The sequence below is a fragment of the Triticum dicoccoides genome, chromosome 7B (genome assembly GCF_002162155.2).
Source record: "Triticum dicoccoides isolate Atlit2015 ecotype Zavitan chromosome 7B, WEW_v2.0, whole genome shotgun sequence".
Classification (NCBI taxonomy): domain Eukaryota; kingdom Viridiplantae; phylum Streptophyta; class Magnoliopsida; order Poales; family Poaceae; genus Triticum; species Triticum dicoccoides.
In genome coordinates, this window is record NC_041393.1 from 289,372,889 (window position 1) to 289,444,977 (window position 72,089).

The following is a 72,089-nucleotide window of genomic DNA, read 5'->3' on the forward strand; positions in this document are numbered from 1 at the left end:
GGCGTGCCCCCTTCCCGCAGCCCTCCCATCCACCAAGCCAGGCCATGGCGCCGCCCCCTTCCCGCGGCCCTTCCCGCCACGGCGCCCTGGTACGTTTCCTCGATTTGTGCGTGTTTCGGCCGGTTGAAATCCGTGAGCGACCCTGGAGCACGGCGCGCGGTTCGATTTGGTTCGGTTGTGTTAGGGGCGCTAACAGGTTGGTCGATTGGCGCGCCATGTTGGGGCTCCGATAGATTCGAACATTAGGGGCACTGTTTTGGTCTTCTGAAGACGGAGATCAGCAGGGAGTATTTCTGAGATGGATGAGTTGCTTCTACTTTCAGAAGATAAGGATTTGCTCTGTAGTTTGTGCTGGCGTTCTAGTTCCCAAATGTTGATTGTAAATTTTTACTATGGATTCTCTACTAGATAGCATGGGGAAAATGTTTCTGGACAATTTGATCCCGAGTATACTTGCATCCGAACAAACATTTTGACTTAATCATACTTGAACAAAAACACCACTGATTATCGATTACTCAGAAATGACAATATAACTTTCTGCAAAGAAATATAAAATTAAAGAATGATTTAAAGTGCATCACGAATCAGTTTTTCAATGCAATTTAATCTTGCGGCTCTCATCCAAGCCTGATTACCTTGTGCTCCGGTGGTGTGGACTGAATCAAAACAGTATACCATCAGATAAAAAAATAACCAAAATGAAGCTGCATTTGTCTCTGTAAATCTTCCATATGCATAGCAGGAGGCCTAGTCTGGAAACAAAATACATTCAGTCTAAACATTGCAACGATCTTGAGTTTCTCCGAAGTGTCATGACAGCAGTGACCCTGGGCGTTGAACTGAAATTCCAACAAGCTTCAGCTGCTCGGGCGAGCCATGGCAGTTGTGGTCCTGGGCACCACCAGCTGAACTTGAGTATGGTTGACAAACGAGGCAGCAGCGGTTGCGCGACACAGGGGGAAATCTCTAGCGCCAGTTCCCTTCAAGCCATCCACCTAGCCAACCTAACAGCTTCCCATGGCATGCAGGCAAAACAACCTGCTAAAACCACTCTAATCATGCTTAGGGGGTCGTTTAAATGGTATTGAAAAGGTTAGGGGGTTAAGTAACTGGTTTTGGACTTCAGGGGGTGGAGTGGCCGGTTTGTGAAACCTCAGGGGGTCATATGTACTTCTTTTGGAATCCGTGAGCAAGTTCCGAGTGCCATCGCGTGCTGCGCCCCATGCTATTTTCGAGTGCGACGGGGATCTGGTTTCCTGTCGGTGATGTGCTGCGAGGACTATGAATGCCGCACCAGTTCTATGTTTCCGTGATGGACTTGGTTTGGATCCGGATGTGAGGTGCTTTTCTCTGTCCATCCGTTCAGGGGGCAGTATATTTTAGGGGATTTAGCGAGGCTTTGGCCTGGATTTCAGGTTTTTTAGTGCGAATTTTCCAGCATCTCTGAAATCCAGGACACCAAGTTCCAGGCCAGTTGCAGGATTCATGGATGCAAACAGTTGTGGGTTGTATAGGCCGGCAGTCACATGATCCAGAATCAGGGATGAAATCCTCATAAGTAAGTAGTACGTGCATTAGGAACCTTGTATATATAAACTGAAAGAATTGGTTCATTTAATATATAGGTGATTTATTTATAGCAACACACATCACACCTCCATTAATTAGTTGTTACTTCCTTCCTTAATTTTAGTAGGTACTAGGTGATAAGATAACATTCAGTCTGCTGTTTTCTGAAACTGGTAGCTAGAGACATGATCCCTGCACTAGTTACAAGGTTCTGCACTGCATTGGGAAATGTTTTTGTTTTTGTTTGATCACATGCCTCGGCATGCATGCTTGATCATACATACGATACGACTGACTGCCCCAACTAAGATAATCGGCGCGTCGAGTCTCTCGTAGCTCGTATGCCTGTTCTGTATGTGATCAAAAGATTTTATTACTATATAGTAAGTAGAAGTGTTTCTGACCTGGTGATCTTCCTGGGATTTCCCTCAATGTTTGGCTGTTTGGTGGGCCGCAAGCTGATGGGAAGTTGTTCGCCATGGTCCATGGTATTTGTGGTTTAGGTTTAGTTGAAACCGGGTGACAGTCTAGCCCGACCCATTTTTTAGAAATAGAAAGCATACAGTCGCCGGTGTGGTTTTTTTTGGACATACAAGTGTCCTCTATTTATTTCTCAGGAAATGTGAATGATACCGAATTGGAAAACAATCAAGTACTAAATAGACACTCCCTATTTATTTGTGAATTATGAGTTAGGTCATATATTTTCCAATTTTGTTATGAAAAACATCATATATATTTGCGTTGATCGGGTGGATTTAAATGTGCAGTTGTTTCATCGCTGTGAGGGTCTGGTGTTCAACGACCTTCCCGTGCATTCTAGAGCTCCGCCCCTGCGTTCGTGGGTGAGAACAAATGACATCTCCTCCTATCCCCCTTCATTTGCTCTGTTCCAGTCTTCATGTCGATGAAACTTGCTAGCTATAGGTGTATTCAATCATCAGTATGCGTGACCACTATGCGTCTCCTGTTCGAAAGGGTTACATCTATAAATATGCATTCATTTGCATATTTATAACCGTAATTCTTTCGAATTGTCCAACGTTATCCATGGATAGCCCAAGTATGTGTAGATTGGGTTCGTTTTCCCATATGCTCTGCTCTGGATCCGATGCAGAATTTCGTCAGTGCCTCTCTGTTGTTCTCCGGGTACACGTCCTCTCTGCTTATTGCCGAGACGTGTATCAGGAGAACAGCGGGGAGGTGCTGCCAAAATTTTGTGTCGGATCCGGAGCAGAGCATGGGAAAACGAACCCAATCTACACATACTCGGGTGGGATTAGGACCTATCTTTAACTATTAGCGTCTAGGTTGCATGGACGTAATAAAACTGAGAAACTCTATTAACTGATGAATATGGTTTGCTGAGTTATGTATGTATTTCTTGTGTGTCCAGTAGCTAGGCAAGATGAGTGATCGTGCGTGGATGTACACCGGTAACCCTAGTCAGAAAGACATGACCCCTGAATGGATGACAAAAACCAAGGGTTTTATCAGAGTCGCATTTGCAAATGGATAGAAAACAACCTGGTGCCCCTGTTTCGAGTGCGACAACTATCGTAAGATGTCAGAGTTTGAAATGATCAAACACCTGCAGAAGTGGGGTTTTACGCCCGGTTATACGATGTGGACATTTCATGGTGAGTCTGCCCAATGTTTCAGAGCTGAGGAGGGCCGTCGTCGCACCGACGAGCATGGTACCGGGATGGAAGACATGGTGCAAGACTTTGATGATGCTCGGGATTTGGATGATGAGATGGAGGAATCTGCAAAGGCCTTCAATGATATGTTGGAGTCTTCGAAGCGTCCTCTCCATGAGCACACCAAGCTTTGTCAGCTGGATGCCATCGCACAAGTAATGGCTCTGAAGGCTCAATTCAACTTGGGCAGAGAATGCTATGACGCGATAGTGACACTATTTGGATGCTTTCTACCCAAAGGCCATATAATGCCTGCAAACCTGTACTAGTCGGACAAAATCCTCCGTGTACTTAAGATGCCCTATGAGAAGATAGATGCCTGTGAGAATGGATGTTCCTTATTTAGGCTCCAGTATGCGGACTTGAACTATTGTCCCATTTGCAAGTCTTCCAGGTATGTTGAGGTAGACAACGGTATGGGTGAGAAGAGTCAGACCAAAATCCCCATTAACGTTCTTCGGTGTATGCCAATCATACCAAGACTTCAGTGTCTATTCATGGTCGAAGAGACGGCCAGACAGATGACATGGCACAAATTGGGAAAAAGAACCGAACGAGATGCAGATGGGGAATCTGATGATGGTACACACATCGGATGGTGTTGCATGGAAACACTTCGATGCATTGCATGATGAAAAAGCGGCAGATCCAAGGAATCCTCGAGTAGCCGTCAACACGGATGGGTTCAATGTGTTTGGTATGATGGCAGCCCAATACAGTTGTTGGCCTGTATTTTTCATTCCACTCAATCTCCCCCCGGACAGATTATGCAAAGAAAGAACATTTTCCTGATGTTGATAATTTCGGGGCCCAACTATCCGGGGAAGAATATGAATGTGTACATGCAGCCGCTTAAGGATGAACTGCAAGAAGCTTGGGATAATGGGATCAAGACATACGACGCCGCTACAAAAAAAACTTCCTAATGCGTGTGTGGTACATGTACTCGATGCATGACTTGCCGGCGTATGCGCTATTCGTTGGCTGGTGTGTGCATGGAAGGTTCCCGTGCCCCACATGCAAGGCAGCTCTTGAGTTTCGTCAGCTGCAGGCGGGTGGCAAGTATTCTTGCTTCGACATGGATAGACAGTTCCTGGATCCTCACTATAAGTTCATAAAAGACAAGAAGAACTTCATCAAAGGTAGATATGTCAAAAACTCTGCACCACCTGCATTGACAGGACAACAGACCCTGGATCAGTTAAACACTCTCGAGCCGGATCCAGAGCGTCCAGGGTATTTCAAGGGGTATAATACGGAACACGCTTGGACCCACAAGATATGCTTGTGGGATCTGCCGTACTTCAAAGACCTCCTTTGCCCACACAACATCAACGTGATGCACACTGAAAAGAATGTCGGCGAGGCCCTCTTTGGTACATTGTTCGGCATAGAGGGGAAAACGAAGGATAATCCTAAGGCTAGAGTCGATCAGGAGGCTCTATGTGATAGACCGCTACAAAACATGAAACAACCAAAAGGAAAGAATAGCTGGGCGAAGCCAAAGGCATGGTTCAATCTTGGAAGGCCGGTTATAAGGGAAATACTCCTGTGGGTGAAAAAGGAGTTGATGTTCCCCGATGGGTATGCATCGAATCTAAAGAGGGGAGCGAGCCTTGAAAAATTGAAAATATTTGGTCTCAAGAGTCATGATTGGCACATATGGCTTGAGCGGGCAATGCCGGTGATGTTGCGTGGCTTTATCCCTGAGGATGAATGGCTAGTACTGGCAGAGCTGAGCTATTTCTTCCATGTTCTATGTGCGAAAGAATTATCGCCTGGCTTGCTAGAAGAAATGGAAGAGTTGGCGCCGGAGTTGATCTGCAAGTTGGAGAAGATCTTTCCACCTGGCTTCTTTAATCCAATGCAGCATTTGATTTTGCATCTCCCGACCGAGGCACGATTGGGGGGGCCCGTGCAGAATCGTTGGTGCTACGCAACTGAGAGGATGTAGAAGACGCTTCGAGCAAAATGTAAAAATAAACGTCGAATTGAAGCATCGATGGCCGAGGCATTCATTACTGAGGAGGCGGCAAACTTTGTGACAGCACACTACAAAGCGAAAAATCGTCATTTGCATAATCCGAAGCCTCGGTACAATGTTGGCGACCCTAAAAAGGGTGGATCCAACCTCAGCCTATTCAAAGGGAAGCTCGCACCAGCCGGTGCTTATACTCCCTTATTGTTTGATAACGAAGAATGGCGGATCATTACGTTGTATATCTTGAACAATCTAACAGAAGTGCGGCCATACATCGAGTAAGTTCTCGGTACATTGTTTTGCAACCTCTACTTCATTTGAACTGCTCTTATTCATGGATATTTGATACAGTCGATACGTCACCAAATTCTCGTATGGAGCGGTTATCCAAAAGGATTCTGTCGAAGAGTATGAGCTTCTGGCAATGCATGGAGGCGGCTATCCTGGTTTCATCTCTTGGTTCAAACAAACGGTAATTTCCATTAGACCATTTCATTTCTTCTTCTAATTTCTGGCTAATGCCACAACCCTTTCGTATTAAACTTGTAGGCTAGTTCAGAGTCTATGGACGCCGAATTGAGACAAGTCGCTAATGGTTTTGACTATAAGGTCCATTCATTTGACAAATACGACATCAACGGGTATCACTTTCGTACCTATGGCAAAGAGCTATCTATGGCCGACCGAAATTCTACAAATTGTTGTGTCTCCGCTATCGGCGAAGGAGATACCGAGTATTATGGAAGAGTTGAAGCAATTTATGGACTTCTATTCTATGGTGCAAACCCACCGAACGTCGTAGTCTTCAAATGTCATTGGTTCCAGCCGAAAGAGACTAGAAGGACCCATGAACATCTAGGGCTAGTCGAAATCAAACAAAGTACCCATTTGGATGTTCCCGATGTCTATATTACGGCTCAACACGCAACCCAAGTTTTCTATCTACCGTGGGCCTGCCAAAGTGATCCAAATCTCGAAGGTTGGGATGTCGTTTATGAAGTGCCGCCATGTGTTAGACCACCTCCCCCCAATGAAGAGGATTACGAACCTCACGTTAATCCAGACACATATGAAGGAGAATTGTTCCAAGAAACACGTCTTTCCAAAAAACGTTTCAAGAACCGCTCACCTCATAACATTCAAGTAGACAACGGCAGTGAATCCGAGCCTGAGCAGGAACAAGAAGAGACGGAACAAGAAGAGGTTACTGCTGCGGATGACCTATCAATGCTTGACCGATTACATGCAGGAGGCCTTCCAGATGTTGATGAATTTATTGATGATGATGATGATGAGCACATCATTACTGATAGTGATGAGGATGATGCATTTATTGACCCCAAAGCATATATAGACGATGATGATGCATTTATTAATGATGACGATTGTCGGGGAAACAGATCCACGAATACCTATGGGGCCGGCGGACCGAGCCCCTTTCGGTTCGGCGGGGGGCGGAGGTCGCATGAAGAGCAGATTGAGGCGAGGCACACGAGCAGTTTACCCAGCTTCGGAGCTCTCCGGAGAGATAATACTCCTACTGCTGCTTGTCTGATTGTATTGTGTTCTTGCTCGAGTGCGTTGAGTGCTACAGTACACACGAGGCCGAGCGTGAGTGTTCTCTGGTTCCCCACCAAACTGAACCCCCCTTACGTTGCGCATGGGCCTCCTTTTATATGCTCAAGGGGTCACCGACAGGTGGCAACGCAGAGAAGGGTAAAAGTGGAAAAGGGGTTGCGGTTGGTACAACCACCTGCACAGTGCATCCTACCTAACCCTAATGGCAGGGGACAAAGGCATTGAATGCCCGTCTGCGTCGCCCAAACAGTGTAAAAAGGGACCGTCAGGGGCGCCACCGCTCGCCACGATGGCAGTCTTGTCAGCTTCGCATGCCACCGCGCACTGCTGGCTGCACAGCCTCTCGCCACGCGCGCCTGGAAAGGCCCCCAGGGCGACACGTTGGTGGATGTGCTGGAGCGTGGGTACAGAGTGGTAGCCTGCCGCGGCAAGCGCCTTGCCGCGGCCGTTGTCTTGTCGGGTCCGGAAGCTTGTCGCTCACCGGGCCTTGCCGGGACGCGCGGCGCGTCGCGGCAAGTTCCTTGAAATGCCTTGGTTGGCCTTCCCGGCAAGCTCCTCTTGCCGGGGCCTTGTCTCTTGAGCTTAAATACTTTGTTCTTGAATGGCTCCAAAGGAACCACAGAGGACCTTGGCGGTCACCCGGCAAGCCTTGCCGCGGGGTGCTGCAACTGCCTATGCACAAGTTCGGGATACTAGGGTACCCCTACTCTAGTACACCGACAGGAGCCCTCGAGCCTGGGCCACACACGGTGCCGAGCGTTGTTGGGCCAGGCCCAAAACAGGGCACGGGCACACGCGTCCTGGGTTATGCCGAATCTTGCTCCGTATCCACCGCACCCTCTTCGAACGGCACGCGTTGAATGCGGCATCGTGGGAGAGATCATGGGTGGTTTCTTTATTCGGAAGGGCGAAACGTCCGCCCCCTCCCTCTTTATAAGCAGGGGAAACAGGGGAGTTCGCCCACTTCGCCGGTTGCTACTCCATTCTCGTCAATCTCCGCCGCTCCCCTCCTTCTTCTCAAAGCCGAAAGAGAGCAGTGCTCCGCCCCTCATTGCCACCGATGCCACCGACGCCGTCGATCTCCCTCGCCACCTCCGCCATGGCTCCGAAAGCCGACAAGGGAAAGGGCGTGAAATCGGTCGAGGCGCTGCGGCTCGCGGCGCTGCGGAAGGAGCAGGCCGTCTTCCCCCCTCAACTTGACGCAAAAGAGATGAGGGAGTACTACTACCTCTTCTAGTCGACGGAGACGCGAGCGCATCCGCGTACGAAGGTACTCCCGGCCACCGCTTCGAGATTAGCTCCGAACGGGTACCCCTTCTTCGCGCTGTTCTTCTACTGTGGGCTCTGCCCGCCCTTTTCTGAATTCTTCTGTGACATCATGAACACCTACGGGTTCCGCCTCCTTGACTTCACCCCCAATGCCGTTTTGACCATGGCAGTTTTCGCACATCTGTGCGAAAACTTTGTCGGAGTCCACCCAAACGTAGCCCTCTTCCGCCACTTCTTCATTCCCCGGGTCAAGAGAGGAGAGCCCCTTGCCGGAGGAATCGCTTGGATCTTGAGAACTGGCAAGAAGGACGCCTATCTGGAGGGAGAGCTCCGCAGGAAATGGGAAGAGTGGAGGGCAGAGTGGTGCTGGATCGTCGAGGAGAACCCGCAGCCTTTCTCTGCCTTGCGCCAAGCCCCAGTAGTGCGCGGCAATGATTGGAGCAATGTGGCCCCGGAGGACGACAGGCTGAAGATTGCCGTCACCCGGATCCTTCGCCTCAGGCTTGCCGGGCTCACTGTAGGCGCAGTTGGCGCAGACTTTCTTCGCTGCCGCATCGCCCCCCTGCAGGAGAGGAGGAGACCAGCCTGGGAGTTCCAAAACTCGGCGGATATCATGAGGCTGCGCCCGGGCCTCAATTTCAACTTCACGGTCTTGGAATTGGACGCAATGCTTCTGGAGCTGTTCAAGCGCGACCCTCAGCACCCATTTATGTTGCCGCGGAGTGTCGTTCCGCTGTGCAACAATTCTTCACTTGACCGCATCCGCGCGATGATGCCGTTGTGCGACTCGCACGGAATCGTCCCGACCTGGCAAGAGCCCGCCGACGATGTCATGCGAGATTTCTTTGACGGCTTGGTCGAAGTGCCGGTCCGCACTGACGAATAGAAGAGCCTCACCCGTGACACCACCGATGCGGAGATGCAGCGCATCGCCACCAGGCTGGAAGAGGCCGCGGCAGCTGCTGCCGCGGGTGAGTTTGGATTCACCGTGGAGGAGGCTGAGGCAGCGGAGGCGGCAAGTCTTGCGGAGCGCGAGGAGTTTGCCGGCGAGGAAGGGCTTGCCGGGCCTGAAGATGAGCCGAGCGAGCCCGCCGAGGGCGCGGGCGACCCGTTGCAGATCGGCTCTTCCTCCTCCCCACCTTCAGCCAGCTCACTGCAAGCGGAGCCCCCAGCCCCACCAAGAAGGCGTCTCCGCAGGGCCGGGGACGTGGCAGGGCGGTAGACGAGTCAACAGCCGTCGCAGCGCACGACGCGCTCGACCGCGGCAAGCACTGTTGCCGCGGGAGCACCTCACGCCGCGGCGGCAACCGGAGCGGGATCTTCCCGGTCCATCGCGCCTGCTCCTGCCAAGCGGGCAAGGGAGCCTACTCCTCCGCCTCGCCGCACCGGAGGTGAGCCGGACTTCGATCTCTCCACGCTCAGCTCCGACGACAAAGAAGAAGAGTAAGATCCCCTTGTTGTATTTATAATCCTTCGATCATTGTTGTCTTTGTCTTGTATCTGATTTGCCGTACTCTGAACTCATTCCTTTTCAGGACTCTGGCCCAGAGAGCGGCAAAGAGAGCCAAGGCTCCGGTGATTGTCATCGAGGACGACCCCGCCACGACGGCAGAGGACATGTCCGAGACCACCTTGTCGGACCCGGCAATCATTTCTCAAAGCAGCCCCCAGCGCAGCCCACCACGTAAGTACATAGTTTACTTCCTGCTTTCAGGCGTGCGTGGGTGCTCTTCTTTTGCTGATATCTGTCTATTGGTTCGTGTAGGAGCAGAGCAGCCTCACCAGGAGGGCCCGTAGGCCGCTCCCGAAGCGCTATCTGCTTCGACTACGCCGCCGAGGGAGAATTCCCCGGCAAGGGAGCGTTCCCCGGCAAGGGAGAATTCTCCGGCAAGGGACAATTCTCCGGCAAGGGGCAGTTCTCCGGCGGGGGACAGCGCCAGTGATCCTCCAATGGTGGAGACCACGACTGCAGATCCCAGCACAGGTACCCGTTTTGCTTGAAAACTTCCCTTGGGTTCTTCTTCTTCTGATTTTCTTTTTGAATATTCGCTTGACTTCTCTCCCTTCTTCGGTCGTCAGATCCACCTGCCACGGAGCCAATGGAAACTGAGGCCGCCAGTGAGGAGAACGCACGCGGCAAAAATGACGACGCCGCCGCCACCGAAGAAGAGGCCGGCGCCGATGATCCCGCTGGCGAAGAGGCCTCCGAGGCTGCCACCGCGGAAGCTGGCGAGGAATCTGGCGATCGCACTGATGGCCCCGAGGCCGCAGGAGCGTCAGGCGCTGCACCAACCGCTGATCCCTCTGCCGTTGCCGCAGCGCCGGGCTCCGAAGAGCCCCAGCCCGGCGCCTACTTGAAGGCCGGCGATGGCGTCTTCATCAAGCTCCCCTGGGCGTCGAGCTCCAGGGCGCCGGTCGAAGGAGAAATCTTCGACGAAGAGGTGCTCGCCTCCGCTGGGCTGGCGCTTGTCGACGCGCCAAGCAGCAGCAGTGACGAGCCTGAGGAGGAGCGGCTGCTGCGGAAGCTGCTGTCTCTTTACCGCGCCCGCCAAGCCAAACTGGCGTCCCGAGAGGCGCTTGTCGCGAAGGCGGGGGTAGATATTGAGAAGCGCGCAGAGGAGCTCTGGGGTCTCAGGCAGGAGGCTCTCCGGTCTCTGGCGGAGGAGCGGGAGCAACTTCTCGAGGAGCGGAAAGCCTTCCTCCTCGAGAAGGCTGAAGTTGAAGAGAAGCGACGGCTTGTCGCCGAGAATCTATTTGCGCAAGAAGGAGAGTTGGTGCAGCGTAAGGTGAACCTTGACAGCCACGAGGAGGAGCTTGTCGCGCGGGAGCAAGCAATTGGCGGGGCCCTCAAGGAAGCAAAGGATGCTGCCGCAGCTGCCGAGGCCGCCAAGAAGGAGCTGGAAACAAAGGTGGGGCAGCTGGAAGCAGATCTCAGGGCGAGCGGCGAGGAGCTTGCCGCGCTCAAATGTGAGCGTGAGAAGGATGCTGCCGCTCATGGTGAACTGCAGGGCCTTCTCGCTGAGAGGAGCAAGGAGCTCAGCGCCGCCAAGGATTCCAATGCGGATCTCGAGTTGAAGTTGGCCACTTTGACTCAGACGCTGGACGGCGCCAGGGAGCGGGAGGTGGCCTTGTCGGAGAAGATCAAGGTCGACGAGGCGCTGCTGGCGAGTGCTGCTGCCGCCCACAACGCCTTCAGGGAGACAGTGGAGCATTGGACTAAAGGTCTTGTGGATGCTGCCGCAGCCATCGACGGGGAGCTGGCGCAGCTGGGGATGGAGGATTTTGGGTATCCCTCCGACGAGCATCTCCAACCCAGCGCCAAGCTCAGCCTGTTCTTCAAAGGCGTGGTGACGGCCCTCCAGCGACTCCGGGAGAGGATCCCAAAGCAGCTGGCCTACGAGTTGCGCAGGATTTGCGCGGGGGCTCTCCAGAAGGTGCTGATGAAGGTGGCCTTCCGCAATCCAGGCCTCAACCTCACCAACGTCCTCAAATCCTTGCCGCCGGACGCTGATCTGGATGCGCTCAAGGCCCTTGTCGCACCCATTGTGGACAAGGTGAGCGAGATCAAGAGGGTTGAGGGCGATTGCGTAGATTAGGCCGCCCGTTTTCTCTTTCTCTTTGTCGCTGCTGGTCATGTTACGAGAACATCTATTAGAGCCGCGACATGTTATTTCCTTTACTAGATTCCTTCCTTTCTATGTTTTTACCCTACGCTTTTAGGGAACTTGTCGGCGCAGGCACCCAAGCCGCGAGCGCTGAGTGCGGGACGTCAGCAGCCTGCTGGCGGTGCCGCTTCCAACAAGAAACCTTGTCGCGACTAGCTGCAGCACACTTAAGTTGTTGAGCCGACTCGAAACAAAGTAAGGGTGCAACTAGCTACGAGTTGGTTCCTCCGCGCACAGGTTTTCCATACAAAGCACGGTCGTTCGAGGAAGATAACTTAAAAAATTAAAACTAATTGCTCAAACTCTGGCAACTTAGCTTTTCTGTCGTTTGCTTCCCGACAAGGCGAAACTTCCTTAAACGACGCCTGGTCCACACCATTATCTTCTCCTTTCCCTCCCGGCAAACTTTTGTGCGAGGGAACCTTCCTTTCCATTGTTGAAAAAAAGAAAGAAGAGAAAAAAAAAGATATGGAGCCTTTCGGCTTGTTATTGCTTACCGGGGGTAGGTGCTGCACAAAGTGTCAGATAACGCATGTAAGAAAGAATATAATGCATGAAATTGACAAGATGTGCGGAGCACATGAGCTTTACTTATGCACGGGATCTGCGCCCGGCTTTATACAAAGGATTACATGCAACATCGGCAAGACTTGTACAAAAGGTGGTTGCCGGAACAGGTTCCGGCAACCGCGCCCTACGGGTAAAACTTATGAAGATGCTCAATGTTCCAGGAGTTGCTCACCGGAATGCCATCTTCGGTCTCAAGGCGGACAGCGCCAGGCCTAGTGACTCATTTCACCCGATAAGGGCCTTCCCACTTCGGCGTCAACTTGTTGGATTTCTTGGCGGACTGAACGTGCCGAAGAACAAGGTTGCCTTCCTTGAAACTTCTGGCTTTAACTTTGCGGCTATGGTAGCGGCGCAAAGCTTGCTGGTACTGAGCAGCTCGTACAGCAGCCTGAAGACGGTCCTCCTCAAGGAGCAGCGCGTCATCTTGTCGCAGCTGCTCTTGCTCAAGCTCATCATAAGCGAGCACTCGAGGTGATCCGTATACGAGTTCCGTGGGGAGAACTGCCTCTGCTCCATAGACTAGAGCGAAAGGTGTCTGGCCAGTGGCTCGATTTGGCGTCGTCCTGATCGACTAAAGAACCACCGGCAGCTCCTCAAACCAGTTCTTTCCACACTTGTGCAGCCTGTCGAAAGTTCTGGTCTTGAGCCCGCGCAACACTTCAGCATTTGCCCTCTCTGCTTGACCGTTGCTTCTCGGACGAGCAACAGAGGCGAAGCAGACCTTGGCGCCAAGGTCTTGGACGTACTGCATGAAGGTGCGGCTCGTGAATTGCGTGCCATTGTCGGTGATGATCCTGTTAGGGATCCCGAAATGGCAAACAATCGACCTGAAGAACTTGGCTGCTGACTGTGCTGTCACCTTCCTCACTAGTTCCACTTCCGGCCACTTTGTGAACTTGTCGATTGCAACGTACAAGTACTCAAAGCTCCCAACAGCTCGGGGAAAGGGGCCGAGGATGTCGAGCCCCCAGACGGAAAATGGCCAAGATAAAGGGATCGTCTGGAGAGCTTGAGCTGGCTGGTGTATCTGCTTGGAATGGAACTGGCACGCTTCACACTTGGTTACTTGTGCAGTTGCATCCTGGAGGGCTGTCGGCCAAAAGAAACCTTGCCGAAACGCTTTGCCGGCAAGTGCTCTTGCACCAATGTGGTGACCACATATGCCTCCATGTATCTCTGCCAACAGCTCCTGTCCGTCCTCCCGGTGAATACACTTCAATTTCACCCCGTTGAGTCTCCTTCTGTACAGTGTGTTGTCGACAAACTGGTACATACTTGACTGCCGGGCTACTCTTTCCGCTTCTTCTTGTTCTTTGGGAAGTTCTCCTGTCTGAAGGAAATGGACAATCTGCTGTGCCCATGCTGGAGCTTGCGGCTCGACAACAAGGACTAAAGGCACATCTGCTGCTGTGGGAACATCCGCTTCTACGGCAAGAACCTGCGGCTCTGCCGGAGCTTGATGTCCCCCGGCAAGTTTGCCGGAGCAAAGCTTGCCGGGAGCGGCTGCTTCAACGGAACAAACCCCATGGCTTGCCGGAGCAGACTGCTCCTCAACATCTTTGGTGTTGATCTTGAGGACCTTCTTGGTGGCGGCTTCGGGGAGCTCTGCCGGAAAATAGTCACCAGAAATCAACTTCCTCTTCTTGCTCTGTCCAGTTGATGGCGTTACGGATGGTTGAGTCAGCTTGTGCACAAAGATCCCTGGTTCCACAGGTAACTTCAGTGCGGCGCACTTTGATGGGCCATCGGCAATGTCGTTCTGAGCTCTTGGAACATGTTCCATCTGCAGACCATCAAAGTGCTCTTCTAGCTTTCTCACTTCATCAACATAAGCTTCCATTAACAGACTCTGGTAATTCTTGTTCACTTGGCGGACGACAAGTTGTGAGTCACCCCTGACAATGAGCTTCTTGATCCCAAGGTCTGCTGCGATCTTGAGACCGGCAAGCAATCCTTCATACTCTGCAGTATTGTTCATTGCTTGCTCCTTGGGAAAGTGCATATGGATTACGTACTTGAGGTGCTCTCCGGTGGGTGCCACAAGTAGCACGCCCGCACCAGCGCCTTGCAGCGAGAAGGCACCATCAAAGTACATCAGCCACTCTTTGCTTGCTTCCTTGACGGGGATGCTCGTTTCTGGAATCTCTTCATCTGGTGTTGGCGTCCATTCTGCTATGAATTCTGCCAATGCTCTGCTTTGGATAGTTGAAGTGCTCTCAAACTTGAGGCCAAAGCTCGACAGTTCCAGTGCCCACTCGACAATCCTGCCTGTTGCTTCGGGATTTTGCAGTATCCTCTTCAGCGGAAAACGAGTGACGACTGTGATCTCATGTGCTTGGAAGTAATGGCGCAGCTTTCTCGAGGCCATGAGGAGGCCGAAAAGCAATTTCTGCACACCAGAGTACCTTGATCTAGCCCCCTGCAGAAGGGAACTGACAAAGTAAACTGGGCGCTGCACCATTCTCATCTTCTCATGCTCCTGCGTAGATCCATCCTTATCGGGACCAGAGCTTGCCGGTGAAGTCCCTTGCTTGTCGCTGGATGCACCTGCCGTGGTTGCTGGCTCATCATCCGCCTCCCTCTCCGCCACTAACGCAACACTAACCACTTGATTGGTTGCCGCTATATACAACAACAACTTCTCTTGTGGTTTAGGTGCGACAAGTGTTGGAGTGGAGGACAGGTATCTCTTCAAGTCCTGCAGTGCAGCCTCCACCTCCGGAGTCCATTTCATTGGACCTGCCTTTTTCAAAATTTTGAAAAATGGCAGGGCGCGCTCAGCAGACCTAGAGATAAACCTACTGAGAGCAGCTACGCAACCGGCAAGTCTTCGTACATCCTTGACGCGCTTTGGTGCTTCAATCTGCTCAATGGCCTTGATCTTGTCGGGATTGGCTTCAATTCCCCGCTGAGACACGAAGAACCCGAGAAGCTTGCCGGAAGGGACTCCAAACACACACTTCTCGGGGTTAAGCTTGAGGTTGATCTTGCGCAGATTTGCAAAGGTTTCGTCTAAATCTTGAATCAGAGTTGCTTTGCCCTTGCTCTTGACCACTATGTCATCCATGTAGGCTTCCACATTTCTGTGCATTTGTGGTTCAAAAGCGTCATGGACTACCCTTGCAAATGTTGAACCAGCATTCTTTAAACTGAAGGGCATCCGTACGAAACAGTATGTGCCACATGGGGTGATGAATGCGGTCTTCTCCTCATCCTCTTCTGCCATGAAGATCTGATGATATCCTGAGTACGCATCAAGAAATGAAAGCAAGTCACATCCGGCCGTGGAGTCAACAATCTGGTCGATGCGCGGCAAGGGAAATGGGTCTTTGGGGCAAGCTTTATTAACATTGGTAAAGTCAATACAAAGCCTCCATTTCCCGTTTGCCTTACGCACGACTACAGGATTGGCCAACCACGTAGGATGGAGCACTCCTCTGACAAGGCCTGCTGCTTCCAATTTCTTGATTTCTTCTGCAATGAATTCTTGGCGCTCCAATGCCTGTTTCCTGACTTTCTGCCTGACGGGTCGCGCATGAGGACAAACGGCAAGATGGTGCTCGATTACTTTCCTAGGAACACCGGGGATGTCAGACGGTTGCCATGCAAACACGTCGACGTTCGCCCGCAGGAAAGCAACGAGCGCGCTTTCCTATTTAGGGTCGAGAGTGGCGCTGATGGTGAAGGTACCACCAGTGCCATCCTCCTTGGCGGACACCTTCTTGGTTTCTGGTGGAGCTCCCATTGTCTTCTTACACTTGCCGGTGGATCTCGATGGTGCGTCCTCGATGGTAGCGCAGCACTCCGAAGAGGTGCGCTTGCCGGAGTGGGCATCAGAGCTCTTGCCGGACTTGGTCTTCTTCTTCGCCCCGGGAGCTTCAGCGGCAAGTGACTTGCGATCTGTTGCGGCTGCTGCTTCCCGGTAGATCTTGTCGGCGCAGATAAGGGCATCCTTCTTGTCGCCAGGGACGGAGATGACACTTATCGGGCCTGGCATCTTCAGTACATTGTATGCATAGTGAAAGGCTGCCATGAACTTGGCGAGTGCTGGACGGCCAAGTATCCCATTGTAAGGCAATGGAAAGTCAGCAACGTCAAAAGTGATCCTCTCAGTTCTGAAGTTCAACTCGCTGCCAAATGTTACTGGCAATGTGATTTTTCCCTTCGGCTTGCTCCTCCCCGGATTGATTCCTTGGAACGTGCCGGTCTCTTCGAGCTCGCTATCAGGGATCTGGAGTTTCTGGAGCACCGCGGAGGTGATCAGGTTCAAGCCGGCCCCGCCGTCAACTAGCATCTTGGTGACCTTGAGGTTGCGGATAGTTGGTGAAACCAACATCGGCAAGCACCCGACCGCAGTTATGCGATCAGGGTGGTCCTCAATATCAAAGATGATAGGCGTGCTGGACCATTTCAGAGGCTTGCGTGACTCGATGGGTGGTTCTGCTGCATTGACTTCCCGCACCCACTGCTTGAGCTGGCGGTGTGAAGTATGCAGAGAAGCACCACCGTCAACGCACAGGAACTCTGTGGCTTTCTGGAACTCCTGCTCATCGGTCTCATCTTCATCCATATCTTCATCGTCGTTGTCATCTTCATCCTTGTCGCGGCCGTGGGGAGGTCTGTCTCCTTGCCGCTGCTTGACCTTGCCGCAGCGTCCTCCTCGGCCGGGACGTTTCTTGCTAGCTCCTCCAGCACCTTCCTGGGCTTTCTCCTTGTTCTGCCGCTCGTATTCAGCCTTTTGCTGCTCAACAAGCTGCTCGACCTTCTTACAGCTCTAGAGGTCATGGCCCTTGGTGCGGTGGATCTTGTAGTATTGCTTGTTGGTGCCGTCCTGCTTGTCGGCGACCGCCACATCTGCGGCAACCTCCTTGCCGGAGCTACCAGCTTTGGGCTTCTTGCCGGACTGCTCAACGACCATCACCTCTTTGCCTCTCTTCTTCCTGTTGTTCCGCCGCCGGTTCTTCCTTGCCGGGGCAGTCTCCTCACTATCAGATCCTGCTGCTCCTGTATTCTCTCCAGGGAGTTTCCTCCCTTCTTCAGCACGTGCACACTTGTCGGCCAGGGCATATAGCTCACTGACATCTCGGATCTTGCACATCGCCATCTCCTCCTGCATCCTGCGGTTTCGCACGTTTTGATGGAACACGCTGATTACCGCAGCAGGGTGGACATCTGGGATGTTGTGCTGTACACGGCTGAATCTCTTAATGTACTTGCGCAGGGGCTCTCCTTCCTTCTGGGCGAGCAGATGAAGGTCACTCTCTTGGCCATGAGGCTTGTGGCCGCCTGTAAAGGCACCGAAAAACTAATGGCATAGATCTGCCCAGGAGGATATGGATTTGTCCGGCAAGTGCATGAGCCAGGATCTGACATTGGGCTTGAGCACCAGCGGGAAGTAGTTGGCAAGGATCTTGTCGTCCCGCCCCCCAGCAGCTTGCACCGCGATGGTGTAGATGCTGAGGAACTCCGACGGATGCGACTTGCTGTTGTACTTCTCTGGTACATCTGGCTTGAAATTCTTTGTACTGGGCCACTGGACTTGCCGCAGCTCACGAGTGAACGCAGGGCAACCTTCCACATACGGCAAGTCGCCTGGTTCCCTTGGCGCATGCACGTCAACAGAGGGCCCATCGCGCTTGTCGGATTGACGTCGCGCTTTTCTCCGGTGCTCGATGTGAGTACGAGCGTCTTCTTGCTGTCGTTCGTGAAGAACTTGGCGCTGATCGCGACGAGCTCGTGGATCTGATGATGCAGTGGAGTCACTGTCGAGGTGGATCCGATGAGTCGGCGATCTTGGCCTTCGGGATGGAGAATGCATGGTGGTCGCACCCCCACCGGTTTCGTCGCCACCGGCTCGTGCCTGGCAGTCCTGCCGCGGCCGTGATGCACTTGGCTGCCGCGGAGTGTCGCTGTTGGCAAAGCCGATGAGACTCTGAATGGTGGCCCTCCATTTGTCGATCTTGTCTTCCGCTGGAGGGTAATCCAGGAGCAGTTGAGCTCGCGCCAAAGCTTCTGCTGCAGTGGTGGGCGGCAGTGGCGAACGGTGCGAGGAGCGGGATATGCTCGGACTTCTAACTATGTTAGAAGGAGAAGCATCCCGTCCAGGCGACTGTGTCTCGCTCATGCCAGCATGTTCGCGTGCATGCTGGTCTTGAGCACCCCGAGATCCACCAGCTCGATCTTGGCCCAACAAACGTATGGTACTGCGAGTACCTTGACGCTGTCGGTCCTGTGCCTCCTGAGATGGGCGAGGAACATGTACGGACACTGAGGTCTATGCAGCCTTGTCCTTGGACCTGGAAGCATCGTAAGCTTCCTCGTCAACGTCCGTTCTTCCGCTGGCGTCCACTCCACCACCCGTTTGCTCCAGTGGTGGTGGAAGTGACGTGGACGGAGCAGCTGCCGCCGAAGTCTTCTTCTTCGGTGGCATGTCGATGAAGAGAATGAAGATCTAGCTCATGTGGACGCCGGATCAGGTTCACACAACCTCGACGCCCCCTACCTGGCGCGATAAAGATGTCGGGGAAACTGATCCACGAACACCTATGGGGCCGGCAGACCGAGCCCCTTTCGGTTCGGCGGGGGGCGGAGGTCGCACGAAGAGCAGATCGAGGCGAGGCACACGAGCAGTTTACCCAGCTTCGGAGCTCTCCGGAGAGATAATACTCCTACTGCTGCTTGTCTGATTTTATTGTGTTCTTGCTCGAGTGCGCTGAGTGCTACAGTACACACGAGGCCGAGCGTGAGTGTTCTCTGGTTCCCCACCGAAGCGAACCCCCCTTACGTTGCGCATGGGCCTCCTTTTATATGCTCAAGGGGTCACCGACAGGTGGCAACACAGAGAAGGGTAAAAGTGGAAAAGGGGTTGCGGTTGGTACAACCACCTGCACAGTGCATCCTACCTAACCCTGACGGCAGGGGACAAAGGCATTGAATGCCCGTCTGCGTCGCCCAAACAGTGTAAAAAGGGACCGTCAGGGGCGCCACCGCTCGCCACGATGGCAGTCTTGTCAGCTTCGCATGCCACCGCGCACCGCTGGCTGCACAGCCTCTCGCCACGCGCGCCTGGAAAGGCCCCCAGGGCGACACGTTGGTGGATGTGCTGGAGCGTGGGTACAGAGTGGTAGCCTATCGCGGCAAGCACCTTGCCGCGGCCGTTGTCTTGTCGGGTCCGGAAGCTTGTCGCTCATCGGGCCTTGCCGGGACGCGCGGCGCGTCGCGGCAAGTTCCTTGAAATGCCTTGGTTGGCCTTCCCGGCAAGCTCCTCTTGCCGGGGCCTTGTCTTAAATACTTTGTTCTTGAATGGCTCCAAAGGAACCACGGAGGACCTTGGCGGTCACCCGGCAAGCCTTGCCGCAGGGTGCTGCAACTGCCTGTGCACAAGTCGGGATACTAGGGTACCCCTACTCTAGTACACCGACAACGATGAAGATTAATATTATAGTTCATGTCAGGTATTCCATTATTATTATATACATATATATTATTAATTAGTTCAAGTTTTAACCTAGCTAGCTCTAAAATGAGCTATACTTAGCATTTATTCCTCCAAAATGAATTTGTATGCTTAGCTAGCTCAAAAATGACATAACAACCTTAATTAGCTCAAAACTGACTTTAACCTAGGATGGCTCTAAAATGAGCTATACTTAGCATTTATTCCTCTAAAATGAATTTATATACATATTATTATTCATGTCAGGTATTCATTTTTTATGTTGTACTAATTTCGTTTACTCTTTGTCATTCCAGGTGTTGACAGATGGTGGGCGCAGATCGAGAGCGCTCTGGGGCTCCTACCTCGGTGCGTGGTGGGAGGGGTAGTTCCATTCCCCCCATAGCCTCCAGAGAGCGCTAGATCTCAGTTTGCAGAGTCCAGCGACGGTCGCTTCTTCTTCGGCCGGGAGAGGTCGGGGGGGTAAGAAGAAGGAGAAGGCTGCTAGAGGTGGACGTGGCGTCGGGAGAGGTAGGAAGGCTGCTACGCCTTCCTCGCTGCCACCCCCAGCTGAGTCACCCGACCACAGGGCTGCTCCGTCTGAGATCGAGCCATCTGAGGTGGACCCGTCTATGGCAGACGCGCCTACGGCCGACGAGCCTCGGGCCGACGACGAGCCTCGGGCCGCCGAGCCTCGGCCTGCCGAGTCTTTGCCCCACGAGACTCTGGAGCTCAGACGGGGTCACGCTGAGTCGGAGCTGAGCCCATGGGAGGACTGGACGGAGTCGAGTGCACATGGTTGTGTTCAGGGTGGAGACTATAGTCCTGATAGCTATAGCGAGGGTGAGTGGGTTGAGGGGCGCAAAGTCTACCAGCGTGGTCGTACAAAGCTCCCGCCCACCCCGGCGACCCCCGACCAGAGGTGGTTGATTGCGCCTAACGGGGAGAAGTAAGTGTTTTTAACCTTTTGCCTTGACGTTTCTTCGAATATCTAATGCGTTGGCCTTGTCATACTGCAGTTCTTGGACACACGAAGATGGTGTCCGCAGGCCCAACACTGTGCTTGGTGTGATTTGTCGCCAGTGCTTCCCGGGGTGGGTCATGTTGCCCGGTGAGGGCCGGGTTCCAGAGCTAGGAATGACCTGGGAGCACTACTTGGCTGCCCCGGCCCCGCCGGAGCATAGGGTCGGCGATGTCGAGTGCGACACGGTGGCTGACATTGTGATCGCCACGTTTTGGGTAATTTCTCCTTTGCCATTTACGTTGTGTTTTCTTCTTTGATTGCATACATTCTACATGTGTTTTCTTGTTTGATTGTAGACCTTCTAATCCGTGTTTTCTTGTTTGATTGCAGAACTTCTACAGGTGTGCTGAGGGACACGAGGAGGCCGCGGCTTGGGTTATCGACGCCGAGTGCAGGCGCCTACTTGGAAACTTTCGGCACGAGGCTCGAACGCAGGCTGTTAGACTACTTAGCACAGACTGGTATTAGGAGGAGAAAAGAGAAGTGCCGTGACAAGTATCTGAGTAAGGAGAAGTACATGAAGGTAATTACCTATTCTTAAGGCCTTGTACTTAGTTTCCTTGATTTGATTCATAGGCGTAGCGCTCAAATTTCTCTTGCTTAACTTAGGTGCCTCCGAGATGGTGCGCGGACAAGATGGACTGCTGGGAGGTGTTGGTGGATGAGTGGTGCTCTCCCCAATGGCGCGTCGCCCACAACATAGCAAAGGAGAAGCGTTTCAAAATGAAAGGTGTGCCACACCATCTAGGCAGCGTCGACCTACATGGGTACGGGAAAAACTGGGTATGTGTGGTTTGCTTCATGATTCATGCAAATTCATTCTTTGTGCTAGCTTGAGTCCTTAACTAATACTCTGTTCCTCTCTTTTAGTCAAAACACAACAAGGCTCCAGTGCCAGAGATGTTCGACCTCTATGGCATGTCCAATATTGCACCGTACAAGAAGGCCAAGGCATTCTCTGAGTCTGACCTCGAAAATGCAAAGAACTTCAGCAACGAGGCCTCCCACCACAAGATGGTGCAGTACGTTAAGCAGGGGAAGGCGAGGAAAGGGCCAGACTTTAACCCGAGACGGCCTCTTGATCCAGAGCTGGTGATGATATCTGGTGGCGGGAGGTCCCATGGCTCGTTAGCCATTGGTAATGGACTGATACGTTGTAGTAGCACTCTCCCGCAGATCAAGAAGCGCCAGACCAGCTCTGATCCTGAGATACCGCCTCGTTTACGACCAGTGGAAATCGAATTCCAGGTTTGTTATAAATACTCAGTAGCCTTTCCTCCATTACATTGTGTTTGCGGCCGTTGATGATTACAATGCTAACGAGTGGTGTTGCAGGCTGCTATTGAGGCAGAGAGAGTGAAGACCCAGGCTGCTTTTGAGGAGAGGGACTGGTAGTTGGCGGAGAGGGACCGGCAGGCGGCAGAGAGGGACAGGGAGAATGAGGAGAGGATGGCTAGGCTGTTGGAGGAGGAGAGGAACCAGAACGACTCGGCTAACCGGGCCATGTACGAGCTCTTCGTGGTAAGTTTCTTTTGCATATTAGCTAAATCATGCACGCAATGATCCTTTCATTAGTAACTAATATGACTGACTCGTCAAAACCAAATGTGCAGTCCATGTGCGAGAAGAACGGCCAGACCCCTCCGCCGATGCCAGTCATTGCTCCGGCGGGCACGGTGAGTTTCATTTGAACGGTCATTAGTTACTAGTCTTCACATTTGAGTTGCATCATGCTAACGATACATTGGAAATAATCTTTGGTGCAGCGTAACTCCCGACAAGCATCGACCGATCCTTCTCCGTCTGCCACTGGCGCGACTGGTCCTACACCTACACCTACACCTACACCTCCGTCATGACGGTAAGTGTCCCAAGTGTTTTGCTTAATAGAGTTTTGTTGTGATGCCATGTTGTATCTACACATATCATGCATAATGTGTGTATGTTTGAAATGCATTGTATGTGTGGGATTCGACACCTAGTCGTGTGCCTTTGGTAGCCTTCCATACAGGGAAATGCCTCCTAGTGCTTCCACTGAGCCATGGTAGTTCGCTACTGCTCCGGAACACATGGATTGACCGGCATGTGTCCTTCTTTGCTCCTGTGTCTGTCCCTACGGGGAAATGTCACGCGGTGTATCACCGAAGTCCTTGTATCTTGCTACGACTTGTTTGCACTCGCTGATGACCGACACGTGCATTGCTGGGTCATGTATGCATGTCCCTGTACGTTTATGCCACCTTGGTTCTATGACTAGTCATGTCGGCCCGGGTTCTCTACCATATGGATACTAGCGACATAATCATATACTTAGCATTTTTTCCTCCAAAATGACTCAATATGCTTAGCTAGCTCAAAAATGACATAATAAGCTTAATTAGCTCCAAAATGACATATTTAACCTAGGATAGCTCTAAAATGACCTATACTTAGCATTTTCCTCCAAAATGACTTAATATGCTTAGCTAGCTTAAAAATGTCATATTTAACCTAGGATAGCTCTAAAATGACCTATACTTAGCATCTTTTCCTCCAAAATGACTTAATATGCTTAGCTAGCTCTAAAATGATATAATATGCTTAAGAAATGACATATTTTAGGTCCTAAATGACTTCATATGCTTAGCTAGCTCCAAAATGACATAATAACCTTACTTAGCTTCAAAATGACCTATTCAACCTTGGCTAGCTCTAAAATGACCTATAGTTAGCATTTTTTCCTCCAAAATGACTTAATATGCTTAGCTAGCTCAAAAATTACATAATAAGCTTAATTAGCTCCAAAATGACCTATTTAACCTACGATAGCTCTAAAATGACCTATACTTAGCATTTTTTCCTCCAAAATGACTTAATATGCTTAGCTAGCTTCAAAATGACCTATACTTAGAATCTTTTCCTCCAAAATTAGTTAATATGCTTAACTAGCTCTAAAATGACATAATATGCTTAAGAAAAGACATAGTTTAGCTCCTAAATGACTTCACATGCTTAGCTAGCTCCAAAATGACATAATAAGCTTAATTAGCTCCAAAATGACATATTTAACCTAGCATAGCTCTAAAATGACCTATACTTAGCATTGTGTCCTCCAAAATGACTTAATATGCTTAGCTAGCTTAAAACTGACCTATTTAACCTAGGATAGCTCTAAAATGACCTATACCTAGCATCTTTTCCTCCAAAATGACTTAATATGCTTAGCTAGCTCTAAAATGATATAGTATGCTTAAGAAATGACATATTTTAGCTCCTAAATGACTTCATATGCTTAGCTAGCTCCAAAATGACATAATAACCTTACTTAGCTTCAAAATGACCTATTCAACCTAGGCCAGCTCTAAAATGACCTATACTTAGCATTTTTTCCTCCAAAATGACTTAATATGCTTAGCTAGCTCAAAAATTACATAATTAGCTTAATTAGCTCCAAAATGACCTATTTAACCTACGATAGCTCTAAAATGACCTATACTTAGCATTTTTTCCTCCAAAATGACTTAATATGCTTAGCTAGCTTCAAAATGACCTATACTTAGAATCTTTTCCTCCAAAATTAGTTAATATGCTTAACTAGCTCTAAAATGACATAATATGCTTAAGCAATGACATAGTTTAGCTCCTAAATGACTTCACATTCTTAGCTAGCTCCAAAATGACATAATAAGCTTAATTAACTCCAAAATGACATATTTAACCTAGGATAGCTCTAAAATGACCTATACTTAGCATTTTTTCCTCCAAAATGACTTAATATGCTTAGCTAACTCTAAAATGACATAATATGCTTAAGAAATGACATATTTTAGCTCCTAAATGACTTCACATGCTTAGATAGCTCCAAAATGACATAATAAACTTACTTAGCTCTAGAATGACCTTAGCATGTTTTACACCAAAATGACTTAGTATGCTTAGCTAGCTCAAAAATGACATAATAACCATACTTAGCTCCAAAATGACCTATTTTACAGATATAAGCTGCATCATAATAATCTTCACATTTTAGTTGCATCATAATAATCTTCTTCTTCTAGTCTTCTTCTTCTAACTTTCTTCTTTCCCATTTTACAGATTTGCTTAAGATCACGGAAGCTTGGGTTGATGGAGTGCTTGTATTTAGTTTTTGTTTTGACCTTGTGAAACTTGCTACCTATGGATGAAACTGTGTAATATTGATGAAACTATGTATATGTACGGATGAAACTTGCTACTATTGGTAACAAGTGTTGGATACATATGTGTTCATGACTATTGGTAATATGTGTTGAATATGCTATATTGGTCATATAAATATATTTGTGTTTGATTTCTATGAAAATGAATTGATATAAGAAAAACAAAATTAAATGGGGCAATATAGTCACTTTGCCATTTGCTGGCAGATGGCAAAGAGCTTTGCCATCAGCTGGCAGATGGCAAAGAGGCCACATGCCATCTACATGTAACCTTTGGGCTGGCCTATTTGGGCAGCCTTTGCCATCTCCTGGCAGATGGCAAAGAGCCTGCAGCCTTTGCCATCTGCTGGCAGATGGCAAAGAGCCCAAAGCCTTTGACATCTGCTAGCAGATGGCAAAGTTTGCCGTTAGCCTTCTAACGGGGCTAACCCCGTTAAGAGGCTTTGTCATCTGCCAGTAGATGGCAAAGCCACAGGCTCTTTGCCATCAGCCAGCAGATGGCAAAGAAGCCTTTACCGGCAGGGTTTCAGACGAACTGTTTGCCATCTGCTAGCAGATGGCAAAGCCTTTGCCATCCGCCGACCATGCCTTTGCCATCTGCCATGGCAGATGGCAAAGTGCCAGATTCCGGTAGTGCCTCCATCACAGCGGAGTAGTACCCCGGGCTCCATATCCAGATGCCTAAGATCTTCTTCCCCTCCTGCGACAGCCAAATCAGCCGGAGCATCCTCACCAACCATCCCAATCATGCTGAGATCGATATGGCTTCGCCAAAGAGGTTGTACACTTTGTTGCATCCCTTCTTGACTCTACATGTTATATATATTGTCCACTGAGCACACGTAGTAACATGAAATACGATTAGTTTTTTCTACTATATGACAAGTAGTGAGGTACCATGCAACTTAGCTATCCATGGCAGACTCTCTTAAACGCCATCATTATTTATCTCTGAGTGTTTGAGTTGTGCATTTGTAGACGGGCCTGGGAGTTGAGCTAGTAGGGCAGTGGCCTGGGTCCAAAGTAGTAGAAGTAGCATAAAAACATTTTTTGAGTGTAGGCTTTTCCCTGCTCAAGCCTGCCTACTAGAATTGCCAGTTCTTGAACGGAAAAGTGAAGGAAAAACATAGGAATTGAGAAGTTTCCTATGGTACTACTATTCATGCATTTGGTTCAAAGGAATGGAGCAAAGGAAAACTGTAGGATTCGTTCCTTTAGTGTCTCCTTGAAAGAAAAACTGTAGCATTTTTAATATCCACTTGTCCTCCTTTTCAAATTCCTATTCATGAAGCACAAGACTAAGAGATAGTAGCATAATAGCATTATAATCGTGCATTTTCTTGTGGTTTGACTTAATCTCACCATGCTTCTTTGCATCCTCTGATCTTCCAATTCTTGTGAACCAAACACCCAGATTGGCAGAAATCCTGTGTTTTTAAATTATTTGTGTTGCACGTGCATTCCTATCCTATTACTATGTATTTCCTATCCCTGCGTTTTTAGAATCCTCTAATTCAAATGAGACCTTACAGAATTACTTCTCTTACAGATAGTTGTCAAAGAAAACCTTGTGTGGTTTGTCCCGCTCCTGCTGCACCGTCGTCCACCCTAGCTCAGCTGCTTCAATGACAGAAGGTTCCACCACAGCAGGGATTCGGCCTCCAGACTGTCTTTCGTCGCCTCAAATCTTCTTCACCGCCACCGGCAGCCACGACAACTGCATTACCATCATCAACCAAGCAGATGATCTCGAGGACTACACGGGTCCGGAAGAGAGGTCGCACTCTTTCGTGTCTACTTACGTTATACACCACTTAATATCACATGCTACTTTATCGTCCTGTTCACTGATTAGACTCTGAGTCAGCTCTAAACTAATGCTCAAACTTGAGTTTTTAAATGGCTGTGGGGTACATAATGGGGCTGCAATTAATAGTATCTATCTACTATCTAGTTAATCTCTGGTGTTACTATGACTTTCATGTTGGGTGGGAAACAAATAGTAAGGAAGCCATTATTTGTATTTTTTAACTGAAGCCGTTATCTTCCTGCTATCATTGGTTTTGGGTCTATCCACAGGTTGCTATCATCACTCTAGATTTCTGCCTGCACTCCTTACATAATCTCACTATGTTTTGTCCCTATGCATGTCAGTTGTTGTACACAATGGAACTCAACATGTAGAGCAAAAGAGACGAGCCTTGCGTGGCAATAAAATTTCATGCGGACGTCGCTCCATGGTGGGTGCAAAGGCAGCCCCCCTCCACCCATTTCAGATTGTAATCAAGAGGAAGATAACTGTTCCGAGGGGGATTCAGAAGGAGAAGAACACTCCTATTTACCCCTTGAGGTCTTCGCTCTAACTTCGCATGCTGATGTTGGTAATATCATTCATATGGTGCCTTGCATTGCTTACTTTATACATCAAATATGACATCTGCTTAGTTTAGACATGCTTTCTGTGAATGCCATCTGTTTAGTTTCTTTATCATATATGTGAATTATGCAACGCCATCTTGTTTAGCCAGGCATCATATATGTGAATTTTGCAATGCCATCCTGCTTAGCCAGTCATCTTATATGTGAATTATATCATGCCATCCCTTTTTTCATTATGTATTGCATTTGTCAACAATGTTAGTACATTCAACTACTCTTCATGTGGATCAGCCATTTGACACGGTGATGGAAAATTCTGGAGTGAAACCAAGGTCTACAGAGTAGAGTATGCTATCTGATGAAGTGCATATCTCGCTGGTTACGGATAGCTCCTCAGAGGAGGATTCAGAGACAGGTGACCGGTCCTACCCCCCCCCCCCAAGGTGTATGCTCTAACTTGGCAGGGTTATGTTGCTCATATCGTGTGTATGGTGTCTTGCATTGCTATGTCATTTGCTTAGTTTAGACATGCTTTGTGTGAATGCCACGTGTTTAGTGTCTAATTACCATATATGTGAATTATGCAATGCCATCTTGTTGCAAGACATTATATATGTGAATTATGCAATGCTATCTTGTTTTAAGGCATTATATATGTGAATTATGCAATGCCATGTGGTTTAGCCAATCATCATATATGTGAATAATATCATGTTATCCTTTTTTTGTATTACGTGCTCCATTTGCCAACAATTTTTGTATATTCAACTATTCTTCTTGTGCATCAGCCATTTGAAGCGGTGATGAAAGTATCTGGAGTGAAGACATGGTATTCAGAGCAGGCAATGCTACCTGCTGAAGCAGACATCTTGCTGGTTATAGATAGCTCCTCAAAGGAGGATTCAGAGACAGATGACCAGTCCAATTTCCCCTGAAGTCTATGCTCAAACTTGGCAGGGTTATATTACTCATGTCATGCATGTTGTCTTGCATTGTTTAGTTTTTACATCATATATGTGATTGCCATCTTCTTACTTGCTTAGTATATAAATCATATATTTGAATTATATCATGCCATCATGTTTACATAGACAGCATTTATCTGAATTATGGCATGCCAACCCATTTAATAAAGACATCATATAGTTATATCATATTATCCTATTTAGTGTTTACAGTCATGATATTTTGAATTATGTCATTCTATCCGTGAATTATATCATGCTATCATGTTTCCATAGGTGGCATGTATGTGAATTATGGCATGCCAACCTATTTAATACATACATTATATAGTTATATCATGCCATCCTGTTTTACATAGTCATCATATTTTGAACTATGTCTTTCCATCCTTTTTAGTTAGCCATCATATATGTGAAATTGTGGCATGCTATCCTATTTAGTTAGCCATCATATATGTGAAATTGTGTCATGCTATCCTGTTTGGTTAGACAACATAAATGTGAATTATTTCATGCCATCTTTTATTCCCCACTATCCATTGCCATATCTATCATACAATGCCCGTAAATTCAATTACTTTTCTTGTTTACTAGCCATTTGAATTGGAGAGGGTGATGGTAGTATCTAAGGGAGTAACAACATGGTCTTCAAAAAATATAGTGCTACCAGTCGATGCAGATAGAACCATAATTGTACTTGCCCAAGAACCAGCCCCACCACACATAACCCAGACTCTCGCAGATTGTACCCATACCCAGTTGGACAGATAACCATCTACACCCCTTCTAACCACATCCCCAGGAGATAGTAACCCAGTTCTAGTTGAAATAGCATTGTCTCCACCATAGAGCACCCAAACATGAGCTGTTGGTAAGGGAACTGCAGTGCCCAATGCACGAGGACCACCACTCCGAATCCCAACTCAACCCTTAAAGCAGAAGAAGAATTGTTCTCAGGTTAGGTTCTGTAGCTATGGTTCATACTCCTTTGCTCTTGCATCACTGTATTTACTCTTGCCAACTATTTTAAAATTTGAAGGATGGAATTGAAACTCCAATGGTGCAACATGTATGTTTTAAGCTTGTTTCTTTAACTGGTTTGCTATTGTAACTTGCTCTGTGTTGATTTCAGTTTGAATTGAATAAATAGTTATGTTCTCATGTCATGCACATTACAAGTGTTGTTATTGCTCTATAGTTTCCCACACTTATATTTTGTCTATTCTGCTTTCTCTTGAACAAATATTATTTGAACTGTGTCTCTATCTTGATTTGGCAACAAAAATTAGAATGATATAGACCATACAGTGACCATGGTACATAGATATATGGTTGTTTCATGCTATTATCCTGTCCACTTTACTACTGAACTGATTTACCAAAATGAGTTTCATATACAACATGGTAAACCTGTGATGTGTCTGCTTGTTTCTCTTCTAGAATGCGGGCAAAATATTGGAGAAGAGTACCCCGTTATGCAATGGTAAAGGAAGTAATGTAGGTAAGGTTCAAGATAGTGAGACATCCTTGTTGGTCTCCAAGCAAGCTGATAAAAACTATCTTGACGACAGTGAGACAACCCAATAGTCATGTCTTGATGTAGTGTTCGAGTTACTGGCCACTACTGCTGGAGCAAGCTCTTTGAACTCGCTGCCTGAATCAGTTCATCTTGTTGAGTCTCCACTTCAAGTTGAAAGACAACGATCAGATGTGATGCGACACGAAGCCGAAGGACTGAGGAAGTCCCTGTAGAATTCAGATGCATACTTTCTGGTGCAACAACAAGCACTGGAGGATTTAAGCTCCAAACAAGAGAAAGTTAATAACCTTGCTAACCATCTTGCCAGCATTATAGGTACCCAGGATATTGTTTCTTGAGCTCTTCCGAAGTGGTTTCAGTTCTAGACTTGTTTTACTATGGTGTTTATTTGCACTGGTCGCCAACTTTGAAAACCAGTGTATGTGATATGCTGCTTTGTTCCCTGTATTTGCACTAGTGGCAAATTTAATGCCCGATCGATGTAATATGTGTAATAGCCATGATAGCCTAGCATAGGTTGCTTGCTTATTTATTTCCTTGTGGTCTTGTTTATTTGTTTGCTTGTAGTCAGTGCAGTTCTTTTTCCACGGTTTGCTAGTGGCCGCAATAACCTATTTTTTAAAACTAGGCCACAATAACCATGGGATACATATTTACTATAGTGACCATGGGCATCCTACGAGCCGTAGACACAATGGGCCTTCTATGGGCCGTAGAAACAATGAGCCTTCTACGAGTCGTAGAAACAATGGGACTTCTACGGGACGTAGCATCAATGGGCCTTCTACGGGCCGTATGATCGATTGACCAAACATGGGTCAATAACAGACTGCATTATGGGCCGTAAACGGGCTAGAGTTGGAATCGTCCGTTCATGGGCCTACCATAACGGGCCATCGTTAAGCGGCCGTATTTGATGACACTATGAAAACGGCCCAATGGATTAACGGGCCACAAATGGGCCGACTGTAACAACGTGCTGAATTTGGCCCACAAGCAGAAAAGGCTAGTAACGGGTCATAGGTAACCGAATGCTGGAAATGAGCCCAAGAATAAATGGGCCCTGAGAAGGAGAAAAGATAACATGGGTTGGAAATGACCAATGGAATAATAGGCCAATAATGGGTATAAAGCGGTACACTATTCATTATGGGCCAGTTTCATCATGGGTCGTTAATGGGCCAAGAGTTCCAAAGGGCCTCATATGGGCCGAAAGACGTCACGGGTCATACATGGGCCGGAAGTTACAACGAGCTGGAATCATATTGGATGTCCCAGATGAAGCTATTGGGTTTAATCCGGATAGGCCGTAACGGGCCGTGAGTTAGCAGGACATAAATGGGCTATATACGAACAGGCCGTTAGCAGGCTTTCGGTGGGCCAGCCCGCTACCTTTTGACCAAGTCAAATGGGCCGGCCTTTTCACCGGAATGGGCCTCTATTGGCCGTGCCATGTGTTGACGTATCATAGGCGCCTCCTGTCCAATGAGCGGATGACATTTGTCCCAACGGTGAGCCGACATGTGGTTCCTCTGGCCATTGAGAATTTTACACGTGGAAAATCCCCATTGGTCCGGGCTGTTAACGGGTTGTCGGATCCAAAACCAGACCCGATAGCTTAACGGCGACCCATTATGATGGATGCCACGTGTCAGTTACCCTTGATGAAAGAACTTCCATGACGCGCCATTTATCTTCATGGAAGTGGACACTTCCGTGATGATAATTTTGGTAATGTCATGGAACACTTCTATGACAGCACATGTATGACTATCTTGATTCTGTCATAAAATCGTCATGGATGTACATGCATGACAGAAAATGTGACCTACTGTGACAAACATGTATCATCATGGAAGTGTATTTTTTGTAGTGCAAAATGGAGCGTGGAAGGCTGCGAATCAATTGGCTCACGTGTGATGACCACTGGAGCAATGCACTCAGATTGTACGTAAATAAATTCGTGCAAACACGGTCGAATATCATTACATTTACATAAAATAACCAGTTTCCACGTGGAGTAGGTTTCTCGGATTCCATGCGGGTTTAATGTAGGTGTTTAAATGTAGCGAGGAGGCTCGTTCAGCCGGGCGTGCCACGGGCGGCGCCCTCGCCCAGCGTGCCGCTTCAACGACGGACGCAGTGAGTGGTAGAGGCTACCATGTGCCGCCTTGATCGTGGACCTTAGTACATTAGTCATTTGATTCGTAGGAGTGAATCCTATAGGAATTTTTACTAGTATGGAATCATGTGTACTACTACAACATTTCATTGGAAATCTAGAATTCGCTCCAACTTTTTTTCACTTCCTTTCTTTCTCCTGTGGCATCAAACCCTCAATGCTAATACTCTTTTTTTTCCTATTCCAGCGTTTTAAGAATCCTACTACTTACTCTAAATGATGTGCGAATCAAAGAAAAGAAACGGAGCGGTTACTTGCCCTAAATGATGTAGAGTTCCGTTCTCTTGGTCAATGTGAATTCTCTATATGTATAGTCTTTCACCGATTGAGGGAGTAGGTTGATCACTTGAGCATGAGCGTGTGTGTTGCGTCATGTGTTGTGTGCCGCATGGATGTGCGAGTGTTGTGTGCGTGCATGTGTACATGTGAGTGTTGCATGCATGAGGCTTCTACTCCCTCCCATTGACATGTTCATATTTAAAGCTTCATTAAAACATTGCATGCAAGAATTAAGATAAAACTCACTAGTGCATGTACAAGTTCTGGTCTTTTGTTCATCACGCATGCACGCATGCATTCCAATTAATACGTTCGTAAACAAAATTTTCTTGAGGAAAACGAGCCCATTTTTTAGCACTACTTTTGGAAAAAAATCTTCGGGCACTCATCATTTACTACTACCTTGGTTCATGATTTTTTTATTGACCTATATATAAAAACTGGAAGGAGGGATTAGGTACTAGTACTAGTAGTACTCCTACATAATGGGTGCCAGGTGCCTTGGACAATGGTTCTTGTTGTTGGATAGGATGAGAGTAGAGGCATAGGGATACTGTAGATAGGAAGTCTTGGCGACCCGTTATTCCCCATCTCAGTTAGATAGAACTACTTATTCACCTAGCCAGTGAAGTGACAATACACGCTGCAGTAGAAGGGACACTTAATTAATAAGCTAAGCCAGCATGTTGGTGTTACAATGCCTTACCCTGTACGATCATGTTTGCCAGTGTAGCACGCTTCTGCAAATATGCCTACGCACCTCTCTCTTCCATTAACTGACATATGGGACCTCTTGTGGTAGACCCACATGTCACGGGCTTAACTATTTACTCTCCGAAGGACGGAGGGCCACAGAGGGTAGTCCGGAATTATTAGGCCAGACGAAAATAAGACCCTGCTTTTTCGCTTGGCTCTGTTGGCATTGCGTTTACTCATTGGGTGAATTAACTTACCGAGAAAGAAGGGACTGCATGCAAGTGTGACGGTCAAGACTTGAAAGTGTGTTATATCGACTAGAGGAGGGTGAATAGGTGATTTTTATGAATTCTTTAGTGAGGAATTTACTGGTGAGGAAATTCCTAAATGAAGAACTACTTGCAGCGGAATAAGTACTCAAAAAGGAACATAATAGAACAGAAGAATAGTCATCATGATGAAAAGAAGACAAGCACAGAGTACAGAAAGCGTAAACACAGGATAACACAAGGAACAAGACGATCAGACTGAAGAAATAGAACTGAGGAAATTGAGAAAGTATTCAGTCAAAGTCTTCAAACACATATGAACAAACACACAACAACATACATGAGGAAATGAAAGAGTTGAGGAGATAGAACCAGTTAGCTCGGTGAAGACAATGATTTGGTAGACCAGTTCCAACTGCTGTCTCAGTTGTACATCTAGTTGGAGTGGCTGAGTATTTAAACTTGAGGACACCCATTCCCGGACACACAATCCTCACCCTATTCTCCTTAAGCTAAGGTCACACAGACCTCGCCCAATCACTCGTGGTAAGTCTTCAGGTGACTTCCGAACCTTCACAAACTCAGTCACTCGGCGATCCACAATTCCTCTTGGATGCTCTAGACCTTGACGCCTAACCATCTGGAAGAAGCACAGTCTTCAAAGGAAGCAAGCGGTGGATCCATGCACGATCAATCTCTTCAGTGATGCTCAATCACTTTGGGGTTTTGTAGGTTTGGGTTTGGGATTTCCTCACTTGATGATTTTCGCTCAAAGTCCTCGGAGGATGGGTTGCTCTCAAATGACAAGTGTTAGTTTCTCTCGGAGAAGCCAACCAACTAGTGGTTGTAGGGGGGCGGCTATTTATAGCCTAGGGAGCAGCCCGACATGATAAGACATAAATGCCCTTATCTAATATGACCGTTAGGTGGGTAGATATTTTGGGACAGCTGGCGCATAGCACAGCAACGGTAGGAATATTGGGGTTCGAATTCCTCAGGGCTATCATGTTCCTCACTTGGTAGGCAATCCGCACTGGCGAATTCCTAACTCCTCAGTCAGAACAAATTCCTCAGAGACCAGAAGAACTTCATCTCTATCACTGAAGAATATGACTAAACTGTGCGAGATTTCCAATGGCTTCACTCAAAAGGGATTGGTAGGTGTAGGACTTTGAGTTGAGCATCACATGGAAATTTTTCCTTAGTATTTCCTCGACCCCCTTTAACAGTATGGTGTTTCCTATGACTCTAGAAAGAGAAAATGAAACAGTAAAAACAAAAGTCTTCACGCTTCATGTTCCTCGAATGATTACCAAGTCTTCAAGGTCACACCAATTTCTTCACTTTCAAAGTCTTCAGAAAGTCTTCAGAAATCCAAAGTCTTTAGTTGAAGAACTTCATTTTTAGGGGTCGACTTTCTCTGTAAATATAAAACTCCTCATAGACTTAAAGACCTGTGTACACTCACAAACGTATCAGTCTCTTAACCTATAAGTCTTCAATAGACCAAAGTCACTAAGGGGCACTAGATGCACTTACAATCTCCCCCTTTTTGGTGATTGATGACAATATAGGTTAAGTTTTCAATGGGGATAAACATGTGAAGTGTAAATGCTGATATTGAGGAATTTGATTGCAAGATATAGAAGAACTCCCCCTGAAGATGTGCATAGTGAGGAATTTGCTTTTGAAGCAATGCACACTTGAAGAGTATAATCATGGAGATCTCCCCCTATATCTTATAATTCATACACGCATTTGACATATAATATGAGGAATTTGAAATGCATGATGAAATATGGTGACTGATGTAATTCAGCATGCGTCCATTAACATAAATGAGGAATAAGCATGCAGAAGAACACAGCAAAAGTATGAAGCCACCATAGAGTTTAAGATTACAACTTGATCCAGCAAAGTCATCAGAAGAGCGAGAGTTGTAACTTAGCAAAAAAAATGCCCATATATATAGACCCGCTTGAAGACTAACTCAAATTTCTCCCCCTTTGTCATCGAATGACCAAAAGGGTTGAAACTGAGGACTAACGCCCCTGAAGAGTATCATGAGGATGGAGGAGCGCCAGCGTTGTCAGGGTCTTGAGTCGTTGTAGGGCCTGCTGCAGTGTTGTCCAAGTCTTCATTCTCGTCCGTGGCACGTGATAAAGAATATGAGCTGGCCACAAGGGAAGGAACCTTGACCTTCTTGAATTTCTTCGGTGGAGGTGCAGACCAGTCAAAGTCTTCCTTGAAGCCCATTTGCTTCAGATCTTCTTCACCATATAGATGTGGCAGAATAGCCCAGATGCGATCAAACCCTTCATGGAGTTAGTAGTGGTTTTTCTTCACTGCATTATGCGTAGAGGTCATGTTGTCAAGAATAGAGCCAAACTGACGCTTAACCCATTTGTGATTCCGATCGACCTTCTGGTGAAGACTTATAAGCAGTTCACGGTCAGTCATCACACGAGGAGAAGTAGCTTGAGGACTTGACTTTGGAGCATTGGCAGCAGAATCATGTGTGGCAGAGTCATCATTGGTGGAGTAGGATGTAGCTTTGCGGAACTGACCATCAATTGGACCAGTGCCTTCATCGATCACAGCTAATGACTTGCCCTTCTCATCAGATGAGGAAATTGTCCACTTGAGGACTTCAATTGGGGGCAAGTAGCTGAGGTGATTCTGAAAATCAGCCTTGTAGTTGAGTGAAGACCTTGTTCAGAGGAATCTCATGATCCACGACGCGTAAGGCTTCATCTCAAATGGAGAAAGTGCAACTTTCGCGAGAGTCCTCATGAAGAAATCATGGTAATTGATAGGAATACCATGCATGATGTTGAAGAGCATATTCTTCATCATCCCCACAATTTCTTCATCAGATGAATCATGACCTTTGATTGGACTGATAGTCTTCGTCAGAATGCGATATATAGTCCTTGACACATAGAGGAATTCCTTCATGAGGAATTTCGTCCTTTGGACTTGTCCAGGCTTCAGCGGATTCATGAGCACTTGCATATAGTGATCAGTAAGTTCAGGTTCATCATACAGACAGCGAGCGCCTTCTGGTGGAGGACTGATTGGCAAGGCACGAATCAATTCAGAGGTTGGTGCCTTGTAGTGAGTGTTTTCAGTCATCCAGTCCAACACCCATGAGTTGACGTCAGCAGCATTGCCTGTGATATGCAAAGTTGCGTAGAACTGAAGAATAAGCTCTTCATTCCAATCAACGATGTCAGTGCAGAAATTCAGCAAGCCTGCATCATGAAGCATACTGAGAACCAGCGTGAAGCAAGGCATAGATTCCATGTCTACGTGAGGAATGTGCTCATGATCGAAGACTTTGTCATTGTCAAAGAGGACTGAGGAATTGAAGTTTGTCTGGCTGGCAGTCCAAAAACGCTTCCTTCTAAGACGAGCATTGTCGTACGGGTTGAATTCAGTGAAGAATACGTGCTCGCCGAAGAAATCATCAGCCTTGAATTTTGGCTTCTTGGAGAAGGGATTCTTTGGCTTGGGCTGAGGAGTGTCTGTGATTTGCAATATCACCTCAGGAATCACAATCTCAGGTTCCTCATGCTGAGGAATTTTAGTTTCTTCTGCATCTGCAGCCTGAGTCATCACTTCTTCGTTCACAGTTTTTTTAGCACTAGTGGCTGGAATGTCTTCATGAACAGATGGGGTTGCACGTGGTTCATCAGATCCCACTTGCACTTCAGTAGTGGCTGTGGACTGAGGAACTGCTTGGAGAGGAGTGAACATTGGTGAGTTTGGATGTTGACTGTCCCAAAATTCATCATTGAGCACATGAGTTGTACATCCAATGTCCACATCCTCATCTTCAATTTCTTCAATACCTGCCTCTTCAGCAATAAACTGAGGCATAGGTGAGGAAATGACAAGGGTTGAAGGGATCTCATCCACTTCAATTTCTTCGTCCAACTGTTCTGTCGAAGCAGCAGATGGAGTTTCTTCATCAGATTCCTTGGGAATCTCATATTCTTCACCAAAAGGAACAAGGTCCTTTGATGGCATTGATGAGACGGGAATGGCATCAATTGGATCAATTGAACTGATCAGAGTCTTCATCTTCTTCGGAGCTGAAGAATTTGATGAGGCTGATGCCTTCCTTTTCTTCATTGCTGCACGCTCTGCAGCCTTGGTCTTCTTCACATCAGATGTAGATGGAAGGATCGGAGTTGGTGTAGGCGCAGGAGGTGCATTTTCTTCAGGCGCAACTGTTGTAGTTACCCTGACTTGTTCACTTTCTTCAGAAGCATAACTAGCGGATGCCCTGCCAATATCATCAGCGGTTGGAATGGAGTCATCAGCCCTGGTACTCTCATTTTCTTCAGCAGCCATACTGACATCAGTGGTGATGGCATGTTCTTTAGTGGGCTGGGTAGATTCTTCAGCCTGAGGAATTTCAACATGCATCGGTGCAGAGGCAGTTGAAGAGAAAGTCTTCGTCAAATTGACGAACCGAACCTTTGCGCCCTTCCAATCAGCATGGTACCGATTGAAATCATCACTCAGTTGCTTGATTTCAGCTTGTACATCAATGAGTTGTTTGGGGGTAAGAGTGAGGACATTGTCCTTGAGGTAGTGCTGTTTCTTGTATTGCGCTTTCTTCAGCCTTCGTCCTTCTTCATATTTCCACTTTTCTTCCTCAATGAAGTGAGTGAGAACATGACTTTGACCAGGAGTGAGGTTCATCTCCGGCAAAGGTGTAGCGGGGTCCTTGTGCCATAAGTCAATGAAATCGAGGATCAGCTTGGGATCCAAAAGTAGTGTCACATTGCTGCCTTTGGCTCTAGCAGCCCTGGCTTGCCTGTCTCTGATGATTTCAGCAAGTTCATCATCATCCGGCTCATCATCATCAGAGGGAACTTGGAAAGTGACTTGCTTCTTGTGAGGACTTGGTCGAATACCTTGTCCAGCAGTGTCCTTTTTCTTTAGCAGTGAGGGACCAGCTGAGGAAGGTCGAGCAGCTAAGGAGCTTGCAGATGCTCCTGAGGCAATAGAGAAGCCTTGAGTCCTTTGGCACGTGGCAATATTCACAGGTGCCGAAGATTTTGTCGGAGCAGCCGAAGACTTTGTCGGAGGAGGAGGATCGGACTGAGGAATTAGCCGTGAGGGCTTTGAAGATGCTGGTCGTGAGGGCATTGCTAAGGAGCTTGGCCATGAGGGCATTGAAGGAGAAGCACTGGACTTGTGGGCAGGCTTCTTTGGCATAGCCTTCCTGGGCTTACTACCAGATGCCTCAGCAGGGTTAGCAGCAGCAGCAGAATCTTCATTGAATTTCCATACTGCTTCTTTTGCCTGCTTGGCTAGTTTGGCCTGGCGCCTAGCCCATTCAGTAGCATAGTCCTCACCGCGCTTGAGGCTGGTGGGATCTGCCAGTTGGCCAGGTCTCAATGGAGGTCTTGAGCATGGAGGGTTGAGCGCGAATTTCTTCATGTACTTGGGAGTAACATACATGTACTCCCTCCACTCTCGTGCCCATCTCCTCTCAATACGTTGGATGCGCACTTTGCGCTGATTCCTGTCCTCCTTGCCAAACTTGGCCTCATCAGGAGTGCAGTATCCAGCATAAATATCCTCAGGGATTTCAAACACTATGTTGACCTCAGGCCTTTTTCCTCCCTTCTGTGGCTTCTTGTCAGCCATTTTCTTCAGCTGAGGAATATGAACAACTGAAGTTTCTGAAGATCTATGCAACTTTTCTTCGAGGAAACACTGCAAATGAGTTAAGTTGATGAGAACCTAGTGATTTAGCAGCGGACATTTGTACCTGTGAACAGAGTACAGTTGCGAGGAATTTGGAGAGGTCATATGCGTTCTCAGAAGGTTTTCAAAAAGAATAGGTTTGAGGAATTTTACCGACGAGTCTCGAAGAATTTCGCTAAGCATTCTTTATCTTAGGTTCCGGAGTTGTACAGATTTGAAAATCCACACAATTGAGGAATCTTGAAGAAAATCATTGCTTAGAGAAATGAATCAAGAACAGATAACATGTGAGGTGTTTTAGTGTGTGAAGATTTGAAGAATAAACACCTTTGAAGATTTTTAGGAAACCACATGAATCAAAGAAGGCAATAAAAGTAACTTTTAATTACCCGAAGTGAAGAACACGACGAACTGGTAAGTGTTGAGTTGAAGTTCGTCCATTCAGATCTTCCACGCCCTAACTCGGCAGAGGAAGACGACTACGGCGGAGGTAGAGTGAAGAAATCCACAACCGGCGCGAGTACGACAGCGATGAGGTCGAGGCAGTGAAGCTCTTCCTCACTAGCGATGATGAAGTAGTGGTGGCGCTTGGGTTTGGGAAGCTCGAGCGGGAGGGAGAGGTCGAGTGGAGTAAAAGAGAAGTGAGGAAGAGGCAGGGGTATTTATAGCAGAAGTGAAAAAATGTGCGCCCGAGGATTTTAGATGAACGTGCCCCTGGCTTTTCCCATTCACATGACATGTGTCACCCACGTACTGTGAGGTGGCGATCATGTAGGATCGTGGGTGAATAGATAAGTATTTGTCGTGAGAAGCGGAATGGTTTGAGCGGCAAAGCCGAAAATTTAGATAAGATAAGTTTTAAGTTACCGTTCGCAATTTCTTCAGCTTTCAAGGATACAGTGAAGATTTTGAACGAGTTTCAAATCAGAATGCATATGAAGAATTTGTGAAAATATTAGATTGAGTTTAGCTTATAGGGGAAGGGTCCGATCACATTCACTTAGCGGAAAAGGTCAACTTAAAGAATTAGCAATAAGTGAATGCTGTAGAGGACATAAACTCATATATATATATATATATATATATGTGTGTGTGTGTATATATATATATATTCAACTAAAGACAAACGACAGAAATAGTGAAGACATTACAAGTTGAATAATTTGAAAAACTGAGGAATTTCAAAACTGAGGAAAAACTCAAATTGAAGATTTTCAACTTTTTGTGGTGGCATAACCCACCGTATAAGAAAGTTGGCTTCAGACACTGCATACAACTGTCGTAGGGCTCTGAGAGTCAATTTCTTCATTAATTTCTTCACACTTAGAGGGTTAGTCTTCAGTGATTGAAGAAAAATGTTACTTCGTGTGTTGCGCATCTAAGTCACCAAGTCAGCATAACTGTTAGGATGAGTGTCCATTCCAGAGAACATTCAAAGATTCTAGGATATTTATCTCACACCGCAACTTGCTAAATCTCTTCTCATCCAAGGGCTTAGTGAAAATATTGGCCAGCTGATCTTCAGTTCTTGCATAGCAGATGGAGATATCGCCCTTCAACACATGATCACGAAGAAAATGATGACGAATATGGATGTGCTTTGTCTTCGAGTGCTGAACTGGGTTGCGAGAAATCTTGATAGCGCTCTCATTGTCACAGTAGAGAGGCACATTGTTCACGTTGATGCCATAGTCATTGATAGTTTGCTTCATCCATAGTAGTTGAGCACAACACGATCCAACAGCAATGTACTCAGCTTCAGAAGTGGAGAGAGATACGCAGTTCTGTTTCTTCGAGGACCAACAGACCAAAGACCGTCCGAGGAAATGGCATGTGCCTGATGTTGACTTGCGGTCCACGCGATCGCCAGCATAGTCAGAGTCTGAATATCCAACGAGATCAAATGAAGAGCCCTTGGGATACCATAATCCAAGTGTTGGTGTGTGAGCTAGATATCGAAGAATATGCTTCACAGCCTTATGGTGTGATTCCTTCGGTGTAGCTTGAAATCGGGCACACATGCAAACACTAAGCATAATATCTGGCCTAGATGCACATAGGTACAAGAAAGAGCCAATCATGGAGCGGTATACCTTTTGATCAAAGTCTTGACCATTTTCATCAGTGCATAGATGGCCATTTGTGGGCATTGGAATTTTGACCCCTTTGCAATCTTGCATGCCGAATTTCCTCAATACATCTTTGAGGTATTTCTCCTACGATATGAATATACCATTGCGCTGTTGACGAATTTGAAGACTAAAAAGAATTTCAACTCTCCCATCATAGACATTTGATATTCTTCACTCATCATATAGGCAAATTCATCACTATAGCGTTGGTCAGTATAGCCAAAGATAATATCATCAACATATATTTCGCATACAAACAATTCACCATCATAAGATTTTGTGAAAAGGGCTGGGTCGAGTGAACCGGGTTTGAAGCCTTTCTTCATGAAGAATTCCTTCAAAGTGTCATACCACGCCTGAGGGGCTTGCTTGAGGCCATACAGGGCCTTGTTGAGTTTGAAGACTTTGTCAGATTCTTTGGATCTTCAAAACCTGGGGGTTGAGCAACATATACTTCTTCCTCAATCTTACCATTGAGGAATGCACTTTTCACATCCATTTGTTGTAAGATAATATCATGATGGTTAGCATAAGCAAGTAATATGCGAATAGCCTCAAGTCTAGCAACAGGTGCAAAAGTTTCATCGAAATCAATTCCTTCAACTTGTGTGTAGCCTTGAGCTACAAGCCATGCCTTATTCCTCACCACAAGGCCATTCTCATCTTGCTTGTTGCGATAGATCCACTTTGTGCCAATGATGTTATGCTTGCGAGGATCTGGACGTTTGACCAGTTCCCAGACATTGTTGAGCTCAAACTGATGTAATTCTTCTTGCATAGCCTGAATCCACCCAGGCTCCAGAAATGCTTCATCTACCTTAGTGGGCTCTGAGATAGAGACAAAAGCAAAGTTCCCACAAAAGTTAGATAAATGTGAAGATTTTGAGCGAGTGAGAGGACCTTGTGCTTCAATGTCATCAATGATCTTCTCAATTTGCACTTCGTTAGCAATGCGAGGATGAGTGGGTTGTCTTCGAGGAATTTGATTAGTATTTCCTTCAGGAGCATTTTCTTCAGCACCATTTTCTTCAGGTGCGCCAGCTCGGTGATCATCATTATCAGGAATGAATTCTTCAGCAGATTCTTCGGTAGGAATGACATCCTCAGTAGCCTTGAACTTGATAGAATTTTCAGGTGCTGGTTCATCTATCACAGAAGGTAGGTGCTCTCTTTGCGAGCCATTAGTTTCATCGAACTGCACATCTACAGTTTCAACAACTTTGTGAAGAACGCTGTTGAAAACTCTGTAGGTGTGCGAGTCCTTTCCATAACCAAGCATAAAACCTTCATGTGCTTTCGGTGAGAATTTAGAACTGTGATGAGGATCTCTAATCCAACATTTTGCACCGAAGACTTTGAAATAACTCACATCTGGCTTTTTGTCAGTGAGGAGTTCATAAGCAGTTTTCTTGAAGAATTTGTGAAGATATACCCTGTTGATGACATCGCACGCAGTATCAATTGCCTCAATCCAGAAGCGACGAGGCGTCTTGTATTCATCAAGCATAGTGTGAGCCATTTCCGCGAGGGTTCTGTTCTTGCGCTCCACGACGCCATTCTGCTGAGGAGTATAAGGAGCGGATAACTCATGAGTAATACCAAGTTCATCAAGATAGCCATCAAGACCGGAATTCTTGAACTCGGTCCCATTGTCAGTTCTGATGTGCTTGATCTTCACACCAAAGTTGGTTGAAGCCCTCGAGGAAAATCGTTTGAAGACTTCCTACACTTCATGTTTGTAAGTGACAATGTGCACCCATGTGTAATGAGAATAATCATAAACAATAACAAATCCATATTGAGATGCATCATTAAGAATTGAAAAATAGTGGTTAGGACCAAAGAGATCCATGTGAAGCAATTCAAATGGACGAGTGGTAGTCATGACAGTGTTCGCTGGATGCTTGGCCTTTGTCATCTTTCCAGCTTCACAAGCTCTGCATAAGTGATCCTTGAGGAATTTGACATTCTCAATGCCAATGACATGCTTCTTCTTCGCAAGCGTGTGCATATTCCTCATGCCAGCATGACCAAGTCGTCGATGCCATAGCCAGCCTTTTGAAGCTTTTGCAAGTAAGCACATGGCTGGTTGTGGTCCTGTAGAGAAATCAATAATATACAGATCTCCTCTCCTAAAGCCTTCGAAGACTTTGGAATGGTCAGCTTCCATGATCACAACACAACGATATCTTCCAATGAAAACAACCATATCAAGATCAGAAAGCATTGAGACAGTCATGAGGTTGTATCCTAAGGACTCGACAAGCATGACTTTGTCCATGTGTCGATCCTTTGAGATCGCAACCTTACCTAGACCCAATACCGGACTTTTGCCTTTGTCAGCGAAGATGATATGCTTCAGATGTGACGGTGATAAAGGAGCATCCATCAATAGATTCTTGTCACCCGTCATGTGATTTGTACATCCACTATCGAGGACCCACTCGTTTGCTTTGGGCTGATCATCCTGCAGATGAATTAGTGCAACTTACGAACTCATATACTTCATCAGTGAAGAATATGACATCAATATCATCAGTTCAACTTCATCAAGCAATAGCACATATAAATCAGTATGAGGATGTGAGAAATGAAAATTAATTTCTTCATGATTAGCCTGCGTCCTTTCAGGACACTCAGGTCTCTAGCAAATTATTCAGTTGTTTTGAGCACGATTGGAGACCTGACCCTGCATAAGAGATTAGTTCTTTTTCTTCACCACCCATATCTTAAGGGGTGGCAAAGAGTTCATCACTCTGCGAGCACCATATGAGAAAGGTGGCATAGAAGCTAGTCCACTTCGTTTCACATAAGAGGGGTTAGGGTAAGCATATGAGTAAGTAGAGAAATTCTTCGAGGACTTATGAACATAATAATTTGAAGAATAATGCTCATATTCATAGCCCTTAGCTCTACCCTGCGAAACAGAAGGGTTAGCACGATGATGATCATATGAGGAATTTGGTCCTTTTGAGGAATTTGATCCATATGAGGAATTTGGTCCATATGAAGAATTTGATCTGGGGTTCCTGTTCTTCACAGGTGGTGTCATGAGCACATTCACCTGAAGACTTTCAAGATAACTTTTGGGAACCCAGATTTTCTTCATAGGAGAACCGTTCCTACATTTAGTGCCAACATATCTAGCAAATACTTCACCATTCTAATTTTTGAACAGTTTATAGTTCGAGTCAAATGACTCATCAGAAGAATGAGGAGATTCACATGTAAAGCCGGATAGATTGGATGGATCAACTGGAGGTCCCTTTGGAGCAACCCATGAGGTTTTGGGGTACTGCTCAGGCTTCCAATATGTTCCATCAGTATTGAGTTTCCTCTCAAAGGCAATACCCTCTTTCCTAGGGTTTCTGTTGAGGATCTGCTTTTTGAGCACATCACAAAGAATCTAATGCCCTTTGAGGCTTTTGTACATGTCTATTGTGTACAATTCCTTCAGCCCTGCATCATTAGTAGTACTAGCAATGTCCTCAGATGAGGAATTAGTGATAGCAGAGACAGGTGCAGAATTTGTAACATTTGAAGCATTTGAACATTCACGTGAAGAATTAGCAAATTCACGTTCTATGCACTTTAGACATGGAGGAACAAATTCTTCCTGAGTAGCGCTGATTTGTTGAGCAAGTAATGAATCTCGATCCTTCTGAAGATCTTCATAACTCACTCTTAGCTTCTCAAGATCTTGCTTCCTTTGAAGAAATTCATAAGAAAGCTTCTCGTGATCAGATAAGAGAGTGTTATGATGACTTTGAAGGTTGTCAAACTTAGACTGAAGTCTCTGAAGATTTTCAGTTAAGTCTTTAGTGCGGTCCATTTCATCACCCAACATATCATCACTTTTGTCTAGCATGTTTTGAAGCTTTTCAATAGCCTTTTGTTGTTTCACAGCAATCTTAGCAAGTTTAGAGTAGCTGGGCTTAAGATTTTCATCAGATTCATTCTCACTTGATTCAGAGGAGGGGTATTTAGTTACCTTAGCACCCTTTGCCATGAAGCAATAGGTGGGAGCGTAGTCATCATTGCCTTCATCAGCGTTGTTGGTGTTGCCATTTTCTTCAGAGTTGAAGATAGACTTGCTGACAAATGCGGTAGCAAGATCTAGACTTGCTACGCCTGACTCAGACTCCTTGGATGCCTCCTCTTCCTCATGATCCTCAGATTCAGCCTCATAATCCATTTCCTTGCCAATGAATGCCCGAGCCTTCTTGGAGCTGCTCTTCTTGTGAGATGAAGACTTTGAGGATTTTCATGATGAATACTTTGAAGATTTCTTCTTCTTCTTGGCATCATCAGAACTGTAATCCTTGTATTTCTTCTTCTTTAATTCCTTGTCCCACTGAGGACAATCTTGAATGTAGTGACCGGGTTTCTTGCATTTGTGGCACGCCTTCTCTTGTAGTCACTAGATGAGGAATCGTTGCTCCTTGAGGATTTTCCAAAGCTACCACGTCTTGAGAACTTCTGAAATTTCTTCACGAGTAGTGCTAGTTCCTGGCTCAGTTCTTCGGGATCACCAAGGCTGCTGGTAGAGTCTTCTTCCTCAGACTCAGTGACTGCCTTGGCCTTCAGAGCACGTGGTTTGCCATAGCTCGAACCATATAGATCTCTCTTCTCAGCAAGCTGGAACTCATGAGTATTTAGACTCTCGAGGATATCAGCAGGATCAAGTGACTTGTAATCAGCACGCTCTTGGATCATCAGTGCCATAGTGTCAAATGAAGAATCGAGCGATCTCAGAAATTTCTTCACCACCTCATGGTCGGTGATATCAGTGGCACCAAGCGCCTGAAGCTCGTTTGAGATATCAGTGAGGCGATCGAAGGTTTGCTGAACATTTTCATTGTCGAGTCTTTTGAAGCGGTTTAAGAGATTGCGAAGAACGTCAACACGAGAGTCACGTTGAGTTGAGACTCCTTTGTTTACTTTGGAGAGCCTATCCCAGATAAGCTTAGCAGGTTCCAAAGCACTCACTCTACCATACTGCCCTTTACTCAGATGGCCACATATGATATTCTTCGCTTGAGAATCGAGTTGTTTGAATCTCTTCACATCAGCAGCATTCAGGGAAGGTGTGACTGAGGGAACACCATTTTCCACAACATACCAGAGATCGTTGTCAATTGCCTCTAGATGCATTCGCAAATTATTCTTCCAGTAGGGGTAGTCCGTGCCATCAAAGGTAGGACACCCAGTGGAGACCTTGATCATACCTGCGGTCGACATAACTAGAACTCTAGGTGGTTAAACCAAAATCAGACAGAACAAGGGAGTACCTTGCTCTGATACCAATTGAAAGTGCGTTATATCGACTAGAGGGGGGTGAAAATGCGATTTTTATGAATTCTTTAGTGAGGAATTTACTGGTGAGGAAATTCCTAAATGAAGAACTACTTGCAGCGAAATAAGTACTCACAAAGGAACATAACAGAACACAAGCATAGTCATCATGATGAAAAGAAGAGAAGCACAGAGTACAGAAAGCGTAAACACATGATAACACAAGGAAGAAGACGATCAGACTGAAGAAATAGAACTGAGGAAATTGAGAAAGTCTTCAGTCAAAGTCTTCAAACAGATATGAACAAACACACAACAACATACATGAGGAAATGAAAGAGTTGAGGAGATAGAACCAGTTAGCTCAGTGAAGACAATGATTTGGTAGACCACTTCCAACTGATGTATCAGTTGTACATCTGGTTGGAGCGGCTGAGTATTTAAACTCGAGGACACCCAGTCCCGGACACACAGTCCTCACCGTATTCTCCTTGAGCTAAGGTCACACAAACCTCGCCCAATCACTCATGGTATGTCTTTAGGTGACTTCCGAACCTTCACAATCTCGGTCACTTGGCGATCGACAATTCCTCTTGGATGCTCTAGACCTTGACGCCTAACCATCTGAAAGAAGCATAGTCTTCAAAGGAAACAAGCATCGGATCCACGTAGGATCAATCTCTTCCGTGATGCTCAATCACGTTGGGGTTTTGTAGGTTTGGGTTTGGGATTTCCTCACTTGATGATTTTCGCTCAAAGTCCTCGGAGGATGGGTTGCTCTCAAATGACAAGTGTCAGTTTCTCTCGGAGCAGCCAACCAACTAGTGGTTGTAGGGGGCGGCTATTTATAGCCTAGGGAGCAGCCCGACATGATAAGACATAAATGCCCTTGTCTGATATGATTGTTAGGTGGGTATATATTTTGGGACAACTGGCATGTAGCACAGCAATGGTCAGAATATTGGGGTTCAAATTCCTTGGGGCTATCATGTTCCTCACTTGGTAGGCAATCCGCACTGGCGAATTCCTAACTCCTCAGTCAGAACAAATTCCTCAGGGACCAGAAGAACTCCGTCTCTGTCACTGAAGAATATGACTGAACTGTGCAAGATTTCCAATGGCTTCATTCAAAAGGGATTGGTAGGTGTAGGATTTTGAGTTGAGCATCACATGGAAATTTTTCCTTAGTATTTCCTCGACCACCTTTAACAGTACGGTGTTTCCTATGACTCAAGAAAGAGAAAATGAAACAGTAAACACAAAAGTCTTCACGCTTCATGTTCCTCGAATGATTACCAAGTCTTCAAGGTCACACCAATTTCTTCACTTTCAAAGTCTTCAGAAAGTCTTCAGAAATCCAATGTCTTTAGTTGAAGAACATCATTTTTAGGGGTCGACTTTCTCTGTAAATATCAAACTCCTCATAGACTTATAGACCTGTGTACACTCACAAACGTATCAGTCTCTTAACCTATAAGTCTTCAATACACCAAAATCACTAAGGGGCACTAGATGCACTTACAAGACTACATGCAAGGAGGAGAGAGATGGGGCTGCGTGCAACCGTATTAATTAATGTAAGCAACCAATGCATGCCTGATTTAAGGGGTCTTTCTCTCATTCCCATACCCAGCTATGTAGACGGAACCGATTACTTTTTGTAACTCTCTAGAGTTATTTTTGCCTTGGTCTTAGAGATTCTGACGGATGTAGTACTCTCACCAAAAAGGGCTGACCATGTCCATGGCTAATCCCTCCGTCTAGGTGTATAAGTGTTGTACACCATGACCAAGGCGAAGGAAAAAATGAGAGATTTTAATGCTTATTTGCTAATTAATAGCATTGCATGCAATGAACTGACCGCTGCATTTCGTGTGTGAAAGTCTAAGTCATTGATGTCATACACGCCCCACATCTCTTATTGGTTCTTTATTTATGTCAAGAGAAACAAGAAACGAGGTGAAAGCTAATGCACCGTGTCCAAGTGTTTTAGGATTATTTGGCTTTCATAAGATGACTACAATTAGACTGAGGGAGTACCATCCCTTGCTCCGTCATTGAGTGAGTGCAAGATTCACGTTCCATTGAAGAAAATAATGTTGTGTAAGTGCCATCAAATAGAATAACTCCATTTATAAATAACGCGTCGCTGCGTCATGGTCGAACTTTGATTCGTTCACGTCTGGTTCCCGGCCCACCACTGACAACTACTACACTTGCAAAACTATCATGTGAGCTGCCTCTTCGTACAGAAATGAGCTCACGGTGTATCCATGCGTGAGTACGAAAGAGGCAAAGAGTACCTACGTTGGTGCCTGCACCTCTTCTCATCGTGCATGTATTCCTTTTTTTGGGTGATTCGTACACGTACTCCACCTAAGTTCGTGAGCGTCGGCGAGTCACTCCTACTACTGAGCATAGTTAATAGTACAACTAGTTATTGGCTTATATGATATTGCCATGTCATCTATAGCCAATCTTATAGCCGGCAAGTATAATAGTTACATATAAATATGTACTACTTTGCTGATACATGGCCCACCTCTCTCTCACACAAACTGTCTAGGAGCGCGTGCTACAGCCGGCTGTTAATTAGTAGCCTGCTTCTCTTCTCTCTCCTACTCTCTCTCCACCAACTGGCCAAAAATATAATATTTAAAGCCTTACAACCCACCTACGTCATCCTATTATACTTGCTATTACTCCATTTTCTTGCATGACCTGTGGACCTGGATGCTGGATGTCGCACGTGTCAGCTAAACAAAGAAGAAGCAAGGGACCTCGTGGTGGAGCGCTCTGGACTCTTAATATATTTTATATCTTCAGCGATATAAAATAAAACCAATCTTCTCCACATCTAGTAGACCTCCGAAACACGGCAGGCCAGTGTAGTTTACATCATACATGGCACACCTCACGCTATCACCATATTTCTTCGCCTCCGTGCGACACCTAGCTCTAGTAATCCACCAGCTCGTATCTCTTCTCGCTCCTCGTCTCTCTCAAAGTGCAGTGGGCTGGCAATTTTGTCGTCTATTGAGGTTGGTTACCGACATGCCAAGAGCATTCTAAAAAATTACTGTACTCTATTGTTGTACCAGGAAGAGGAAGCGCTTTGACCGACGGAAACAAGACAGGTGTGATGTGCCGTGAGTGGGTCAAGTTTCTCATTTTGAACTTGTTTGGTGTAGTAGTAACATTTGGTTTTTGCACCTTCATAGAATGAAGAAAATCCACGCTAAAAAGGAGCTTTGCTTTCTGCTAATCCCATCTACCGTTCTTGTTTTGTGCATTAAATTGTTAAGTGCCATGATTAAGATATAATTAACCAATGCATGTAAAACGTTCTTGTTTAGTGCTGTAGTACTCACTGGTACGCGTTGGTGCTATACAAACGGTTTTTAACCCCTTTTCGTGACGACATTTGGAACCGTTGCCAAGTGAGTGTGGGCGATAGGGGGGTCCTTCCCACACAACCCAGAAACTGTTGGGGATAGGCCCTCCTGGAACATAGGCTGGGGCAAAATGAGCTCATGTGCAATCGAGCGAGGCATCGAAACCCAATTGTTTCCGTTCGTATGTACACCCCACACGGTGAATTCCAGAAAAACATTTCCGTTCATATGTATATCACACACAGCCAATCCAAGGAGTATGTTTTCGTTCTTATGTACATCCCACACAGTCAATCCAGGGAAAACATTTCCGTTCATATGTACTTCCCACACAGTCAATCCAAGGAAAACGTTTCCATTCGTATGTACATCCGACAAAGTCAATCCAGGGAAAACGTTTCTGTTCGTATGTACATCCCACACAGGTTTATGTATAGGCTCATGTGTGATAGATGTAACTATCACACATGCTCTGCCTTGGTTAACCGTTTGCTTTTATCAACTACATGACACACGATTTGATGAAGAAAACTGTGTGGCATTGGGCTATCCATCACAAGCGCTTTTACTTCTAGAACCGTTTGCAAAGTTCCATGACCCATTTAGCAGGTTTATTAGTTTACAATTAATAATTCCAGTATTACGCAAATTCACATTTCATATCGAATAACTGCTTGCCAAATTCATATCAGGCACATAGACATATTTTAACATCACAGTAAGATAGCTACGGGAAAACAACACATTACAACATATAGATAGTTCAACTTCATTAGAATTATATACTCATTTCCCTAATTGAGATCATCCAGGCTCGCCTTATCCACCTCTGCTTTCAGTTCAGTAAGAATCTGTTTTACACTGGCCAGCTGGGAAAGTGCCTCCTCCTTCGCCAACACTATCTTAGCAAAGTCTGATTTAAAAAATCTGAGCTCATTCTCCACCTTCCTCTTTTTATGCCGCATCTTCAAATATTCTTCAGCGTTGACAACACTTTCTCTAAGCCTACCTCTGTTCTCTTACTGACACATGCTCCAGAGCTTTGCTAGGGACATCTTCAAAGACTGTGTCCACTCTTGATCAACCCACTCCAAGTAAGAACACTTTCGGTCATCCTATAATATTTAAAACTAGATCAATAACAATTGTAAGGGAAATGGGTTTATAGCAACATAGAAAATCACCACTACTTATTTTGAAAAATTGAAGAAACAGGTTAATTATGATATATCTTCTCAAAAAGATCAATGTGCAAATTAATTAATCGCTACTGAGACAACAACCAAATTCTAAAACATCAGAAGGTATAATTAACTACAACAACACTACAAGTTCTTACTCATGTACTATAAATAACAAATTGAACATTTTAAGGGGAGGGTAAATATAACTGCAACAGCATAGCAACAGTGTTTGGATGATAGCAAATTGATACTAATAGGTGTGTACATACAAAAATTTAGTAACATAGAACTAATAGCACTAAGGCCATCCACTATGTATGCCAAAACCGGTGCAAAGACAACTGTCGCTACATCTTGCACCGGTGCCCTGCACTGGCGAGCCGATGCAGCGGAAAAAAATTAGGGACCCAAACTCCAGAACACCTAGTTGCTCTGACGCCTAGTTCCTTCGTGCTATAAAGATTAAGTATTTTATTGCTTGGCTGCTCGGATGTGTGGACAAGTTAGCTCCACAAACTGCTGAAGCGGTCCCAAATAATTTTCTAATGGCACCGCTGATGTGATGGCAACATTTTTAGATACTAGGTACAAATTGTGACACTATCTTAGGATGCATTTGGTTGAAGGTGTGGTATGAATGGGTTGGGACCGTGACAGTTTCTGAATCACATCTAACAAATGATTTGTAACAACAAAAGAGGGTCTAACCTTCTCTGCACATGCCAGAAACTTCCTCCCACTATCCACAAATTCAAACGCAACTAGCTTCACGCATGGAGATTCATGGTGATAACGAGCAGACAGATCTTCAGCCACCCCGCTACATTCGTTGCAACTGATGGTCCTAGGGAACTACAAGAGGAAGAAATGACTCAAATTAACCGCCGGGTAAAAATCCTTCATTCCAAGTCATAGCCCGAGAGAGAGAAGTGAGGCATACCCGGGTGGTGAAGGAGTCGGAGGAGGAGGAGGAACCGCTGGAGAGGTCTTTGAAGAAGACCATGGCGACCCTGGCGGTAGGATGCGAGAAAACGAGAGCGAGGAAGTAAGCGAGGAAGCGGCTATACCTTAGGAAGGAAGGAATGAAGGGGGTAACAGGGGAAATGCGACTTGTGGTCGGGGAGAAAAGGGGATGGGGAAGGGGGGTAGATATTTCGGTGGTAGGCCAAAAATTTTGAAATGTGGAGGGAAACTTTGCGCGCAATGCCGCCGGACACCATTCTCTTTGAAAGATAGTGTGTATCGCAAACGATTTTTCTGCTTAACACGCATGGGATGAGTTTGATAATTCAAATTTTGGTGGAAATTTCCCCGGGGCACGTCATTGCATAATTTAACATTGCTTGCTAATTTGGGTACACAAAAGAGCGTACAACACACAGACCAGACTTACTAAATTGAGCAATTTTAGTAATTAAACAAAGCCAGTTCACCTAAACATTGCTCTAACAAAAAACATTAAAAACAAAGCCTAAGTATGAATAATTTTAACAAATCCACTATCGCGCCGGCCTATACATCACCTATGTGAGATGAGACATCGATGACTTGTCCTGGTGACATGCCACCGTTGGTGGACTCCGCGTCCCCCCTGCTGAAGTCGACCGCGTCCTCGTCCTCGTCCTCGGCACTGCCCTCAATGTTCTAGTACTTGTAGTAGTGGCTGCGCTAGAGCTCACGTTGGTACTCCACCGTTGATTCCACGACAGACAGATTCTTCTCTACCTCGACTTGGGCCATGCGCAACTTCTCCTCCAAACGCTCCTCGATCACCACCGCCTCCTGCATCTCCAGCTCCCGCTCGACGACCTCATGAGGAAGCAAGTGCTCCATGGCCACCGCTGCCTTTTCGGACGTGGGTTGAATGCTGGATTCTGAGGTGGCATGGATTATCTTGGCGTGGATCGCCTCGACCCGGGCCAGGGAAACATTGGCGGCACGGATAGCAGCTAGAGTGCTCTTGGTGTTTGCAGCCACCATCACAGCAGCTGCTGCAGCCGTCTCGGCTGTTGCAGCTGCACCGTCGGCTGCTGCAGACGCCCTCTCGGCGGGAGTGGCCGCGCTCAATGCAGATGAGGCATCACTCTCGGCGTAGGTGGACGTGCTGTTGGTGCAGGGGGCGGCGCTCAGGGGGGACGCGACCATCATACAGGTGAGGGAGTCCTGGATTAGGGGGTATCCAGACAGCCGGACTATATACTTTGGCCGGACTATTGGACCGTGAAGATACAAGACTCAAGACTTCGTCCCGTGTCAGGATGGGACTCTCCTTTGCGTGGAAGACAAGCTTGGCGATCCGGATAATAGATTTCCATCTTTGTAACCGACTCTGTGTAAACCCTAGCCGTCTCCGGTGTTTATATAAACTGGAGTGTTTAGTCCTTAGAGACAGAATCATAATCATCATAGGCTAGCTTCTAGGGTTTAGCCTCTATGATCTCGTGGTAGATCAACTCTTGTAATACTCATATCATCAATATCAATGAAGCAGGAAGTAGAGTTTTACCTCCATCAAGAGGGCCCGAACCTGGGTAAAACATCGTGTCCCTTGCCTCCTGTTACCATTAGCCTTAGACACACAGATCGGGACCCCCTACCCGAGATCCGCCGGTTTTGACACCGACATTGGTGCTTTCATTGAGAGTTCCTCTGTGTCGTCACTGTAAGGCTTGATGGCCCGTCTCGTTGTCAAGGACAACATCACCTTTGGGGGAGCGCTGGCTGTAGGTCAAACTCTCCAACTAGGCGGCTTTGTCATGGCCGCCCAATCGGCTGCCGCGCCGATGATGACCTCTCGGGTCATCACGAATAGCCTCCACGTCAATTCGGAACTCGCCGAACAGATGGACCCAATGGAGCTCTCCTCCCTTTATGAGCTCTTGGATCACATCGCCGCTTTTGGAGTCGCTACAGACTATGACCGGATTGGGCTTAAACCCGACCAAAAGGATATTAAATACCCATCGGTCACCCACGAGATAGCGATAGTGGAGGAGCCACTCACGGATTATCCCTCTATTTTGAGGACGAATTATGTCCAGATTACCGAGCTCTCTGAGCCGGATGCCCACTCACGGGAGGACATGACCCAGACCCCGGACTTAGAATCGGGTATCGGGCCGGATAAATTGGGCAGGACCCCAGATCCCGAGCTATCAAGCCCGGAAGCTCCTCTGCCCCTGGGCGTTGGATCGAATCAGAATCCAGATTTAGCTATGCCCACCCACCCGGACTTAAACCGTCTATCCCATATCAGACAAGAGCCCCAAGAAACAGTGCATCGCTACTGGGCCAGATTCTTCCTTGTGCTAAACAAGGTCAAGGACTGTCGTGAGGAAGACGCAATCTCACTTTTATGCAAAAACTACACGAACAAAGGGATCCTTAATGCTATAAGTCGTCGTGACATACCACACTTTGCTGACTTAGCAGCCATAGTACAGAAGTTCTATGCGATGGAAAGCGCCTGGAAAACCCAAACAGAATTTTGGGATAGTCCGGCTCTCACTAAAACCTTTGTCCGAGCTAAACGGGAGAACTCTCGTAAGTTAAGCGAACAAATCCCCAAGAAACCAAAGCCCACCCCAGGGCGTGGAATCATATTGGAAGAATGGCTCAATGGGCCATGTAAACTCCACAGCATGCCGGACACTACACCAACGCATAGCCTTAGAGCAGGTTGGATACTCCGGCAGGTAGCAAAAAGTGGCGAGGATCTTCTTGTAGGCCATAAAGCAGAACAACATCCCGCCAAAGACAACAATACGGTACTGACAGTCTTCGAGATTTTCGCCTCAAATAATAGACGCAAGCGAGCTCATCGAAATTATGCTGAAATCTGCCACGTGGCAAAAATAAATTCGTCGAACGACACTGCCATAACTTTCAGTGCCAGTGATGAACCTCAATTCCAGACAGTCCGGGCACCAGCCGCTTTGGTCCTTAGCCCAATCGTGGACGGCTTTCGGCTCACTAAAGTACTCATGGACGGCGGAAGCGGATTGAACTTGATCTATGAAGAAACAGTCAACAAGATGGAAATTGATAAAAGCCGCATTGAGCAAACCGGCAAAACCTTCAGGGGAATCATCCCTAGCCGGAAGGCACGATGTGCGGGAAAAATCACACTCGATGTAGTATTCGGCACTCCAGAGAATTACAGGTCCAAAGAAATCACATTCCTAGTGGCTCCTTTCAGCAGCGGATACCACGCCCTTTTAGGGCGGGACACATTCACAAGCTTTCAAGCTATACCCCATTACGGGTACATGAAGCTCAAAATGTCCGGGCCCAATGGAATCATCACTCTAGCTAGTGATTTGGACGTCGCACTCCGCGCCGAAAATAAAACTGCAGCACTAGCCCTGGAAGCATTATCCGAAGCTCTAGCAGCCGAAGAACTAACAACGATGTGTGCCACCATGGACAGGGATGACGTGATACTCGACAAGCGACCCAAGTCCACCTCATTTAAACCCGCAGACGAGATAGTCAAATTCTAGGTCCATCCAACGGACCCCACGAAGACAGCTTCCATCGGGACACAGCTGAGCCCCACAATGGACGCCGCACTACGAGACTTCCTATGCGAGAATTGGGACATTTTCTCCTAGCACCCTTCGGACATGCCAGGCATCCCACGCGGACTGGCCGAACACAACCTGAACATACTGAAAGGATACAAGCCTATCAAACAGACTCTTAGGCGCTTCTCAAAGCCCAAACGGCAATCCATGGGAGAAGATCTAGCCAAGCTACTTGAGGCCGGATTCATCAGAGATATCAAGCATCTGGATTAGCTGGCAAATCTGATAATGGTACCGAAGAAGGAAAAATCCTGGCGCCTATGCATCGACTTCAAAGACATCAACAAGGCTTGCCCCAAGGATCCCTTCCCCCCTCGCATCGACCATATCATCAACGCCACCACAGGACACGACTCACTGTGTTTCCTCGACGCATACTCCAGATACCATCAAATAAAGATGGCAAAGTCCGACCAAGCTGCAATGGCCTTCATAACGCCATATGGTCCTTTCTGCTTGAACACTATGCCTTTCGGGCTTAAAAATGCCGGCGCTACCTATCAACGCATGATTCAAACATGCCTGGAAAAGCAAATTGGCAAAAGGGTGGAGGCATATGTGGAGGACGTGGTCATAAAAACAAGACACATCGAAACTCTAATAAATGACTTGAGGCTTACGTTCGATAATCTCCGAACATACGACATCAAGCTAAACCGGGAAAAATGCGTTTTCGGTGTACCCTCCGGGAAGTTGCTCGGCTTCATTGTTTCCAATAGGGTAATTGAAGCAAACCCGGCAAAAATCCGAGCTCTATCGCAGTTGGTTATCCCAACAGACCTCAAGCATATCCAGAAACTAGTTGGATGTGTGGCTGCCTTAAGCCGCTTTATCTCCCGATTAGGAGAAAAGGCACTACTTCTTTACCGCCTTCTTCGACGCACCAAACACTTCGTGTGGACGGATGCAGCCGCGGCCGGACAGGATGAAATAAAAACCTTATTGGCCAGTAATCCAGTCCTGACAGCGCCAAATATTGGTGAACCTATGCTATTGTACATAGCCGCAACACATCAAGTTGTCAGCGCAGTGCTCATCGTCGAACGAGAAGCAGACGGATACAAATTCCTGCTCCAAAAGCCGGTATATTACGTGTCCATGGTCCTCACCCCATGAAAATCCCAATACCCACATTACCAAAAGATAGCATATGCGGTCTTCATGGCATCCCGGAAGCTACGACACTACTTCCAGGAGTGTTCAATTACGGTGGCCTCTGAAGTACCACTCAACGACATAATAAACAACCGCGACGCTACAGGACGAATTGCTAAATGGGCCATCGAGGTCCTCCCATTCGACATAACATACAAACCATGGTGGGCCATTAAGTCGCAAGTATTGGCTGACTTCGTCTCCGAATGGACAGAAGCCGAACTCCCTAAAGAGTACGACGCATACTCTGATTGGATCATGCACTTCGATGGCTCTAAAATGCTGGCTGGATTGGGGCCAGGTGTCGTCCTGACTTCCCCCACCGGAGACACGGTCCAATACGTACTCCAAATATTATACACAGACTCCAACAACGCAGTCGAATACGAGGCTCTGTTGCATGGTCTTCGGATGGTAGTCTCTATGGGCATTCAACGCCTGGAGGTGCGCGGGGATTCAAACCTAGCAATATCACAAATAAACAGAGGCTTTGATGCCAAGGATCCGAAAATGGCGTCCTACCGTAATGCCATCCTCAAAATGTTAGCCCGGTTCGAGGGGCTCGAATTCCACCATGTGGCTCGAGAAAACAATCAAGCGGCGGATATCCTCGCCAGCATCGGCGCTAAACACGACCCTGTCCCACCTGACATATTCCTGGAAAGGTTGTTCAAGCCATCCGTGGTATGGGAAGGGGAGTCCGGCAACACTATCACGGATCCGAATACACCCCCAGATTTCGAACCATCAGAAGTAATCGGAGGCTCCACCACCGAAATAACACCTTCGGCCCACGAAATCGTGGCCATAATCGCCTCGTGGACCGAGCCTTTCTTGGCCTACCTAAATAGGCAGGAGCTCCCTGAGGACCAAAATGAAGCATGTTGCATTGTGCGGCGTTCCAAAGCCTACAAAGTCCATGAGGGAGAACTCTATAATAAAAGCACGACCGGGGTCCTCCGAAGATGCATCTCCGAAGAGGAAGGGTGGCAGCTCTTGGCTGAAATCCATGCCGGACTCGGCGGGCACCACGCTGCGGCTCGGGCACTTGTCAGCAAGGCCTTTGGTACAAGCTTTTATTGGCCGACGGACCGAGCAGATGCACAGGACCTTGTCCAACACTGCGTCGGTTGCCAGCTCTTTGCCAATCAGAGCCACATGCCCCCACCGCTCTCCAAACAATCCCCATAACTTGGCCCTTCGTGGTCTGGGGGCTGGATATGGTCGGACCCCTTAAGGGGGGAAGCCATAAGAAACAATACTTATAGGTCATGGTGGACAACTTCACCAAATGGATAGAAGCCAAACCAGTCAAAACGGCCGAATTCGGACTAGTGATAGACTTCCTATCCGGGGTTGTACACCGATACGGTGTCCCCCACAGCATCATCACTAACAATGGCTCAAACTTCACAACCTATGAAGTGAAAACTTGGTGCGATAACATGGGCATTAAGCTTGATTACGCCTCCGTCTACCATTCCCAAACAAACGGCTAGGTCGAACATGCAAACGGTCTCATCATGAGCGGCATCAAACCCGGACTAGTACGATCCATGACAGAATCGGACATGCACTGGGTCGAGGAGCTCGACTCCATACTCTGGGGGCTGCGGACCACGCCGAATCGCACCACCGGATACACACCATTTTTTATGGTGTACGGCGTAGAAGCAATACTACCCTGCGACATAATCCATGATTCGCCTGGCGTGCGCATGTACGAAAAGAAGGAAGCCGAGTTAGATCGGCAGGACAACTTAGATGCCCTGGAGGAGGAGCACGACATCGCAAAAGCCCGTTCCGCATTCTATCAGCAGCAGGATCGACGGTACCAAAGCAGAGAAGTGCGGGCCAAAACTTATAATATTGGCGAACTTGTTCTACGCCTACCAGAGAAGAAGAAGCACAAGCTCAAACCTAAGTGGGAGGGTCCCTTCATTATTGATAAAGTTCTCACCGGAGGAGCGTACCGCCTGCGTAACGCATCCGATAACAGACTCGAATCAAACCCATGGAACGCGGCCAGACTACGGAGATTCTACGCCTAGGGCCGAACTCAGTGTTCGTCTCCTTACCCCCTCCTTTTTAATTATGTTCCTCCCCTTTTTCCTTTCTCGCCCTTTTTCCTTATTCACACAAAGTACTCAATACAGTGCGGATGCTCGGATCACTCCGGCTGCACTACGTGTGTAAGCCATACCTGGGGGCTTCCTATACGGAAGCTAAATATAATTACTTTAATGGTTTTTAACCTATCACATATGTGTTATTTTTCCATATGTGCCTTTTCTTCACCATTATATGCATCGATATGACTTAAGATGTGGCCATGCTGGGTTGCTTGGCTCTTTTGTTTATGCCATACGTTCCCGTTAATTCGGCTAGGGCATAAGGGGAGCACCTCTGCGATTGTTACTGCCGGTTCAGCCGGACGTGTACCTCAGACTGGGTGAGCTAGAGTTCTTAAGGGAATATTCGGTCGGTGAACAAAAGATGTTTCTTTCGTTTATTACAACGTGAATCCCCAGAAGTTTTGTATCCTGCGTCTCTATTTGCAGTTCGAACATGTACATCGATGCATGCGTACCCAAGGAAGGGAACCCCTAACGGAACTATTCTCCCTGGAAGATGTTTCTTACTATCATGTAATATAACATAGCTAGTTGGGTACTTGTCTGTTCAAGCACTTATGACCCCTACGCCTGGTTTCCATGCATACCAAACTGAGCGGGTATTCGGATACACCCCGGACTATCGGATCCGGGGGCTGAAGCAAAAAGGTCCGCCATGACAAATGGTTTTTAATCCGGCTAGGGACTACATATGTCCATTGAATTACATAGTCACTTGGACTGACTATATTCTTCCTCTATACCGTCCAACAGGCTATCTAGCTTGCAATCCTGTTGGGAATACTTTGCGGCTAACGCTACCTGGTCATACACCAGACTAACGGGAATTTCTTGCCCATCTGGCCCTGCCGGTCCGACTTCGGCCATATGGTTCGGGTCAAGCTTGGTGTAGTGCGTCTTCACCATGGCCCAGGCTTCCCTTGCACCTTGTCGGCAGGCTGACATCTTCCACAATCGGAAGCGCCGCCGTGCTCCTTGGAGCATATCCACGAGTTCCCCCATGCCTTTTGGCAGGGAGGTGGATGGCCACAAGGCCTGGGCAATACCCTGCATCACCTGCCGAGCTCGCTCGTGCAGCTGTGAGAGGTCTTGCAGTAAATCACCTACAGACACAGGCATCTCCTCTTCAAGGCGGCCCATCAACATACCTACAAATATAAATTCTTTCAAAATGCTTCCTCGCCGAGCTGTACTACAGTTCGTCTAGGCACTTACCATAAATGCCGCGACGAAGCCTTATGTTCTCCTTCACGGAGTCCGCCAGCTGAGTGCGAACATATCCTAATTCGACGCCCAGCCGGACATTGGCATCTTGAAGATCGTTCTTCTCCCGTCTAACTTTCATAAGAACACGCTCGCCAGCTTTTAGCTGCCTTTGGAGATGTGACTCGCTCTCTCTCATGATCTCCGGATTTTCCTCGGGATTGTCTGTAGAATTTTCTGTTAGACTTATCAAACAAGCCAATTACTAACTGGTACATTTCCATAAAATTTCTCTATTGAGACAAATGTTACCAGATGAGGCCTTCTGGGATTCCTCTAGTTTGGCAACCATGGCCCTCAGCTGGGTCTTGCACTCCTCCAGCTCTTGAGACAATTGGGCATTCTTATCTACAAGGACCTGTGCATAAATTGATCCTTAAAACAATTGTTCCGACCGTTTCAAGTCTCAGGGGCTACTGCTATACATGCTTATCAAATTTCCTTACCCGTATATCTTTGGCATATTGGTCCGTCGCCCGGGCGAGCCCACCTTGGGCAGCTCGCATGTATGCGTCTCGCGAATTGAAAGCATTAAATGCCTCTTCAGAAAAAATCTTATTGTGAAGTACGGCCCGTCGGCGCCGATGATTCATGGCACTCTCTACTTCGGAATTCATGGCGGAGAGCATATCCGCATCCTCTGTCGGAGGACAATTCGTCATCGGCCCCGCGTCCGCCTCCTCTCTCGAAGTCGGTTCTGGAATCCGGCTGGTGGAGGCGTGATTGGCAGGATCTCCGAATATAGTCTGGCTACTCCTCTTTCTGCCAGGACACAAAGGATGATGTTACATTTCAAACACAATAATCACAGAGCAGGTTATTACTATACCTCTGTAATGGCGTTTCGGCCCTAACCGCCTTCCTCTTAAGCCTGCCCGATCCGGACGCCCTTTGCCGACGAGCCCCCAGGGGCTTGGCGCCGCGTTCCAATGGGCGTCTCTACGAAAATATGATATTTTAGGCATAAGGCATGGTATCAGAAAGGAGCCCTCTTCAGAGATAAGTTTTAGGCTTTTCTTACACACGATGCGGGTAGCAGTCCGGGATAGTCGGCGACGATAGCCACCGAGGCTCCCTCGAAGCTGGCCTGATAAAATGTCCCGTTGACAAGCTCCACAGTAATATCCGGATCTTCTTCGAGTTCGGGATCGAAGGCCCTTCCGGGGTCCTCTGGCTGCAGGGAGGGGCTGTTGAGTCCTTCTATGGCCCTCCTCAGTTCCTGCTCAGAAATATTGGGGTAAATAATCATGACGAAGGACCCCAGAAGGAATGGAGCGGGGGGAAAGAGTGGCGACTTACCCAGCTTGGGGGGTTGTACATAGAAAACCCATCCCATGGTTTAATATGAAGGAACTCCTCTTCTTCTCCTTTATATAAGTTGGACAATATCCTCGCCAGAGCAGTGGCGGAGTCTGGACCTTTACAACCACAACAGGTGGCGTCATCTTCCTCGTTGTAATGCCACATGGGCTTCCCCCGATATTGAAGCGGCTGCACTCCCCGCATTATGCATATTACCATAACCTCGACTATTTCAGCCCTGATTTGGCCAGTATCTTTATCCTGCTCGTCAGGAAGTGTACTTCTCTGGTATCCTCCTCTTGGGGTCCCTGAATGCACCAACTTCGGCGTGCCTTCGGCGGGGCATTAGTGAACTCCGGGAGACCGGTCCGGACTGGATCCGGAAGGGGAACATCATCAACATAAAACCACTCTCAGGGCTAGTTCTCAGGTGCCTTCTTGGGAGTACTAGACAGGTATCCGGTCTCGGCGACGCGCCATACTTCGGCTCCGCCCACTTGACATATGGATTCCCCCTGGTTGCGAGGGACGAGGCAGAACAACTTCTTCCATAACCCAAAGTGAGCCTCGCAGCCCAGAAATAGTTCACAAAGGGCAATGTATCCTGCTATGTGCAACACGGAGGCAGGGGTGAAGTTGTGTAACTGGAGGCCGTAGAACTCCAAGAGCCCACGAAGGAATGGGTGGATTGGAAACCTAACGCCTCTTAGCAGATGCGGGATGAGGCATATTCGCTCCCCCGGGGATGGATTAGGAGATCTCTCCGCTTGCTCCCCGCCATTGTAGGTGGCTAGTCCGGCTCGGACGAGGACCATGAATGCCGGTGGAAGAAACCCTTAGGTCTGTAACTCTATCAAACGGCTTTGAGGAACTGAACACTCTTCCCAGTCGCCTGGCTTGGAGCAAAGGGAACGAGAAGAAGAGCTGCGGCGACCGGCCATGTTGGAATGGTTTTTTTCCGGAGCGCTCTGTTGGATGCTTTCTCGAGGGAAGAGGGTGAGGTTTGGATCTGAGGATCCCTGCCCCTTCAAATAGATGGTTTTCCTGTGGGACCGGGGTGGCGAATGCAAAAATGCCCCGGCTCCTCGTATTCGCTCGACATGTGGAGATGGCCATTATTGAAGCACAGAAGCTGAGGAATGTGACATTGATATGATTCCAGACACTGTTCATTGTAACAGATACTTTGGAGTATTCAGAGATGGAACCCGCCTTGCAATGCCAAAGACAAAACTGCGCGCCGGACTCATCATCATTGAAGCCTGGTTCAGGGGCTACTGAGGGAGTCCTGGATTAGAGGGTATCCGGACAGGCGGACTATATACTTTGGACGAACTGTTGGACCGTGAAGATACAAGACTCAAGACTTCGTCCGGTGTCCGGATGGGACTGTCCTTTGCGTGGAAGACAAGCTTGGCGATCCAGATAATAGATTTCCTTCTTTGTATCTGACTCTGTGTAAACCCTAGCCCTCTTCGGTGTTTATATAAACCGGAGGGGTAGTCCTTAGAGACAGAATCATAATCATCATAGGCTAGCTTCTAGGGTTTAGCCTCTACGATCTCGTGGTAGATCAACTCTTGTAATAATCATATCATCAATATCAAAGCAGGAAGTAGGGTTTTACCTCCATAAAGAGGGCCCGAACCTGGGTAAAACATCGTGTCCTTGCATCTTGTTACCATTAGCCTTAGACGCACAGATCGGGACCCCTACCCGAGATCCGCCGGTTTTGACACCGACAACGGGCCTTCATGAAGCGTTTCCACGGTGTCATCTTTGCAAGAAGGGGGTGCGGGAATGGGGATCGGGATTTGTGGATCGGGGGTTGCCGGCACTGGAGCAGACAAGCTGGCGAAGCTTAAGGAGGAAGACTTAAATAGACACAGAAATTTTCATCGCAAACGATTCCTACAAAACAACTATGTGTGATGTTGCAGATCTTCTTAATTAGCTGTGAAAGACGAATTTGGAGTAAAGTGGCAATCGGTGGTGTTTTAAATGTACGAGAAAATTTGCAGTACTAATACAACTGACGTGTCAAATTTTGGAAAATTCCAGGGGTCATTTGACCTTTTAAGACATTTAATTGATTTTCTAGCCATTTAATGACCGTAATTGAAATTTGAACTACATGTACATGCAACAGCTAACCATAATGGTTTGAAAAGTCATATTTTATGTACTTGTGTGTGATTTAATTCCATGGCATTTAAATTCCAACAAAATTAAAAAAGATCAGAAACTCAAGAAACCTTGCTTGATGTAACGTCATGCCACCAAGATGATGTGGTAAAAAATTTGGCATGTTTGACGAAAGTCTGGACACACACCCCTCACAAACCGGAGAAACTCACTAGAAGGCTCGTGGTTCCGAGAGGGAACAATGCATGTTTGATGACGAACGGGGGATAGCTTCCTCTTACGGCCTTCAAATTTTTTCTACATGTAATGTGCACTAATACAACTGTCATGTGAAAATTTAAAAAATTTCAGGGGTCATTTAACATTTTGAAGACATTTAGCTGATTTTCTAGCCATTTAATGACCGTAATTCAAACTAGAACTACATGTACATGCAACGACTAACCATAACGGTTTGAAAAATCATATTTGTGTACTTGTGTGCGAGTCAATTCCATGTGTAGTAAATTAGAAGGAATTTTCAAACATATTTGTCTCACGGCATGGACATGCATGGAGTGCCATGGCATTTTAATTCCAACAAATAAAAAATTGATCAGAAAAACATGAAACCTTGCTTGACATAATGTCATGCCACCAAGATGATGTGGTAAAAAATTGGCCTGTTTGACGAAAGTTTGGACACACACCCCTCACACACCGGAGCAACTCACTAGAAGGTTTATGCTAGGGAACAATGCATGTTTGATGAGGAACGGTAGATAGCTTCCTCTTACGGCCTTCAAAAAGTTTCTACGTGTAACATGCACTAATACAACTGTCATGTGAAACTTTGGAAAATTTCAAGTGTCATTTGACATTTTGAAGACATTTAAGTGATTTTCTAGCCATTTAATGACCATAATTCAAATTTGAACTACATCTACATGCAATGGCTAACCATAACAGTTTGAAAAATCATATTTATGTACTTGTGTGTGAGTTAATTCCATGTGCAGTAAATTAGAAGGAATTTTCAAACATATTGGTCTCACGTCATGGACACGTTCATGGAGTGCCATGGCATTTTAATTCCAAAAAACTAAAAAAATGATCAGAAAAACATGAAACCTTGCTTAATGTAATGTCATGCCACCAAGATGATGTGGTAAAAAACTTGGCCTGGTTGACAAAAGTTTGGATACACACACCCCTCACAAACCAGAGCAACTCACTAGAAGTCTCGTGGTTCCGAGAGGGAACAATGCATGTTTGATGATGAACGGGAGATAGCTTCCTCTTACGGCCTTCAAAAAATTTCTACGTGAACGTGCACTAATACAACTGTCATGTGAAAATTTGGAAAAAATCAAGGGTCATTTGACCTTTTGAAGACATTTAAGTGATTTTCTAGCCATTCAATGACCATCATTCAAATTTGAACTACATCTACATGCAACAGCTAACCATAACAGTTTGAAAAATCGTATTTGTGTACTTTTGTGCGAGTTAATTTCATGTGCAGTAAATTAGAAGGAATTGTGAAACATATTGTTCTCATGGCATGGACAAACATGCATGGAGTGCCATGGCATTTTAATTCCAAAAAAAAATAAAAAATGATCAGAAAAACATGAAACCTTGCTTGATGTAATGTCATGCCACCAAGTTGATGTGGAAAAAAATTGGCCTGTTTGACGAAAGTTTGGACATACCCCTCACAAACCGGAGGAACTCACTAGAAGGCTCGTGGTTCCGAGAGGGAACAATGCATGTTTGATGACAAACGGGATATAGCTTCCTCTTATGGCCTTCAATGTTTTTTCTACATGTAACGTCCACTAATACAACTGTCATGTGACAATTTGGAAAATTTTAGGGGTCATTTGACCTTTTAAAGACATTTATGTGATTTTCTAGCCAATTAATGACTGTAATTCAAATTTGAACTACATCTACATGCAACGGCTAACCACAACGGTTTAAAAATCAGATTTGTGTAGTTGTGTGCGAGTTAAAAAAATCATCAGATGATGTAAATATTTGGTGTTCAAAAAACAAAATGTAAAATCTGGGAAGACAACCGCCCCCCACACGATTGGCACTCTATTTCGTGCCTCCAGGTTTGGAAGGTGAGTGGCGGGCGTTATTAATCATACACGGTTCGGCATTGGGAAGCGTCAGCTATTATGTTCACACACGGATTTTGTTGCGGGAATCGTGTGTAATTCAAACTACAATACTCGTAAATTCCGGCGACTGGCGTGTGTACTTTTCCCGTCGATATAGATTCCGGCCGCCAATAAATACTACCTTGCTCATGTCGTCCCGCCTGAATTCTCATCTACATCCTCCCCTTGCTCGCCCTCTCTCTCTCTCTCAAATCTCTGCCATGGCGCCGCCAGTCTGCCCACGTGCCGACGAGGAGTCGTCGCCCCCCGAGGACGCTCACTCTAAGAGCAGCGATGAGGACCCCTATGCGCCGTCGGACGAGGTTGCATCGGACCCCCCAACTTTGGATTGGATTTGGAGCCAATATGATCTTTTTTTTTGGAAGTCGCTGCCGCCGGCTGAGAAAGCCTGACAAGTGGCTTTCAAGAAGGAGATGGCGGAGGAGGATGCCAGCTAGCAGGCGGCCTTAGAATCCCGTGATGCCGCCTGGAAAAAGGAGGCGGTGGAGCTTTGGGGGCGGGCGCGTCGTCGTGCGGAGGAGGTGTACGAAGACGGGTACTTTGCAAGGAAGGCCAAAGGCGCTAGGCGCGTTGCGTGGATCTGGGCCAATAAGCTCCAGCGTGCCACTGACGAGGAGCTCCGGTGGGCACCCAACAAAATGGCAAGATTGTTCTCGCTCGTCCGCCTACAAGAGGCAGGTAGGCACGTCAAGCGCTACGAGGCGGAGGAGGCGGAGTACTGCCTCTGCGCTAGGAAGACGCTGCGCACCAGGGAGCTGTTGGCAAGGGGCTACCGGAATACTGGCCCTAGGAGGGATTATTAGTTTTAGTATTGTTCGTTTTCAATTTTATGCATTGTACCTAGTAGTTAAGTATCATCATGTATATGTGATGATATTATATATATTCTATGACGAACTAATGAACAATTAATATTATATATATTATGAATTCCATTTTCTATCTGTTTTTGTATACTAATTTTAATCTATTTGTTATCATCCACATATACAGAATGGAAAGCATATAAACACACATTGAATCAGAACATATAAGAACAAAAAATAGAGTACACACATTGAAACAAAGCAATAAACAGAGCAGTACTATGATTGTTGTGAATACATAGCTATCCACGTCGAAACGACTTACAAAATAAAACGCATCCATGAGACCATGACCAGCATCCCTTGCCTATGGTAGCTCTTGGCTCTTCCTGAACTCGTGCAGGCGTTCGTCCAAGCGGTCGACACACTCGTGGTATATCTGGAGCACGATCTCGAGCTCCAAGTTGGCTATTTCATTGGAGATCACCACCTCGAGGATGCAACAGCCATGTTCCTCTACTGTAGCCAGGTGGACACCTGGGCAGAGGAGGCGGTCGAGCCTACCGACCAGCGGGTTGGCATCGAGCGAGCCGCGGAAAAGGCGAACGGCGCGACCCTTGCAAACGGCGCGGCGGGCATCCGGTGCAAGTACGGTGCGGCCGACCACTGGTGCAAGTACGGCGCAGAGGGCATGTGCCCACTCCTGGCGAGGAATGGGGGTACTAACGGGACGTGTACCTAGCTGCGACGCCCTGTCGATAGCAAGCAAGTGCCGATGGATTTGCTCGTGCTGTGCAGCGTTTTGTGCCTCTCGCTTTGCAGCGCTCCAATGGTCTCGCCGAGCGGCAAGTCGTAGCCTATCAGCGCGAACGCGCCAAGCTTGCTCTATGGCGCACCATCGATCATGTTGTGCGGCGAGCTGCAGCCTCTCGGCGCTCACATGCCTATCTTGATCTGCGGCACTGAAGCGCCATGCACCAAGGGTCTGCTAAACCCTGGCGTTGACGTGCATCACGGCATCGCCCATCGCATTGCCGGGGAGTGTCGTGGCCTTGAGTGGCCGTGGCGCCTTCTGGTTTTCCTCGTCGACGAGGTTGATGGCAAAGGCGGCGTTTTGGTGGGTTGGCATGCTTCGAAAAGGTGTGTGTGCTAAAGGCTGCGCTTGTTGCCTCCGTGCTTCGCGCCGCACCTAGCTTTATGCGCAATATCGCTGGGTGACAGGAAATAGGTGAGGAAATGGCGGGAAACAGTGGCATGTTCATAAAACACCATCAATTAATGGAAAGTTAGCATATAAGGAACATCGAGCTAGCACAAGAAGTAGATGATGATGAGATGAACACGGACCACACTAGGGAACCCGTCGGTGATGAATTCGTCAATCGCAAACGGTTGTACACTAGAAAGCATTTGCCCACAACACACACGGCTTATTCCATCACAAACAAGTCAGATGGATCAACTGTATGCCATGTATACACATTGTCAAAAAGTAATGCGGTAGACCTTCTTTAACATGTGTTAAAATATAAAATAAAAATAAAAAACAAGGACCTCGAGGTTAAATTAACTCATGGGATGGGTCATATAAGTCATTTAATTTGATAGATATGACCCATCCTATCATTTAATTTAACATCGACACAACTTCCCATCCAGTCACCCATCTGATGGCTACTCTAGCCTGAGCACATTTAACTTGAGAGTTCTCTTACATGAGCTACTTGTGGAACAGCTAGTCCTTGCTGATATAGGATGCCTCTTCACGTCCTTATGGCGTATCTGGATGACCGCCTGTCCCCCAATGGCCAATAGATGTTGTGTAGACAGATCATATCACATACGTCTTATTAGAAGCAATCGTCTGTGTTATGATCGGTCTTCGCACACATTTCTAATTACACACCTGTTTGCCACGTATCACACACATCTTGTTATATTGAACCGTTTCTATTCTCTTGTCTCGACGCAAACAATTCATCCAAGTGAACCGCATGCCGTATATCGCACACACCTTGATCTGGCTGGCCGTTTCTTTTGTGTTGCGTAATCACAAATAGTTCATCCGAGTAACCGTATGCTCTATATCGCACACGCCTTCATCTGGCAGCCCATTTCTTTTGTTCCTCCTCATCGCAAACAGTTAATTGAACTAAACCGTATGCCCTGAATCGCACATGCAACAATGATCTGAAACGTGTTTGATGCATCCGTCATCGCAAATGTTTCGCACCCTTTTGGCGGTTTTTTACACCACCGTTTGTGATTATTGCATCGCACACAGTTTTGTCGAAGGGTCTCTTATCGGAGTGTCGCGTTAGCAGCATCTTACAGTAGTGACTCCTCACGCATGCATGCATTGCGATTAGCCCTTCATTCATGCATTGCAGTAATGTATTCTTCGAGGTTGCCATTTACAATTGATAATTTTTTACGTAATTTGAAAATTATATCATTTGAAGATCTTTTCACGTACGGAATTGACGGTATGCTTTGAGCAACTTGCATGTCAGTTAGTCTTGAAAAACGCTTTAGGCCCTATATATCCATCGACAGACGGAGTACATGATACTAGCAAACGCTCACCATCTAGTAGTTCAGTGGTTGGTTTCGATTTTAGAACTGAGTACTGCCAGTACACTTGATGTTGTGTTGCTACCGTCCAATATTAGCATGTGGTGGTTTCTAGAATAAAAAAGGAGGTAGTACTTACTGTGGGAAAGGTGAAGTGATGGTTTCTTCATCTGAGCAACTTAGTACTCTGGGAATATTGGGGTACCAACGGATTCAATGAAAGAGTGAAATGATGGTTGCTTCATCCGATCAACTTACTGTGGCAAAGGTGGGGCTCCATGATTTGACTGCTCACTAGTCATTATTACTGTGGCGCAGCAATCGGGTTGAACCTCCCCTGCAGTTGTGCACCCAATATTGGTGCATGGCAGGTGCAGCCGGATGAAGGATGTCCCACATGTCGACGAAATAAGGTTGAATGGTTTCTGGCATTGCTATCAATCTTTCAAGATTTGTTTATACGTACGCATAATTTTCCAGCATAATGAAATGGTATTGTAAAGCTATGAAGGTTCCAACTTTGGTTCCGAAGAAAAAAAAGGTTTCAACTTAGGATTCATGTATCCTCTTGCCTCACGATTGTCTCGTTACAACATTCCATCAAATAGAAATGAAACTACCATGGCTGCTAATGCATCTCAATGATTCGCAAATCAACACCAATATTCACATCACAACTGAAGACAAAGTTGTGAGTAGGTGTACAAATGAAGAAAAGTGGAGTACAATTGATCGACGTTGTTCATAGGCATGGCTCCCTTTTCTGGCCACGGTGTTCATTGGTTGGTAGCTAGTTCCACGCAGCTCTGTAGCCATGAAAGAGGTGTATGGGGGGCATCACAATCCGATCATTTTGTGCAGTTCCACTAAAATCGAGCTCATCATCCTTGTTTGCAAAGATATTTAGTCAGTGTTATTACAATAATAGTGGAACTAGATGATGAAACATAACACTCACAAAAATAAGCCGATCACCTCTATGATATCTCTTTAAGACTAACTACATGTTGGATAAGATTAGGCACGGAGTTGGATGAGGAGGATAGCAAAACCAATCTCCCTTTCTATAGTCCCACAGAAATGTAAAAACATTGCCCGTGTGACATTTTGGCGGAACTGCACAAAACACGCTTAAGAAAAGAGTGATTTGTGCAGTTCACCAAAAGTTCGCAATAGCAACAAGGTGAAATGGATAGCCCCGTTTGCAAAAAGAGGTAGAAAGGAAGCAATTACTGCCGAATAAAGGGTTAAAGATACATACACCGACAAAAAAGAAGCATATTCCATGTCATAAGGGAAAGATAGCAACATGGTGGATTATTGATAACAATGTGAGGTCGAGATTGCAAGATGGAATGTACGTCGGACGAGCTACATTTCGGGCAAAGAACTAGGTAAGATCCACATGTAGGATTTTCCACATGCAGCAACATGGAAAGATGGGCAGTGAAGCAAGGCCATAGGGGATACCTGGGGGTCATCCAGATGTAACTAGGAGGGTGGCGGCAGGCAGGATCTGCCCATACTACGGCAGTGAGCAAGTGGCATAAGCCCTACCGCATCGGAGCTTGGACAGAGAGAATGGTGGGTACTGCAGATCAGGACGTGCTGCCTCGGCGCCGTTGAATGGAGAAATGATGCACATCCTCCCTTTCTATCGGTAGACGGGATGCGGCCGGATCATGACCAACGGTGAAAGGCCACCGCCGCCTTGTGTGCGATATTCTGAAGAGAGACAAACCCTGGTAGGCAGGCAGGTTCCATTGTGTATAGTGGAGCGGACTACTTTTTTCTCCATAAAAATCATTTTATATTCTGTGTACGTGCCATTGAGCAATATAACTTTATTTAAAAATAACGTGTTGACGCATCAAGTCGAACTTTGTTTCGTTCACGCATGGTACACGACCTCCCTAGGTAAACAACCGCTACACGCACTCAAATTACCACGTGAGCTTCCATTTCGTACAAAAATGAGCTCCATCGTGTACCCGCGCGGGTGAGGCTGGGCATGAAGCGTGAGTACGTGCACCTATTCTCTTCGTGTACACCACCCACATGGGTTTGTGTGAGAGATACAGACCTAGAGAGAGATAGTGTGTGGGTTTGTGAGTGCTTTTGGGGGGGTGCATGAGAGATAGACAGGGAATACGTGTCGATGATATTTCAAACAAAAAATGTAACATATGCAATGTGTGTGAAATAGAGGCCTGGGTATATCATATATAGAGGGGGCGATCCACGAGAAGAGAGTGGAGGTATCATTAGCATGAGGTATCAGAATCAAAGAGGGGGATGAAGTGTGTGTGTGTGTGTGATTGTGTGTGTGTGTATGTGTGTGTGCGTGATCGATAAAGAGTGACATAGAATTTGTGTGCGCCCACGTCAAAGATAAAGGGTGGCTGGCCTACTGGAACGTGTGAGGGGACATGTATAGTTTGTCTCTCTATGGCATGGATACCTACCTACAGTGTTCAACTATCGGCGTGTGTGGGGGTGGGGGGGCAGAGACCTAACTATAGAGGTAGAATGGTTGGTATATGTGTGGAGGAGGAAAGAGACCTACCATATGTATTGAGGGTGATCGATCGGCATCCATGCATATGTGTAGGAGAGGAATAAGGTTGGGAGAGAGACAGATCTAGAGTGTCGGAGGGGTTGGTGGCGGAGTTGCTTCTCACAAATGGTGAGAGAGGCCTCCTAGACAAATGGAGGGCATGCCTGCAATATACTCCCTCTATTCCTTTATATAAAGAGTATTTGTTTTTTCAAAAGTCAAACAAGTGCATGTTTGACCAAGTTTTTAGAAAAATATATCAATATCCACAATATGAAATTTATATCATTTGATCGGTCATGGAAGGTAGTTTCATATTTTATCTATTAGGTATTGCAGATGTTTCAATTTTTTTCTATAATCTTGGTCAAACTTTCAGA